We start from the raw sequence: 72,089 nt of genomic DNA on the forward strand, positions 1-72,089 counted from the left end.
AACAGGTGACTTGTGAAATTAAAGATGATGAGATTCACCTCGATAAAATGTGACCATCCCAACAATGTAATGCTACAAATGTTATAAGGCATTAAATATAGACAGTAAGAGAATGTTTGTCTCTACACATATAAGCATCACGAAGGGACTCGTGATATTGCAGGAAGGCCGAGCTGTTAGGAACATTAAATTTATTAACGTAATTCAAATAAGCGATCTGAAACATTGGGATTCTATAAACAGACGTAAAATTAATAACAAAGTCAATCGAAGTATGATTAAAATATATTATTATTTATTTAGAGCCAAACCCATGCCCATGATTTATGTAAATATTCAGTCAGTCATATTTATAGAATAATTCATGCCTTAAATAATAGTTTCATGGCTATAATAAAACCTCTATTGAGTTCCGCTCTCCAAAAAACACGCGGGGCGGACACACGAAAAGATGGTGGATTTGGTCACGGATTGAGCGGAGTTACAAACGGAGTTATAATTTGATGTCAGGACCAGGACGATCTATGAAAATGTACCGGATAAGGCAGTTTGTGTATTTTAAGTAAAGCTGATTATGTGAAATTGTAGAAATAAAAGCAAGAGTGTTTGAATTTTTCGGCGAAAGCCAAAAATCGATTTCTCGAACTCAACATTTTAGGAATATTTCGGAGGAGGTGTTTCTAACTAAATTACAAACGCTTTTCACTACACACTTAAAGAAATATGTTTCATGTAATAGGATGTGGATTAACGATGGCCAAGGACCGAAAATTAAATAGGCATGACACATGAATTGGTATTTAATTAGTATTACGAGTATAACTGTTGTCTGCGCGGTCTAGGGCTGTCATTATTTTCCTCAGGTGCCTTTGTACATATGAAACATATATATTTTATTTTTAAAGACTTAATTATGCCGGGTTCGCTTAAGATGTGTTTAAAAATGAATTTAATATGTAATTTTTATGCATGCGATACGGCTTCAATTATATTTTAAAGACATTTTGAGAATTAATTATTATTAATAACGTTGTGTAATAAAAATCAAATCCGCAAAATTATAATTTGCTTAATTACTGGTGGTAGGACCCTCTAGTGAGTCCGCGCGGGTAGGTAGGTAGGTAGGAGAAATAGGCAGAGTGGTGGTCTCTGCCTATTTCTGCCATGAAGCAGTAATGCGTTTCGGTTTGAAGGGTGGGGCAGCCGTTGTAACTATACTTGATACCTTAGAATTTATATTTCAAGGTGGGTGGCGCATTTACGTTGTAGAAGTCTTTGGTCTCCAGTTACCACTTAACATCAGGTGGGCTGTGAGCTCGTCCACCCATCTAAGCAATAAAAAAAACCCTTAAATAGCTCCTTAACATTCTATTATTCAAAAATATTTTCATTTCCAAGGTAAATGAAGACGCTGGTAAAATTTAGCCTTATGCTAAGTAGGCAGCGGCTTGGCTCTGCCCCTGGCATTGCTGAAGTCCATGGGCGACGGTAACCACTCACCATCAAGTGGACCGTATGCTCGTCTGCCTACAAGGGCAATAAAAAAAAAAAAACTATTCCACGCGGACGAAGTCGCGGGCAAAAGCTAGTATTTAAAATATAAACACTTGGCATAGTTCACTACCAATCAGTCAAATCCGTTTTGCTGGCCGATGGACTTTGATCTGATCGTTACCAGATCACTAATAAGGCCACTCGGCAAGGCCACCAATAAGATTTTCTGAAAATTTCATCGAAATCGGCCCTGCCGTTTCGGAGTCTATAGGCAACACACATATCTACATACATAAATTTTTACATAAATAGATGCAAAAGCACGGAAGCTATTTTGTGGCCCAGAATCTAATGCCTAAATTACTGGGCATATTAGTTTTAGTGTTCCTGCTTCCGATATACATATTATACAAGCCAGAGCATTGACGCGCATCACGTGCTGTTTACACCGTCACGGAAAATTAAACGTCATTAGTTCACGTGACACGGGTGAGTAGAAGTACAAGCTCAAATTTAATTAACTCGACGACAGGGTTGGATTCGCTATGGAGTTCGCATTTATCGGGTGTTTTTCTCAGACATGTATAGTAAAAAAATAAGAGCCAGTGAAAAGACTGTTCGTTGCAAGTTTTATGATATCCTTTGTATCGTATTGCATGAAAATAATAAAGTGTAGTTAAATAATCTAAATAATTTAAACGTTGACAGTGTGTATTTATTTCATTTAAGTTTTGAAGCCAATTCCAATGTTTTTAAGATTGTGTTGTTGGAGCCTTAAAAATGTAATTCATTGTACCTACATTGCTAGCATTTTTGAATGGAACACAAAGGTGGACAGTAAAGTAAAAAAAAGTGAGTAAGTAAGTAAACGGGTAGGCGTAAATACCACTATTTAGAATAAAATGTTAATTTTGTAAAAACGTAATTCATTGTTTTCAATAATCATGTAATGCATAGAACAGCCAATGCCATCTAGCCTATTTTATTTTATTTAGATTCAAGTGCTCACGCGATTGAGGAAATTAAAGTATCTATTCAAATCTGAGGTTGACCGTAAAACATGTAAGACCAGGTGACGCGTGAGATCTGAAGTCTCGTGTTAAGCTGTGGGCGTTTTCTGGTGCGCGTCACTCGCCGGTTCGCGAACAATGAGATTGCTGTATAGACACATTTTTATGCCTTGCTTAGTAAATGACCTATGTTGACCTCACATCAAGGTAGTAGTTTATACCGTGTTGACTTTAGGAATATTCTCTTTTCATTATGCACATAATAATTTTCATCTTTTAATTATTAGAAAAATCAAGAACAAACGTATGGGTGTTTTTTTTTTTTTTTTAATATTTATTGCCTAGATGGGTGGACGAGGTCACAGCCTACCTGGTGTTAAGTGGTTACTGGAGCCCATAGACATTTACAACGTAAAGGCGCCACCCACCCACCTTGAGATATAAGTTCTAAGGTTTCAAGTATAGTTACAACGGCTGCCCCACCCTTCAAACAGAAACGCATTACTGCGTCACGGCAGGAATAGGCAGGGTGGTGGTACCTACCAGCCCGGATCACAAGAGGTCCTACCACCAGTAAGATCGCTTCCTCAACTTCGTTTGTGGTAATGGGGGGTAACGCGGAAGAAATGTGTTCGGTCATTATGTGGATTCGACGGTGTCCTCGGGGGATAGATTCGAATCCGGGCCGTCGGGGAGGATTGGAGGAGCAGCTTCAGCTAAGTTGGTGCTTAGCTTCTTCCAATCTAGCATGGTCCTAGTGACTATGTCTGGGTTGTGAGCGAGCATAACGACAGGTCGGTGGTCTGAGTCGAGTTCTGACAATACCTCGATGGAGAGCAAGCGCAGAGTTACGTACCTAAGCAGTACCAGGTCTATAGTGCTCGGACGGAGCGCAGTGTTATACGGACAATATGTTGGGGTTGGAGGGCCGACTATTTCGAATGTGAGGTCATCTATAAAAGCGTCGAAACGCCTACCATTTACGTTCGTGCGATGGCAGTTCCACCTAGTGTGGTGGTAATTTATATCGCCTGCCAGGATGACAGCGTCTCCCATACTGAGCTCCGTCTCCCATAATGTGTCTCGATGTCACTGCTCAGGAGGGGCTTGTCGGGGGGAGCACTGGGTTCCAACATCTCCGGTTCGTATATACCCCGCGCGCAAAGTGGGTGGCGCCATTTACGCAGTGTTATCTATGGGTTTCGGAAGTTGTTTAAGACCAGACGGGCCGTTGAACTTATTCACTCATCTATGTTTAATCCGTCAATGCCTATTTACCCGTCAAGAATAAAAAATGTTGTGAACATTAAATTAGGAAAAATAGATTGTTTCCAAATTCGTACCTGTTTGAACAGTTCATCTGTAATTAACTTAAAAGACTTCTAGACCCTGATTGGCTACTCAAGTAAAAAGCGAAATGAATTCAAAGTTAAAAATGCAATTTCATAACTTTGTAGTAAATTTTATGGTCAATGTCAATTTTTTTTTTTATATAAAAAGTCGTATATCGTTTTGAGTAAATGGATGGTGACAATCATAGGGATGTTAAGTTATAGGTAACTAACCTAAAAGCAAGTTTATAATTAATTATAATCTTACTGTTAGTTTAGTTAGGAAAGAAATACGTATCCAACATCTGCAAATAGTCAAGTCCCACATACCCCGAGCGCCTCTTAGTCGCGGGGAACTCGTAAAAAAAGAAAAGAAAGAAGTACGTAAGCTAAATACGTTATCTTTTTTAAATAAGTTTCCTTTATTTATTATTTAACACAAACGAATTTACATACACCAAAAAGTGGCCTACAAACCCGAATTTTGGCTTGATTGCGGGATCAGCTAGTTTCAACTTAAATAATAATGCAATTTAAAACCCAACATCAAAAATTTTAAGTAAATAATTTAAAAACATTTATGTACTAACTATGTAGTGTTTCTAAATGTGCTCTGCGGTTTTACTTCCATTAAATTTGTTTTTCAACTACCATAGCTCAACAGTTGCCATGACAATTTGTCTATACGTATGCAAGCTTTTATATAGGTAAGGGTAAATCTATTCTGGATGGGATTTATTTCAATTATGTTCACAGTGAGCGTCTACATAGAAAAAGCAAATCCACTGAGTTCTGTGAGATCTTCTCAGCGCGTCACGATAGTGGCTAGCGTTAGCAATGTTCTCAGGTTGAGTCCGTGAGCTGATCTAGCGGTCCGTGAGTAGTTGGAATAGGCCCTTAGACTAACTAGGGATAGGCAGGAAAATATTTTAGAAAAAATAGGATGTATGTCAATTTCAAAGTGTATTGGACAGTTTCAGAAATCTGTTGATGATTGTTTGAGATGATATCATCTCGTTTGTACCATCGCACCGCCCGCCACCGGAGCAGAGTTCATTCATATTATCTGAAGCCACGGCGTTCATCTACAGTGCGTTTCTGGTTTTGGGATGAGCTCCCCTCCACGGTGTTTTCCGAGCGCTATGACATGTTCTTCTTCAAACGAGGCTTGTGAAGAGTATTTAACGGTAGGCAGCGGCTTGGTTCTGCCCCTGGCATTGCTGACGTGCATGAGCGACGGTAACCACTCACCATCAGGTGGGCCATATGCTCGTCTGCCTACAAGGGCAATAAAAAAAAAGATTGAGCAGTATTTCACTTATACATATAGGATAATAGCCCGTTACAAGTTTTTTCATCACAGTTGTGTTATACATATTTTAACCAATGATTTAAAGGTTTTAATCGCTCAATGTTATTTTAAATTATTATACAGAAGGCATTATGTAGACATTATGTATTATGTAGGAATTACCGCATAATTGTTTGGTTTGTGATAATCATTGCTAAAGGATTAAAGGGTTGGGCTGTCTTGTGTGATGCATGCTTAGTACCATACATTACATTGATCACTATTCTTGATCTTATTTACCAGGGTCTTATTTATTAGGGTACCAGGTATTCAATTTAATAGTGTTTCATAATTATACTAATGATTTAATATATGAGTGAAAAATACTGAATATGTATGTTAAAAATTGTCTAATTTGGTCTTGATGTTTTTTTTATTGCATAGATAGGTGGACGAGCTCACAGCCACCTGGTAGTAGTGAGTCAAGTAGAGCCCATAGACATCTACAACGTAAATATCGCCACCCAGCTTGAGATATGAGTTCTAAGGTCTCAGTATAATTACAACGGCTGCCCCACCCTTTAAACCGAAACGCATTACTGCTTCACGGCTGAAATAGGCAGGGTGGTGGTACCTAGCCGTGCGGACTCACAAGAGGTCCTACCACAAGTAAAAATTTTGTAATCAGTTCCTCTCAATTCTTTTATTAATTAGTAAAAGGATTAGTGAAAAAAGTGAGGTTTGAATATGGTTGAGATTTAATGCATAATCCAGAAAAGCACAGAAATCATTTGGAGAGATGGCGCGAAATCTTCTTTCTTTAACGAACGTAATAAGTTGCCGAGGGCAGTGCAGAGTAAGTGATGGGAACAGCACCAGCAGCAGAGGCGTATGGAGATACCACGGAGGGTACTAAGCCGGGTGTATAAACGTAGTCCAGGCTCGTGTATGGGAGAAATTGCGGAGCTGGTTCTGGCGCTGCCTTAGGGTTTGGAGCGGCCAGAGACACGGCCAACAGAGCGAAGAAAACGACCTGAAAAAAGGAAAAAATGGATGGCTGTAAATTTGGTTCACGGACGATCGTTTTACGTGATAACGTTATAAAGAACCCCGCTGAGTTTCAGTGGGTCGCGTTTCCGATCCGGTGGTAGATTCTGCGAAGCACGGCTCTTGCTAGGGTTCGTGTTAGCAACGTCGTCAGGTTTGAGCACCGTGAGCTCACCTACTAATTGAGGTTACGCTGAAATAGCTTGTCAAGGCTAATCAGCTTGGGTAGAAAAAAAATATCATAAAGAAACATTGATGAAAAATTGCATACTTTTATGAAATGAATTAAATGATTATCACTGAATTATCATTATTTTGAATAATACGAAGAATTATCTAATTGAAAATTATTTTTTTTTCGATAAATTAACACTTTAACGCTTGTTCCACGCTCTCGCTCGCACGCTCAGGATCAGGCGGAACGTGACACTTTTTCGTGCATGCAGCCGGTGTTCATCGATTTATAAGAAAAAAAGAATTAGTTTGAAATTATTACAATCAGGGTTGTTGTTCAGTTCTTATTTAAACGCCTAATTAATGTTCGTCAGCTGCAAAGTTATTTGCGACAATATTTGTTATTGAATCATTAGTAGTAATTTTATTTTTTAAGTATAGATGTTTTATTGTACAACGAAAAGTGGAAACTGCTTTATTGTCATGAGTTACACAAATTTCTTGAATTTGATTTGTTTATAATACATATTTTCTAATTGACTTACGAATTTGTTGAACATGTTGTTTGTTTCGAGTAAGTACAAGTACTGAATCATACAGAGCTTCACTTACAACTAGCTTTTATATTAAAATTGTAACCTTGATCTTTAATAAGACATGATCTATTTTGTTTTGGACGACAGAGTCATAAACAAGGGCGTGTGAAAAGTTCAACGATCTCTTCCAATAGATTCACTATATCCTGCCTGGCCTTAAATGGATGTGCATTGTAACTCACAATACACGGTTTTACATCACATAGTCACCCAAGCGATATATTTGGCAAAAGTAATGATGTCTTAACTGAAAAAAAAATGTGTGTCTAATGCTAGCATTACATTTGATCGTTTTTAAATGACTTCCCTTCCAAGTATGCAAACAGCTATAGTCCTGATAATAAATTCCATAAGTGCATTATTCTTGTCAAGTTTTAAGACGCTTTAGTTTTTTTAAAGATGAAACAAAGAGGTAATTATTTATGTGGCACACGTCTCCAGTACGCTTGTGTGTGATGTGTTCATAATTTACATAGATTCCCAACCGAGTTAAGTATATACATACAAATATAACACTATATGTTTTTCGTTATTGTTTCTGAGGCTCCAAGGACTCCTACGGCCTATAAATGCCGATGGAAATATAAAATTAACAACAGATTTTTTTTAAGTCGTCACGCGCCGGTGTCCTAGATCATCAGTCAACTTTGAAAACTGCTCAAAATGTTCGCGAAACTGGTAAGTACTTGAATAATCGAGAAAAAGTGCTTTGTTTTTTACTTTGGTTTCTATACGAATGTATCTTACAGCGAGAGATAATTATACTGTTTCATGTCTGAGTATTCGATTAAGAAGTGATCGATAAGGGAATTTTAAAAATTTAAACATTCGTTTTTACAGACCCGTATCGTATTAAGCTTAGTTATTTATCGGAATACATAAACATTAGTTAGTAGTTATAATACTCCAAGTTTATGCTAGTTTGTTTGGTATCACGATTCAAACAAAACATACAGAACTTCAAGCGTCTCAAACTTTAATGATTATAAATATTTTGGTAATTTATCGAAGCCTATGCTTGTTAGCTGTATGTTTTGTAAATACATACCCTTCAGTACTTGGAGGTTTTTATGTTGTAGGATAAATAGAGAATAATCAGGCAAACTTTTTTAGGTTTCAAAAAGCAAATTTCCAATTACGATCATGATTAGGCTTTTTCTAACAAATAAGGTATTTTACCAAAAACTGAAGCTTTCCGAAAAAGCGCTATTCAAGTCATAATTGTCGTTTAAGGAAAATGATACATTATTCTCCGCTTTATACTCGTAATATCTATTGAATTTACAACGCGTTGGACTAAGTCGAGAATTTGCTTAAAATGCCTAACTAGTAAAAACGTATAAATATTTCTTCATCTTTTGGAACACTTCGATTTTTTTATTATTATTTATTTTTTTATTGCTTAGATGGGTGGGTGGACGAGCTCACAGCTCACCTGGTGTTAAGTGGTTGAGATCACCTTGAGATATAAGTTCTAAGGTCTCAAGTATAGTTACAACGGCTGCCCCACCACTCAAACTGAAACGCATTACTGCTTCACGGCAGAAATAGGCAGGGTGGTGGTATCTACCCGCGCTGACGGAATGAAGAGTACAAACAGATCAATCATAGCATTTACTACTGGTGGTAGGACCTCTTGTTCTACTGGTGGTAGGACCTCTTGTGAGTCCGCGCGGGTAGGTGCCACCACCCTGCCTATTTCTGCCGTGAAGCAGTAATGCGTTTCGGTTTGAAGGGCAGGGCAGCCGTTGTAACTGTACTGAGACCTTAGAACTTATGTCTCAAGGTGGGTGGCGCATTTACGTTCTAGATGTCTATGGGCTCCAGTAACCACTTAACACCAGGTGGACTGTGAGCTCGTCCACTCAATTAAGCAATAAAAAAAAATTACGATCAAAATATACGTTCTTAAAATAGAATTATTAATATCTTTGACGTACGATGAGGATCTATTGTCATGTTAAATATATTCAATTCTATGTTTTTGTACATAACGTGAGGAATATACATTTGTAAATATGCTATTTGACAAATTAACGCTACAAATATTCGGTAGTAATGGATTGTTTGCTATTACAAGCGGACAGAATGTTGAAATTGCCGATTCGTAAAAAGAAATACAATACGATGATACACGACCCGAAACAGATAATGATCAATTATAAACAAATACGCTACGATTTATGTAATATTATAATAGATATCCGGATTAAATTGTCTCGATTGGACTTAATTGTTTTGATCTCTACTTATGATTTCTGTCGTTTTGGCTAAAGAAATAGTCAATTAATAATTACAGCTGTTTTAATAAAAATAATAACTTCAAAATTAATTGGGTGATTTATACTTGATAAATCCAGCAAACAAGAAAATGGAACAAAAATAGTTTTATTTCCTTTATATGTATGTACCTATACATATGTAGAGAGGTTAAAAATTGTGACTGCATAGGTATTATGTGGAGTGATGAGATTGCTTCAAGGCACGGGCTAAGTTCAGTCTGTCCGACAGAGCTTGTGAAGTATTATAATATTATTTTTCATCAACATTTTTTGTATTTATCAATCACGTGAGCTTCTTAGCTTTTTAAAGCAGTTCATATATATTTCGGTTTTAGGTATTTACACAAAAACATTGTGGACTTATAAGTTCTCAAGCTTTAACGTAAAGGAATTCGAAAAATTAAAATTCAATTTTACGGGCCACATGTAGACTTTGGACACTTAAATTCGTATGTTTTTAAACAGCCGTATATTTTTAAATACTATAAATTTTTGTAGTCAAGCGAATAAAATATTGAGAGAATTAGCTTTGAGCGTACATTTTTATTAGTAGCGAAGCTAGTATACATTGAGACTGTTAGGTGCAGAAATATTTCTGCTGCAGCAAAACATGCACGTGCTCTTCTTTGTAGAGTTATAATATGTAACTATATAACAGTTATCACGTCGTACTTAAGTCTAGAATGAATCTAGAACAAAATGCTATCGCATATACGAGCGCCCGACTAAATTGGCCGGTCCGAGCGTACGTACATATACTTATATATTATAGTTTGAGTTGCGGATAAATATGATATTGTTTTAAGAAACTGATTTTAATTTTTTTTTATTACAGTTCATTCTGTTCGCCGTCCTCGTTGTAGCTCTGGCAAGACCTCAACAGATCTACTCTGGTTACGGCTACAACAATTACGGATATACGTATCCAGGCTACGTCGGTTATCCCGGATACAGTCCCCTGGCCTATGGATCGTACGGTGGCTATGCTGCCTCTCCATACAACCTCGGCTACGGCTACGGCTACTAATTGATATTTTCTTAAGCACCTCTGTTATTAATTCAATAAAAATATTCTAAAAAACATTATGATTCTACTGTTTATATCATTTGAAATATTGATTAATAATTTTCGTGGATTACTTTCGATTTACAAAACGCCTTTGTTTTTGAGTGTTTTTTTTTCTCATGTCAACTACCATTTTGTGAATGTTTGCAGATAAGATTCAAGAGGTACGAATCATGAATCGGTTTTCTTATTTGATATTTTTTTTATTTTGAGTTTGAAATAAATTGTACTTTTAAAAATGTTATTTGATTTATGAATTCCTTGGCTGTTGTCCAAAACGTGTGCTTAGAATATTATTATCGAAAATAGGTGAATCAAATTTTAAATTGCGATCACTGTTTTGGATTCATGTCACATTAATAGACTGCTTACTTTATTATATTGTCAAAAAAAAAGATTTTTATTGTCAAAATTAGATGTTTTGGATTTAGATATTACCCTTCAAAATTAAAAAAAACTTTGCACCTGTAGCGAACAATCGAAATTCCATACCCTGTGGTATGGAATTTATTGCCAATGGTAAACCCTTCGAAAAAGAAAAATTGGAATTTTGTTGTTATAAACTTAATGTTAATAGTCCAGTCTTGAACCTCAAAAAGGTTGACTTAAGAGCCAGTAATAAGTTATTAAAAATTCAATACCAGGATCTTAATCAGTCTGAAGATAACAAAAAATTGCTAAATTCTCCTAACATTAAATTACGGTTTGAAGTTTTGAAATAAATAAGACAACTGTTTTAATAACACATAATCGATCTATTATTGGATATTCAATTCATATAATCGACAATTGTAACAAAAAGTGCACAAAAACTTAATTTATACAGTGGCTTGTAAAATTAGGGGACACATGATGGGTGACGCCTAATGCGGATGTTGATTACACGATACACATCGTTCAGTACTTTGAATCCATTCATTACTCTTGAAGATCAAGGACGCTTTTTGTTCTGTACGACAGGACAGTGTACTGGGCGTGGTTGTGCCTGACAAATTAGTATATAAGCAGCAATTGTTTTACAAAGGATATCACTTGAAGGAAAACCTGCAAGTTGCGCTTTCAACATGTTCTACAAATTAGTAAGTAACAAAAATATTTAATTAAAGTTTTGTAAATTAAACTTCGTTCCCTTTTAAAAATTCTGTCTGTTCTGATTTATCATTACTGTGCTATTTTAAAACCTATGACAATTTACAATAACTATTTTCAAGCATACTTACCCACGGAGTGGCGTTTTTCATTCTGTATTTTACATAGAATTTAGTGGTTCTTACTATGGAATAGAAGAAATCCCGCAAAAACCTGAATCCCGCTAATGACATATTCCTATAGTCTACACAATGTCACCTGGTCCCTGGCCCGGGTGTAGCTGGGACAGCCTCTTAGGCTACCAGCAAATAGGTAGGAGAAAAAAAGGCTATAGAATTAAAGATATTCAAGATGTTTCCGCCACTTTTTAATGTACTACCTCTTTCTTGAGTAGAGTTTACGTTTGAAGTCATAGCTATGGATGTACGTCCTAAATCGTCGCTGTTCGTTAAGCGAGATTTTGTAAAATAGACATTTACTATCCTGCTATTAGGCTCATCGTATGTGGACGAAAACAAATCTTATACCTTTAAACGAGCAATTCTTGTATATTAATATATATATAATCTGAATCTCGGAAACGGCTCCAACGATTTTCATAAAATTTAGTATACAGGGGATTTCGGGGGCGATTAATCGATCTAGCTATGATTTATTTTCAGAAAATGTTGTTTTATTCGTGTTTTCAATAATCAACTCTTCCCGACATCTATTGGCGAATAATAATACGATTTTTCTTAATTGAGGGCAACTAACCGCTTTAAAGACACAACAAGATGGCGTTATCAAAAAAAAAAAAAACGAGCAAAGCTCGGTCATCATCTAGTTTAGCATTAAGTGTGCAAAATTTTCGGCTTGTGAAGTGTGACGGAGCAGTTGCAACGTTTTAAATTCTTCTGAAAACAAAAGCGGTCCACATGCTTTACGGTTCGGTTCAATTTGGCTTGCATGTTATGGTTTTGAAAGAGATTAGGCTTATTGAATTTATTTGAAACGTGAATATTTGAAATAACAATAGCATTCAAAGCGTGACGTAAAAAGTTTTTCTGCGTTATTTTGTTGTGAAACTGGTAGTTTTTGTTTATTTCTCTGAATTTTAAAGCGTAAACGATAAGATATCTTGGAATATATCATGCTGTTAGACGAAATCCTTTCACGACATAACCGTCGATGAATAATTTTCCTTTAATAACTTTTGACGTTTACATTTATCCGTGAAGTCGTCGTGGCCTAACGCATAAGAGGCTTTCTATAATCATATCGGTTGATGCTACTACCATATACCGGTGTACACATCCCAGATACATAAGAAGATATTGTGACATAAGAATTGAATTGCATGAAAAAACGGCATTCCTACCCTTCGAGTTGAAAAGCAATTTTGTTTCTCTGCAAAAATAGCTATCCAATTCGGATCTTTGACGTCCTCTTTCACTAATACTAGAAACAAGTAAATCAGTAAAATATTTGAAGCAATTGTGAATGAAGGTTGAAAGTAATCGAAAACAAAAAAAAAATGTCTGGGTTATACCTTAAAAGTGTTATTGATGTTGTCTGCGGCGCGCGAAAACCTTAGCAAAATAAAAAAATCTAATTTTAATCATAAAACTAATGAATTATCTTTATTATTTTCTAGTTCACCCTCTTTGCTCTGTTGGTGGCCGTGGCTTTCGCCAGCCCCAACCCCAAGCCTGAGCCAGTGCTGACCTACGCCGCCGCCCCTGCCTACGGATATTCCGCGTATTCAGCATACGCCCCAGTTGCGTACCCCTCTCCATACGCCGCCTACCCTTACGCTTACTCTTCTTATTACGTCCGTTGAAAACCTTCCCCGCCCTGACAACTGAATCTGAAACTGCTAAATAATTTGAATAAAATTTTACATTGCATATATCTGATCGTTTTCTTTCTATGAACATTGTGCTGAGTTTGTCAATCAAAAACTAAGATTGAGCATGCTAATTTTAGGCAAACTACCAAACTACCAAAAAATATGAAAAATTGTAAATTAAGCAAAGTAAGAAAAATTGTAAAAGTAATTCCACTATGAATTCACTGGTGGGAGGACCTCTTGTACCACCGCCCCGTCTATTTCTGCCGTGAAGCAGTAATGCGTTTCGGTTTGAAGGGTGGGGCAGCCGTTGTCACTATACTAAGACCTTAGAACTTATATCTCAAGGCGGGTGGCGCATTTACGTTGTAGATGTCTATGGGCTCCAGTAACCACTTAACACCAGGTGGGCTGTGAGGTCGTCCACCCATTCAAGAAATAATAAAAAATATTATAATAATAATTAGTATAATCAAAAAAATAACAAATGTCGTAAAACATACCAAATGAGCGTATCTGGTAGAGATGAAATTACATTCGTGTTGAATAAATATGTTATACATATTACATGATAGAACTGACAGAAGGTTTTCAGATCAATGTTGTAACTTCTTGTATAATAAGCTGTCAACAGTATGAAATTGACTTCATAGTGAGAATGTTGAGTATTCGGTAACGCATTACGATTTATATTATATCAGTGTTGAATTATATTATATTAATATTCAACGGGAACGATTAAAATTGATGACTAACAAATTTTGTTAACATGCCTTTATTTTAAGAAGTAATTTATCCATAATCCGTTTCTAGTAGTCGATCTTATATTACACTAATATCTGGTACCTACTTAATATTTTCATCTTACATTCGATAGGTTTCGGTACAGATTCAATACACAAATATTTATTTTGTACTATATCGGATATATATGTACTATTCACGACATATAAATATTAATTCTGTATTACATAATATATTATTACACTATACGATAATACTCTGTTATGAACATCGAGATTATATTAAATAGAAAAGACGCCATACATTCATAATATCTCGATGGTTATGAATTATCATATACCAGATAACTGATAGATATCAGTTATAATCTGATGTTTCCGAATTCACTGAGCTTCTTAATTACAAAAGAGTTTTTGTCTTATAAATGAAAAACCTTTATATTTAGATGAAAACCCATGTCTAACGAAGTATTAAACCTGAATGTATTATTTCCGCTGTATACAAAAGAGTAATATAGATATCAACATTGAAACAATAAGTTTTACATAGAGATGACATTACGATTATAATTATCTATGTCATATTATGATACCACACAAGTAAGCGCAGGAACTGATGTTTTTTACTGTTTCAAAAAATGCAGTAAATTAAAAAAAAAATTTTTCGTTATTTAATCGTTGGTAGCAAAAAGGAGCTATTCTATCTACGCGCGGACATGAACTTGAGCCCCCGACTCAACCTGAAGAACTTTCTGGACCTAGCAAGAGCAGTGCTTCGATGAATCTAACAACGGATCGGAATCGCTGAATGCACCACTTCGATAAAGCGGCACGACACGAGAGCCCTCTCATCGTGGCCGCCGGTAACTACATTCCCGATCCTGCGGACAGAATGGAAAGCAATCGACGTCACACCAAACACGTCATTTCGGATCCTCCCGATCCACTAACGGTGCTTTAAGGTACCTCAAGCACCGGTCATCGTTCTCGTCGAACCCGTCGTTTGCGACGAAGGGCTCGACGAGTTTAATCAACCCTCAGACACAGCCCACTGAGTTCTCACCGGATCTTCTCAGTGGGTCGCGTTCCGATCCGGTGGTAGATTCTGCGAAGCACGGCTCTTGCTAGGCTTTGTGTTAGCAACGTCGTCTGGTTTGAGCCCCGTGAGCTCACCAACTAGTTAAGGTTGCGCTGACATAGCCTCTCAAGGCTCTTAGCTAAGTAGGAATAAAAAAAAAGCTGAAAGCAGTGAAATGTTTTTTTTTCTTAAAAATACATGTGTCTCATGTTAAACAGAGTTCGAACTGTTTCGTATGATGACGTATATATGTCTCAGATAGAAAATACCCTCTGAATCTCTAACACAAGTTTAAATCGCAGACCCACAAAAAACATTTTTAACTATTGTTCAGACGTATTATTTACGTCCTCAATTTAAAATTTCTCACTAAGCCCTTTCTTCCCTTTTTAGATTCGACATTGGTCTAGAAGTCAATTTCACTCAATTTTCGTCGCTATAAAATGAATTCAAATGTTAGATTCTAAGTAAACACTAATATAAGCTGTTGCGTATACTTTAATTGGGTCAAAACAAATGTGACACGTGAAATAAGCGTGTCAGTGAGATACTCGTAAAATTACGAACTCTGACATTCACTTTGATACAGGTCATTGATAAAGGTGAGCGAATAAAATGGATATTTATGTTTTGTGCGATCAACACCTGGTTTAATTCATAAATATATAATTATGTATGTATTACTAAATCGGCTTTTTAAAACATATTTACGGCAAGAATTCTTTCCGCAGTCAATGAACCTACTCATATGACTAATTTAAATAGTTATTATTAAGTCAATTTAATGTAATTTATTTAATAATGAATATTGGGAAAATTATTCGAGTACAAAAAAATATATAAGCGGTATTACAAAGTGAAGCTAGACTCCGAATATTTTTCAGAGTACAGGTTCTGAGAATTTTGATTTTCAAACCTTCGCCAGCATAGGTAGGCGAAACCTGATGGTTCTTTCCGCATTCTCGGCTATATGAGCTTAGCCCACATAGAAATTCCAAGTGCATTGAGATTTTTTTATTTTAGTCGGTGCGGCATTTTTTTTTCTAGAAAAATTAAAAAGCTTAACGCTTGATGCTGCTTTTTGTCAACGACTAGTAGTAATTTTTAAGCCAATAAGAGTTTTTTGAATTAATTTGACCTTCCCACGCACTAGCTGAAAGCACCATGATAAGGTCCGTCAGTGTGTGTTATCAAACCGAATTTCTGTAATAAGTTTTTGTAGTCACTTTAACAGATAAATTACAGGAAAATATAGATATGAATTAAAATGTGAATCCACTCAACTGGACTTAACTTGTCATATGAAGCTGAAATCTCAGCTCTCACTGTTTTTGGGACATCTTATCATTCAAAAAAGAATGCATGACTGCTTTGTGATCGAAACAGTGGTGCTATATACCCGTGTGAACTCACAATACCCTATACCAACACTTGTAATGGCAATACATTAAATGTACGGGTTTTTATTCATGATTTTATAGTCCTTTGTGTCAGGTAAGTATTAATACGTATATTTTTTTTTTTTTTTTTAACAAAACTCGATTCGCCAAAACATTTCTTCCATACGGATTTCATCGCCGCTTAATCAAACCGCATTTATCTTGGATTGATATGACACGTTGTGTAATTTATCTATATATTAATACGTGAAGAAAAAACTTTGTATCCCTTTTTACGAAAATTGCGCGGACGGAGGAGTATGAAATTTTCCACACTTATAGAGAATATAGAGAAGAAGTGCACAATGCTAATATTTTTTTTTTAAATAATGCATGCAAGATACATTAAATCAATAAAAAAAACATTACACACACCACATACCATGTATTTGACGCACACACGCATGCATACTATTTATTGTCAAACTTTTGTTCTTGGCGCCTGTTGTCAAATTGAGAATAGATTAAATATTGTTTGTCTTTGTTAATATTTTTTATAATGTAGTCTTGGCGAAATTTGTGATAAGAGAAGTATAAAATACAATCATAATAGTGTACAAACTTACAATTCCAATTAATTATAATCGAATTTCGACTACTGCGGGACCTCTAGTATTTGAATAATGAACGAAGTCATCATATCATGCATCACATGGACACAGTTTTTGGTGGAGGTGTAATTTTATTTTTATTGTTTTTGTAGGCCCACCTGATGGTGAGTAGTCACCGGTGCTCATGGATGGTACTAATGCCAGGTGTACAGTCAAGCCGCTATCTGCTGCTGAGAGTTCTTCGAAAGCCATGTTTGAAGATGGACATGTAACAGTACTTTAGAAAGAACGTGGAGGGGAGTTCCTTCTAGAGCCGGATGGTACGTGGCAAAATAGGTCTTTGGAAACTAAGAAGAGCGCAGTGTTTCCAGCTAGCATGGATGAACACTGATGCGGTGGCGGCAGGTACGATAGTAGAAAGAACATGAAGGGAACATCATCTAGAACAATTCCTCAAAGCACTCCGTTAATGATCATTAAGATTTTCTATCAACATCATTGTCAGTAGTCTGTTGCCATCCACTGCTAGACTATCGAATTGCACGCCAATAAGCACAATCCTCGGCTACTCTCATTCACCTCTTACTATTCATCCTGAATAAATTATCACTCTATAAATTTTCTATACAAAATTATAATTTATTTCCACTCTTTAGACATGGTTTATTAGGACAAATACTGTAGGTTCAGTAGTATACGGCTGCCGCTCAGCCCTCGTAGGGACTATCGAGTGCCGGGTGCGGGGACTGTTGGTCCGGTGGTGAAGCGGTGCAAGGTGGCTCCTGTGCGCCGCTCACGGTGTGTCTCCCGAGACGAGGTTCTACGGGATTTTCCCGGGGATGAAATCCCGTCTTAACATCAGTACGGGTACCGCCTAAGGCGAGACTTTCGGCGCGCATCGCGGTACCGTAAGTTTCGTGTAGTCGGTGTGGTGGAGCTCGATGGGGTTTAGTCGGTAGTCGTTCTGCGGGGCAAGTGCTTCGCGCGCCTTTTTCAAGGCGTAGTCTCCTGTGAGAAATTGGGGGAGGTGAAGGACCTCGTTCCTTCTCTTCTCCCCTTCTTCCTCTCGGGAGGCGCCGGAGTCCGACATAACCCGGTCCGTTACCCCCCTCGACCGGGTATCCGTAAATGGATTCCCCAGCGTTAAAAAAAAAAAAAAAGGTTCAGTAGTATACAAGTGTTACAGTTATCGAGGATTGAATATAGGGAGTAATGTTAGTTTCCACTATTTTGGCCACCCCACCCAAAATACAGTATAATGTTTTTCCGTGATATTAAATGTTTTGTGTGCAAATGTATGAGTAATAAATTACGTAAAGTATAATTTATTATTTCATCGAATTCTATGAAGTTAATTTAAGTTAATCATATTTCGCTGCATAAATTTGGAAATATATCAATTTTGTCGTTGATTTGAGCTGCGTCTGAAGATTCTTCTGCGATGTAGTCTGTTTGACTGATCTTCTTATAGGATTTGAAGAAACGACTGTACCTAGAAAATAATTTAAGAAGATTTAGTATATCGCTGTTGCTTAATATGCCTCACTGAATCCTCGATAAGGAGCTGCAGCTAAATTTGCAACAGCATACATTTTACATTAAAGTGGTTGAGTTTTTACTGGTGGTAGGGCGATTTGTGAGTCTGCGCGGGTCGGTACCTTAAGCATTTTTCGGAGCTTAAGCTTCCGTTTCTAGGGAGCGCGCGGGTATATTTTTTGGGCCCTACCCACTAAATGAATCCCCTTGCACTCTCTCAGCCGACGTCCGATCTCCCCCCAGGGTCAGAACGCAGGCAGAGTAGGGGGGTTCCCGCGGTCAACACTACTACCAGATTCGTGGCGCCACCTCTAGGACGCCCGACCGACACCGCGACGGGTCGTCGAGGCGATAGTCGACGAATCTACGTCGGCCGTCTCGGTACGGCAGCCCGACAGGCCGCCCCAGGCGGTGGCACTTGTGTTCTGGAATACCCCGCTAGAGCAGAACCAATTTGCCAGCTCGGAACGTGATACACCGCAAAACCGGTTGCTCTAACACAGCAATTCTATAGAACCGCTATCATGCAGCACGATAGAGCGCAGGTAGCGTGCCGCGCGGTCTCGCCCCCTCAGGTCGGGCTCCATCACCCTGCCTATTACTACCGTGAAGCAGTTATGCGTTTCGGTTTGAAGGGTGGCGCAGCCGTTGTGCTGTAAAAATTGAGACTTAGAATCATGTCAGTAGGTGCGTGGTGGCATTACGATGTTGATGTCCCTTGGCTCCGGTAACCATTTAACACCAAGTGAGTTTCCATCTCGTCAATCTACCTAAGCAATAACATAGACAATACAGTGAAGTGTCTGTGTCATGATATAGTCATGTGTGTGTATTTTAAAGGGGTAAGGGTGTTAATGTGTTTGTTATGGAGGTAAATGGACGACTAAGTGTTATTTCAGTAAATCCTCAGCATCTTGCGAAGTGTCTTTGAATAGCCATTGTTACTAAGTATGTATGTTTGTATTGTCATATTGAAACGCATTTGTGGAGATTCGGGTTGGATATATTTTGGAAAAAAATAATTAAAATTTCGTGGATAACTACTTCAAGTCTGTCCATCTGTTGAGCAGAACGGTGAAAAACTTACTAGTTTGGATATTTTGTTTGAGCACATGTTCATACACAGAGATACATGATGTGCCCATTCCGATAGAGGCACCCGTCACGCGCGGACGTGCTCATCGACCACTCGATCGCCCGGCCTTTGTTCGCCCGGCTTTTGTTAGCCCGGCCATTGTTCGCGCGGCCTGTGTTCGTGGTACATCTGCCGACTAAGTGCTCTTCCTGGAAGTTTTTATTTGTTTTGTTTCCTTTTGTTATTTCTGTGTTCGTGGTACATCTGCCGACAAACTGTCTTCCTGGAAGTGTTTAATTGTTTTGTTTCTTTTTGTTATTTCCGTTTTGTTGTGATTTTTCTTTGTCCTGCAGTAATCGTGCCGCATCGCCACCTGTGTTCAATAGAACCGCTCAGGTCCGAGAAGTTGGGGCCTCGCCGCAAGGCGAGTGTTTTCTAAGACCCAGGGTAGCCCCACCTGGGCACGTAGACATCATGGACGCTGTATTTGCGGAATTTCTCCGGCTTCGCTACCCAAAGCTCACTTCCGAGTTTCAGGCCTTCAAGGCCGATCACACTGCGAGCCCTCTCGTGAACTCCACCGAGCTCACTGCTCCTGCGTCGCCTGTACCTGCGTGCAAAGCTTCTGCATCGAGCACCGCAGCCTCCGTCGTGCCTGCCGTTCCCGCGTCGCCTATACTGGCGAGTAAAACTGCTGCGTCGTCCGCCGTGGTCACCGTTCCAGCAGCGCGATCATCCGCGGCCTCCGTCGCGCCGTCCAAAACACCTACTCGTAGGTCACCTGCGCCCGCCTCCTCGTCCTCCGACTCTGACTCGGAGATGGAGGTCGACCTCGCTCCCGCCTCATCGACGGATGGATTCACCCTGGTGCAAAAGGGTAAGAAGCGTGCCGCGGAGTCTCGAGCTCCCGCGGCCGCTAAAATTAGCAAAGCCGCGAACGCGTCGCGCCCCCGCCCTCAGACTCCCGTTGCGCCTCCAGCCCGTGCCACTCCGTCGCCGCGTCCGGTGGCACAAAATAAAGCCCAGACCCCTCCCCCGGTAATCCTTCAAGAGAAGGCAGCTTGGGAACGAGTTTCCCTGGCCCTTAAGGCCAAAAATATCAATTTTACGAATGCCCGTAACCTCGCGAACGGCATTCAAATTAAGGTTCGAACATCCGACGACCATAGGGCCCTCTCTTCTTACCTCCGTAAGGAGCGTATAAGTTTCCACACATATACGCTCCAGGAGGAGCGCGAACTCCGTGCCGTTATACGTGGCATCCCTAAAGAGTTGGATGCCGAGCTCGTCAAGGCCGACCTTCTCGAACAAGGCCTACCGGTTAACTCCGTACACCGCATGCACACAGGCCGCGGAAGGGAGCCATATAATATGGTTCTCGTCGCCCTCCAGCCTACCCCCGAGGGTAAGCAAATATTCAACATCCGAACGGTCTGTAGCCTTTCCGGAATCGCAGTCGAAACCCCACACAAGAAAGGCACACCTAGCCAGTGCCATAACTGCCAATTATACGGGCATTCTTCCCGTAACTGTCACGCGCGCCCCCGATGCGTCAAGTGCTTAGGCGATCACGCCACGGCCCTATGCACTCGCGATCAAAAAACCGCGACAGAACCGCCTAGCTGCGTCCTGTGTCGAACACAGGGTCACCCCGCAAATTACCGCGGATGCCCCCGAGCCCCGAAAATAAATCGCCGCGTCGCCCGCCAAAACCGCCTCCGAGCTTCCGGCCCAGACATCAAAGCCTCGGCACCCTCTGTGTCGCAGGCTAAGCCAGCGTTCGTTCCGGCGCCGGTGCCCAGTGTCTCGGCCTGGGCGAAACCGCTGCCGTACATGAACACGGCTACAACTCCCTCCTCCGCGATTCGTCCCGCCCCCGCGACTCGTCCCTCTCCCGCGACTTGCCCTCCGACCGCGTCCGACAATCTCGCTTTAGCGATCGACTTCTTTCAGTCGATCAACTTTGAGCGCGTTAACGCTTTGGGCGACGCCATTCGCTCTGCCTCCACTGCACAACACTTTATCGCCGTTGTGCAAGAATACGCCGACGTATACGCGTCATTAAATACGTACGTCCTCCCCTCACTCCGCCGGTAATCAATGGCGTATATTAGTAGAATAAAGCCCCTATCCGTAACGATAGGATTTTTTAACGCTTACGGTCTCGCAAATCAGCGTGATCAGGTTTCTGACTTTTTGCGTGACCATCAAATTGATATCTTTTTAGTGCAGGAGACCCTACTTAAGCCCGCGCGCCGTGACCCTAAAATCGCGAACTATAACATGGTCAGGAACGACAGGCTCTCTGCTCGTGGTGGTGGCACCGTCATTTACTATAGAAGAGCCCTGCATTGCGTCCCACTCGATCCTCCCGCGCTCGCTAATATCGAAGCATCAGTGTGCCGAATCTCACTGACGGGACACGCGCCGATCGTTATCGCGTCCGTTTATCTTCCACCGGATAAGATCGTTCTAAGCAGTGATATCGAGGCGCTGCTCGGCATGGGGAGCTCTGTCATTCTGGCGGACGACCTAAATTGTAAACACATTAGGTGGAACTCACACACCACAACCCCGAATGGCAGGCGGCTTGACGCGTTAGTCGATAATCTCGCCTTCGATATCGTCGCTCCGCTAACCCCGACTCACTACCCGCTAAATATCGCGCATCGCCCGGATATACTCGACATAGCGTTATTAAAAAACGTAACTCTGCGCTTACACTCGATCGAAGTAGTTTCAGAGTTAGATTCAGACCACCGTCCCGTCGTTATGAAGCTCGGTCGCGCTTCCGATTCCGTTCCCGTCACGAGGACTGTGGTGGATTGGCACACGCTGGGCATCAGCCTGGCTGAATCTGATCCACCATCGCTACCGTTTAGCCCGGACTCTACCCCGTCTCCTCAGGATACCGCTGAAGCCATAGACATCTTAACGTCACACATCACCTCGACATTAGATAGGTCATCGAAACAAGTTGTAGCGGAGGACTTCCTTCACCGCTTCAAATTGTCCGACGATATTAGGGAACTCCTTAGAGCTAAGAACGCCTCGATACGCGCCTACGACAGGTATCCTACCGCGGAAAATCGTATTCGAATGCGTGCCCTACAACGCGACGTAAAGTCTCGCATCGCCGAAGTCCGAGATGCCAGATGGTCTGATTTCTTAGAAGGACTCGCGCCCTCCCAAAGGTCTTACTACCGCTTAGCTCGTACTCTCAAATCGGATACGGTAGTAACTATGCCCCCCCTCGTAGGCCCCTCAGGCCGACTCACGGCGTTCGATGATGACGAAAAAGCAGAGCTGCTGGCCGATACATTGCAAACCCAGTGCACGCCCAGCACTCAATCCGTGAACCCTGTGCATGTAGAATTAGTAGACAGTGAGGTAGAACGCAGAGCCTCCTTGCCACCCTCTGATGTGTTACCACCCGTCACCCCGATGGAAGTTAAAGACTTGATCAAAGACCTACGTCCTCGCAAGGCTCCCGGTTCCGACGGTATATCCAACCGCGTTATTAAACTTCTACCCGTCCAACTCATCGTGATGTTGGCATCTATTTTCAATGCCGCTATGGCGAACTGTATCTTTCCCGCGGTGTGGAAAGAAGCGGACGTTATCGGCATACATAAACCCGGTAAACCAAAAAATCATCCGACGAGCTACCGCCCGATTAGCCTCCTCATGTCTCTAGGCAAACTGTATGAGCGTCTGCTCTACAAACGCCTCAGAGACTTCGTCTCATCCAAGGGCATTCTCATCGATGAACAATTCGGATTCCGTACAAATCACTCATGCGTTCAACAGGTGCACCGCCTCACGGAGCACATTCTTGTGGGGCTTAATCGACCAAAACCGTTATACACGGGAGCTCTCTTCTTCGACGTCGCAAAAGCGTTCGACAAAGTCTGGCACAACGGTTTGATTTTCAAACTATTCAACATGGGTGTGCCGGATAGTCTCGTGCTCATCATACGGGACTTCTTGTCGAACCGCTCTTTTCGATATCGAGTCGAGGGAACCCGCTCCTCCCCACGACCTCTCACAGCTGGAGTCCCGCAAGGCTCTGTCCTCTCACCCCTCCTATTTAGCTTATTCGTTAACGATATTCCCCGGTCGCCGCCGACCCATTTAGCTTTATTCGCCGACGACACGACTGTTTACTATTCCAGTAGAAACAAGTCCCTAATCGCGAAGAAGCTTCAGAGCGCAGCCCTAGCCCTAGGACAGTGGTTCCGAAAATGGCGCATAGACATCAACCCAGCGAAAAGTACTGCGGTGCTCTTTCAGAGGGGAAGCTCCGCACGGATTTCCTCCCGTATTAGGAGGAGGAATCTCACACCCCCGATTACTCTCTTTAGTCAATCCATACCCTGGGCCAGGAAGGTCAAGTACCTGGGCGTTACCCTGGATGCATCGATGACATTCCGCCCGCATATAAAATCAGTCCGTGACCGTGCCGCGTTTATTCTCGGTAGACTCTACCCCATGATTTGTAAGCGGAGTAAAATGTCCCTTCGGAACAAGGTGACACTTTACAAAACTTGCATAAGGCCCGTCATGACTTACGCGAGTGTGGTGTTCGCTCACGCGGCCCGCACGCACATAGACACCCTTCAATCTCTACAATCCCGCTTTTGCAGGTTAGCCGTCGGAGCTCCGTGGTTCGTGAGGAACGTTGACCTACACGACGACCTGGGCCTCGAATCTATACAGAAATACATGAAGTCAGCGTCGGAACGGTACTTCGATAAGGCTATGCGTCATGATAATCGCCTTATCGTAGCCGCCGCTGACTACTCCCCGAATCCTGATCATGCAGGAGCCAGTCACCGTCGACGCCCTAGACACGTCCTTACGGATCCATCAGATCCAATAACCTTCGCACTAGACGCCTTCAGCTCTAGGAGCAGGCTTAGGGACCTCGGTAACCGTACTCGTCGAACTCGACAAAGAGTTCGCCGTGCAACCTAACCCATGAATCAGCTCGCTGAGTTTCTCGCCGGATCTTCTCAGCGGGTCGCGATTCCGATCCGGTAGTAGATTCATTCGCGAAGCAGCTGCTCTTGAATTGTTAGGTCTCCTTCGGAGGCGCTCGGGTAGCTGTTAGCAAATCCCACCCCTCCTGGCTGAGCCTTTGCTCGCCCACCTGTCCTGGTGAAACTGGAAAGGCCTCCGGGCCACCAGTAATCCTTCAATCATAAAAAAAAAAAAAAAAAAAAAAAAAAAAAAAAAAAAAAAAAAAAAACATGATGTGCTCCGAACGAAAAAGAAAAAGTTATAAAAGAAGAATGTGTTATATTACCAATAGATAATACTCCCTTTAGTAATAGTGACTAGCAGTAGATATTAATTTTCAAATACTGGATTGTAACAGTTTATGACACAATACAAAACGATGCCGCTTTTTTATTTAATAAAAATATAATAAAAACTAGCTTAAAGTTTATTATAAAAAAAAGAACATAATATGTATTCCTAACTTAAAAGTACATGCTATTATCCGCAACATGCTTCGTCAAAAAGTACAATACTTACTTTCAGTTACAAGCGTCGTCATAATCCCGCTTGTGTTATTTAATTGAGATTGTTTTTACGATTTCAATAAGCTATCACAATATCAGGTTAAGTAGTAAAAGTAGTTTTAAATCGAAACTTGCGAGAATCTAAAAAAAATATTAAAATATACCTGTTCAAATTCAATGTAAAAAGTTAATATAACAAAAAACCAGACTACATTTAAATATATACGAACTAAAAGCAAAAAACGGGCTTTTTTAATAATGCCGCCCGAACAGTTAAGTCGAAATTTCAAACTTCTGATATTTTAGTGTGCATTTCTCATTCGGGACTTAAATGATAAATTAATTCTCGACATTCAGTATACACATGCCTTCTCCTAACCATTAACATTTATAAAATAAAAATAAGATAAAATAAGATAAAAAAAATCACTAGACGCTAGGAATTAGCGCTTCATAACTTTTGTATTCAAATACATTACCTTTGCGTCGTATCTGTTTTTTTCTTCTTTTTTTTTACCTAAGCTGATAGCCTTGAGAGGCTCACGGGGCTCAAACCGGAGTGATGCTAACACTGACAAGAGCAGAATCTACCACCGGATCGGAAACTCAGTGGGCTGTGTCTATGGCTTAATTTGCTCGTTGAGCCCTTCGTCGCAAGCGACGGGTTATCTGTAATAAAAGAACCAACCACGAAATATGACTAACTTCTTTTTTTGTGTCACATCAGTCTCGATAAACAGTCATAATTTACGACCATTACGAACGTTTTACTTTATGCTTGATGTCTTTGAATATCAATTTAATTTAATTATTCCGTATGCATATATCCGACCGCAGCGACCTTGGAGCTATCCCCATCGTACCATAACTAGTTCACTCAACCAGTTGTTTGCTTAAAACAACTATAAAGAGTAATTACAACATAAAATAAATTAGCTTTTAATTTCCCTATTCGTTGTAGATTTATTTTTTCAGCGTCACTACTGCTACAGTGTTATAATACAATAAAAATAAGTATAAATCGGAATTCATAAATAATCTTCATAAAAAAACGAATTTACAGATTTTGAAACCATGAAATTACTAATTTTTGTCTATCGGAATATTGACTAATATTTGCGTTTGGTGATATTTGTGTGTGTCAAATATAAAGACGAAAAAGCTGGTGTTTCTTGAAGCATAAAATGGCAATCTTGAAAGAGAATTTAATTCTGTCTGTAAGCCCGTCACAGACAACGACAAACACATTTGTAAGTATGACCATCCTGCCTATTTCTGCTGAGAAATTTGTTTTTAGGGTGATATAGACCTTATATAGTCTAACTGAAACTCCAAATTCATATATTAATATATTTAGGTGACGGAATGATATAATTTTGCGACATGATGTAAAGTCACGTGACGTGAACGTCACGGCAGTTCCACCATTCGAACTAAACCGAATGAATTTTTCACGGCCACTAAAATTACTTTGTTAATTTTCTAAAAAAAATATCACTTGTTTGTTGAGCGTGAAACTTTAATTTCATTTACAATTTTAAGAAAAACCGATCTCGTAAATTTTGTTGTATTAACTCGGTGTGATATACAAACGATTATCCACTATGTAGGTTGTCTTGTTGACTTTTTTTAGTTAATCACTACTAGCTATTTCGAATACTGGTTTTTTAAGCAGACCAATAGATGGCTCTTGGTAATTAATTGACAAGTGCTAAGTATTATTTAATGATTAGATACTATGGGCATTTTTTAGTCTTTTATCCGAAAGCGAATGTCTACATGTGTTACAAAACGTAGTACTGTTATACTGATCTTGGTTTGCTGGTTTGTGAAGCTATGATTATATGCTATAATTTTAAATTAAGTCATTTTTTTTAAATAATTGGCTCATTAAAAAGAAGTATTTATATTTTAAGTGGCAAATCAAATTTTAGCGTAGCGTGAGCTCTCACGGGATAGGCTTAGGCAAAATACTAGGTTGTGTCTATTGCAAAGGAATCATGCATTCAGGCTTACGCCACCCACCTTGAGATATAAGTTCTAAGGTCTCAGTAAAGTTACAACGGCTACCCCACCCTTCAAACCGAAACGCATTGCGGCTTCACGGTAGAAATAGGCGAGGTGGTGGTACCTACCCGTGCGGACTCACAAGAGGTCCTACCACTAGTAATTACGCAAATTATAATTTTGCGGGTTTGATTGCACATTACACGATGCTATTCCTTCACCGTGGAAGTCAATCGTGAACATTTGTTAAGTACGTATTTCATTAGAAAAATTAGTAGCTACCGGCGGGATTCCAACACCGTTGCATCTTCTTGTTAGCTTAAGGTAGAAGTATGGATATTGTGGTACATGTAGGTTCCGGTAACGAACTAGCACTTAATGTACGGCTGTTGGTAGCGTTCAGGTTCGATATCTACAGGTTCTTCTTCCCAGTCGTACACTCTTGACGGAGTGGTCGTGATTATGTATTGTCTTTATTCCTTGGTTGCGGCTTTTGCGAGGCTTCTCAATCTCTCTCTATCTGTGGCGGTGCGTGTACATTCAATAAGGGAACACTTCGCAGATGACTTAACAAAGTCTGCCCATCTTGTGGGTGATCGGCCGCGAGAGCGTTGACCGTCAACTCTTCCTTGAACCATTAATCGTTCCAATAAGCTTTCGTTACGGATGGTATGTTCAAACATATTAAGGATTTGCAATTTCCCAATCGACGAAAGCCTTTGTTTGATTTGGAGCTCTTTCAGGATGGAAACATCGGTGCGGTGAGCAGTCCATTTTATCCTCTGCAAGTGTCTCCAGCACCACAGCTCAAGGGCGGCAATCTCTTCACGATAGTTTTGGTGGATCGTCCAAGTTTCTGCTCCATATAGGAATATAGGATATATTAAGTATCTCACTAAGCGAACCTTGGTGTTTTTAGTTATCCGGCAATTTTTCTATATTTTTATGAGCTTTAGCATGGCTGATCGTGTCACGGCACAAACGTCTTTAATTTCCTCTTCGCAACTTCCAGTATATGTGATTGTGTAGATCTAACCCTGGACAACTTCGCAATCTGCTATTTCATGTAAATCAGATAGATTGTTATTCTTACGGTCCACCACCATCATTTTAGTTTCATCGCGGTTTATGTCGAGGCCAAAGTCGAAACTGGTTATTTCCAGAAGCAAAATAACACGTTCTACGTCTGCTTGGGACGTTGGAAAAAGAGTAGATTGAATTAAATTACAGCACTAACTACCACGAACGACAAGCTGCGCGTATTTCTCACATCACGCCAAAACGTGACGGGTTTTCTCTACTTGTGTAATGTATTTTGTAAGAATAATACGTGCATTATTATCGGTGGCAACTTACGGTGTTGTCTTGTAACTGGCATTTTCATTTTGCTAATAATCGTTGATTTTGGTAAGACAGCCATAACTTTAAACAAATTAACAACTGAAGCTGATTGATTCGTCTGAATAGTAAAGTCTTCTTTTTTTGTATTTTTCTTGATAATTGGTTCGTTCGTGCATTCGAAACGCCCACGCGGGTTTAATACAGCGCATAAAGTATTACAAGGTCTTCTGTATTTTTATAGCCTCAGCAACCTTGTCATCTTCACTTAATTCTTGAAGATAGGAAGTAAACTAGATCATTTTACGAATATGTATGTTATTTATTGGTATTCGAAAAGTTGAAACTTTGATTTTTTTTAAACGAAATAAATAGATGCTTTTTGAACGTTTTCTTTAAATATCAGTTGTATATATAGTCTAGAGGCATCACGAAGATTCATATTTTTATAATATGCCTATTGAAATATTTGTAGAGTTTATGTCAAATACGACCCTCAGAGATGAGGAGCAGGACTCGAGGAGTAGGATTATTATAAACAATATACAAATGTATCTATATTGTATTGAATAGATTTCTAGATCAAGTTTCTTAGTATATGTGAGCACCCATAGTAAGTCCTCTATTCCTATATCTGGTCCAATTATTTCGTCTAATTCATATTGTAAGAAGAAATAGTGTGATTAAACAGTGCGTTACGTGCTTCACACGTAATCAGACTACCGTATTTCGACAAAATCAACCTTTTAATGTATACTTGTTAGAATTACGAAAATAAAATATGATATAGTACAGGCATATATCAGACAAATATCGTAAAATCGCTTTTTTTAATGATTTTCCAACTTAGAGTGGAGAGATTTAATCGATATTTTCCATGAAATTGTCGCAACCCTATAACTCTGTATATTAAATTGTGTTAAAAATAGTAAGTACTACGACTAAATCGTGTCCTCATTTTATTTATTTTATACCCAAATTGACATTAAGATTCGTGAGATCTAATCAAGACACTTATATGTAGATGATACAGGGTAACCACCTACGAATTCTGTTATTTTAATTTTTCGAATTCAAGTGATATAAAAAATAGAAAAGAAAAAGAACACGGTGCACATTTCTCCACATGAATTCTAAGCATGAAGTATAATTTAGAATAATCGTTTTAAGTTTGACACTTATTATAAATCCATTTCTTAGGAGGCTTAGATTTTAACGGATTAAAAATGGCATAGTCGTAAACAAAAGAAAATTAAAGCGCAAAAAAAAAAAATGTGAACAAGAGGATACAAAAAAAAAACTAGACGTGTAAACACGAATGTTAATGTCTGACACCTACTCTTTGTAACTTCCGCAATCACGAACATAGATAGATTAAGCGAGAGGTAATCGAATTTGTGAAAGAAATAATAAAAAAAAAGCATGAAAAATAGGTTTTTTTTAAATGCGTTATTTCTTACCCTTCGTTTTAAGTAAAGAGTTTTAATAAAATTAGGAATATCCGTCGCCAGTCATCTCGGACTGCAACATTTACCTCCCCATCTTCCCGCTATAGCAGCAACTAGACTATTTCCTAACTTTATAATCGCTAACCTTTTAATTCTTTTTTTGAGTTGACACAATATGCACGATTCATATTTTTGTCAAGAGGCTTGTGGGGGGTAGCCATCATACAACGCAAGATAATTGACAGATGCCTGACATTTCATTTACGCTGACATTTCGCTTACGATATTTTCAAGATAAAGCGCATATATACAAGTTCCGAACAACAACATTCGGACCGTCGGTCTACCGAGCAATATCATCCGCTCGGTGGAAGATCTTCCCTTTGTCGTTAAACTTCCCAAAAGGCTAACCTAATGAGTTTCGCAGCGGATCTTTTCAGTGAATCGCGATTCAAATCCGGTACTAGGTTCAACGAAGCACTGCTCTTGCTTGACGCGGACGTCAGCTAGTTCTCTCTGTTAATAAGGTAAAGTTCGATGAGCAAACTTATCTATGATTATATGAGAGAACTGATATATGTCAGAATATAATGTTAATTTGAAAATTATAATATACTATTGAACTACTAAATTGTTTCTAATTATGCACGTCCTAACAGGTTATGGGCCCAGGACGTTGCAGAAAGTGAAATAGAAATGATTTAACGATTAATTGTTTTAATAGGCGTAATCCGTTGTATCAATTATTTCCTGATTTTTTTTTGAAGTTGAAGAAACTACAAAATGACTTCTAATATTAAGATTGATCGACTTACGGGTGATAACTATGACACCTGGGAGATTCACATGCGAGCTATTCTGAAGAAGAATGATTTGTGGGAATACGTATCAGGAAAAATACCTAAACCAATACATTCAGATTCTAAATATTCTGAATGGAATAAAATGGACGGAAAAGCCGAATCGGACATATTGTTAGCTGTCAGCCCGAGCACTTCGCAGATGACTTAATAAAGTCTGTCCATCTTGTGGGTGATCGCCTTCAACTCTTCCTTGAACCATTAATCGTTCCAATGAGCTTTCGTTACGGATGATATGTTCAAACATATTAAGGATTCGCAATTTCCCAATCGACAAAAGCTTTTGTTTGATTTGGAGTTCTTTCAGGATGGAATCATTGAGTGCGATGAGCAGTCCATTTTATCCTCAGCAAGTGTCTCCAGCACCACAGCTCAAGGGTGGCAATCTCTTCACGATAGTTTTGGTGGATCGTCCAAGTTTCTGCTCCATATAGGAATATAGGATATATTAAGTATCTCACTAAGCGAACCTTGGTGTTTTTAGTTATGCGGTGAATTTTCCATATTTTTGTCAGTGCCGCTGATCGTGTCACGGCACAAACGTCTTTAATTTCTTCTTCACAACTTCCAGTATGTGTGATTGTGTAGATCTAACTCGTGTAAATCGTGTAAATCAGATAGATTGTTATCCTTACGGTCCACCACCATCATTTCAGTTTTACCGCGGCTTATGGCGAGGCTAAAGTCGGAACTGATTATTTCCAGAAGCAAAATAACACGTTCTACGTCTGCTTGGGACGTTGGAAAAAGAGTAGATTGAATTAAATTACAGCACTAACTACCACGAATGACAAGCTGGATACTGCTTTCAACAAACGCGTATTTCTCACATCACGCCAAAACGGGACCGGTTTTCCCTACTCGTGAAAACCGGTAAAATACATTATTTTGTAAGTATGATACGTGCATTATTATCGGTGGCAGCTTACGGTGTTGTCTTGTAACAGGCATTTTCATTTTGCTAATAATCGTTGATTTTGGCAAGACAGCCATAACTTTAAACAAATTAACAACTGAAGCTGATTGATTCGTCTGAATAGTAAAGTCTTCTTTTTTTGTATTTTTCTTGATAATTGGTTCGTTCGTGCATTCGAAACGCCCACGCGGGTTTAATACAGCGCATAAAGTATTACAAGGTCTTCTGTATTTTTATAGCCTCAGCAACCTTGTCATCTTCACTTAATTCTTGAAGATAGGAAGTAAACTAGATCATTTTACGAATATGTATGTTATTTATTGGTATTCGAAAAGTTGAAACTTTGATTTTTTTTAAACGAAATAAATAGATGCTTTTTGAACGTTTTCTTTAAATATCAGTTGTAGATATAGTCTAGCGGCATCACGAAGATTCATATTTTTATAATATGCCTATTGAAATATTTGTAGAGTTTATGTCAAATATAAAACAAACAAAAAAATACAATTTCAGTATATTGTTTCCTTATTTACATTTAAAATATTTCTTATTATTTAATTGTAAGCTTATGAATGGAAGTGGACACGACCCTCAGAGATGAGGAGCAGGACTCAAGAAGGAGGATTATTATAAGCGACACACATATGTATCTAGATATTGTACTGAATACTATGATTTCTAGATCAAGTTTCTTAGTTTATGTGAGCACCCATAGTAAGTCCTCTATTCCTATATCTGGTCCAATTATTTCGTCTGATTCATATTGTAAGAAGAATTAGTGTGATTAAACAGTGCGTTACGTGCTTCATACGTAATCAGACTACCGTATTTCGACAAAATCAACCCTTTTAATGTATACTTGTTAGAACTACGAAAATAAAATATGATATAGTACAGGCATATATCAGACAAGTATAACTAGCGTAAAATCGATTTTTTTAACGATTTTCCAACTTAGAGAGATTTAATCGATATTTTCCATGAAATTGTCGCAACCCTATAACTATGTACATTCAATTGTGTTAAAAATAGTAAGTACTACGATTAAATCGTGTCCTCATTTTATTTATTTTATACCCAAATTGACATTAAGATTCGTGAGATCTAATCAAGACACTTATATACAGATGATACAGGGTGACCACCAACGAATTCTGTTATTTTAATTTTTCGAATTCAAGTGATATAAAAAATACGCATGTATGTGTTTAAGTTATTACTGAACTGTATTGTGAAACTAAAAAAAAAAGGAAAGAAAAAGAACACGGTGCACGTTTCTCCACATGAATTCTAAGCATGAAATACCTATAATTTAGAATAATCGTTTTAAGTTTGACACTTATTATAAACCTATTTGTTAGGAGGCTTTGATTCTGACGGATTAAAAATGGCATAGTCGTAAACAAAAGAAAATTAAAGCGCCAAAAAAATAAATGTGAACAAGAGAATACAAAAAAAAAAAAACTAGACGTGTAAACACGAATGTTAGTGTCTGACACCTACTCTTTGTAACTTCCGCAATCACGAACATAGATAGATTAAGCGAGAGGTAATCGAATTTGTGAAAGAAATAATAAAAAAAAAGCATGAAAAATAGGTTTTTTTTAAATGCGTTATTTCTTGCCCTTCGTTTTAAGTAAAGAGTTTTAATAAAATTAGGAATATCCGTCGCCAGTCATCTCGGACTGCAACATTTACCTCCCCATCTTCCCGCTATAGCAGCAACTAGACTATTTCCTAACTTTATAATCGCTAACCTTTTAATTCATTTTAATGTTGTCAATAACCTTGAAACATCTCTTGTCAATTCTGTTTGACGAGGCAGGATACCTTATCACCTGATAACATTTGCATTTAACGACATTTAATTTAAGATCTTCTAAATTCAAAACATAAATAAATATTCATACTGAATACCAATAATGTCCTTTATGTTGTCTTTTAATCGTGATTCGATCAAAGAGCTACGAAAAATTCCAGTTAATTCCTAAATTACATAATTGAAAGTAGATTAATGCTAAATTAATTAATTAAAGAAAAATTATAATCTATATATATAAAAATGAATTGTTGTTCGTTAGTTTCACTAAAACCCGAGAACAGCTGGACCGATTTGGCTAATTTTGGTCTTGAATTATTTGTGAAAGTCCAGAGAAGGTTTAAAAGGTAGATAAATATGAAAATGCTCGGAATTAAATAAGAATAATAATTTTGTTTTTCCTTTGATGTGTCCCCCGTCGGACAAAAGTAATCCACTTTTGTTCGTTTTAATTTTATTTTATACAAAAGTTTAAGTCTTTTATTTTTCGATTGCGGCACTATGAAGTCTGCCGGGTCAGCTAGTTGTACAATAAAAAAATAACACAAATAACCAACAACAGTAAATTTTATTTATCGTAACAGAAGAAGTTCCAGATGTATGTATTTACTTTAACATTTTATTTACGAAAGATATAATCATTTGCGTATGCGATTTGTGGGTAGAAGCCGGTGAACGCAGAGCTGTAGACGGTAGGTACTGATAAGGATGAAACGTAGGAAAGGGGGTAGCCGGCAGTTGCAGCGTACGGCAGAGGCACCACATACGGGTCGGCCGCCGCGCAGGCGAAGAGAGCCAGCATTGTGATCTGTTGAATCATCGTTAATTAGTTCAGTTGCGAATAGTTCACCGTTCCTGATCATTCATCGAATTTTAAAATTTGTTTAATTACTAACAGCTATCGCCTGTCTTTGTTTACGAATAAAATATATGTGAAATAATAAACGAAATGTGTGAGAAAAAAATGAGTAATTTTTATATAATTCTATTTATTTCTGTATGCGTTCTGTTTTGAAGTGTTGAACAGACTTCATTGTCATGTCTTAGTGGTGGCGTTCAGCGCTATGGATGCTCCCATAACCAGAGGCTTCAATAAGCTATATTGTCAGATAAGGCCGCGATCCATCTAGTGTTAAGTGATTACTAGAACACACTAGATGGATCGCGGCCTTATCTGACAATATAGCTTATTATAAGTAAAATTAGTTGTTAGTTTCACTTGTGTATATAGTGTAGTAGTGTACACCTGTAGTTTTAGGAAAATTTAGTTATATTGGCCACATAAAAGCATGCGACTAAACTTCTTTTAAATTTAAGTAAATCGACGTAGTCAGAAATAGCATAGTTGATTTCTAATTATTTTACAATAGAGCATACAAAGAAGTTTATTATACAATAACATTTACAAATGTCAGCGTATAAGATAATGTAGAGCAGATTGATATCCTATTTAAATTATATAGACTAACATTGAAATTAAATTTGCTAAAGTTCGTTTGTGCAGTCTTAAAAACTTTTGATTTTCGACTTCGAATACTTCTTCTTTGAACAAAATGAGTTCTTTTTTTTTTGATTACCTTTTTAATTATGAGTTCTTGAAAAAGCTTTTTTATGGTTATTGCCAGAAATATCAAATAAAGTTATCTGCAACTGTCTGTCTGTTGTTAACTGGTATCAATTAGAACGAAATACTACAACATTAATTACCATTTAAATAATTGTATTCTTATAGTTACTATTGTATAATCCTCTGTCTCTGAAAGATATTGATTTTCCGGTGATTTTGGTAGGAAAGTTGGTTCTTTCTTTATAACTTTGTGCAATTGAGGCCTATAAAATCAAAGGCAGCTAAACGCCTTAATGTCGTAAAATGGTTTAACAATGGCGCTATCTTGTTTAGTTAGTTGGACACGATTTAGTGTTTTCATGTTATAACAAATGCAGCTAAATCTCTAACAAATTCAGTTCAAAAATTTCATTTTTACTCTGTACTAAGTACTAATAAACGAAGTTTTATCATTTAAAATTCAGATTATTAGTAATATTCTCATTCTTTATAAATCTGCTTTAAAATAAAGAATATCGTAGCTATCCGAACAAAGTTATTTCAGCTTATCAAACCGGGAATGTTGCTAACACTGGCCCTAGAAAGAGCGGTATTTCAATGGATCGCGAGGATCCGTAATGACGTGTTTAGGGCCAATTTTAGTAGTTTACCTGAATATTTGACAGGCTTGGATTTAGCTGCCTTTGATTTTATAGGCCTCAATTGTTCTTTACCAGTAAATGGGAAACTTGACGTCGCAGCTATATCAGATGGCTGAACTTATTGTGGTGATTATAATAATATTGCATTGCAAACTGTATGATACTAAAGATCCCGTAAATTCATCGATTACATAAAAAACCAATGAAAAACATTATAAGACGAAATTATTTAAGCCTAAGAACGAAAATGTTATTTACGATGTATAAAAGTCGCTTATTCTTATTTTATTTTCTAAACACAAATATTAATAAAATTATTTATTTTGTAATTGGATTGATGTTTTTTTTTAAATTATAATAAAGTTTATTTGTGCGCTCTTTGCTTTCTCACTCAATTATGATTAGAATAATTGTATGCACACATAATATAATATTTAACATATTTGAAAAACTAAAAAAACAGAAAATCAACTCACCAAAAACGCCTTAAACATTTTGATACTTTGTCACTTGCTAAGTTCGACTGTACACGATTTGCACTGACATTCATGAAAAATGTCCTACTTTATATATTTGGTCCACTTTAAAGGAACACATAGAAACACATGGGTATTTCAATAGAAGAATTGATTCTGTCAATAGTATTGCCAAGGTCTTTTTGAATAGCTCCAGCGAAAACAAAAGAATCTATAATCAGTTAAAATGTAGAGATGAGTACACATGATTCTTGTATTCTTATTACATATTTTAAATTATTTTGAAATAAAAGTTTTTAATCAATAACATATGGAAGGCAGCGACTTGGCTCATCTCCTGGCATTACTGACGTCCATGAGACAATGGCAATAAAAAAATAAATAAAAAAAAACCATAGTAAGTCATCATTGCCTTTTACTAAAACAATACTCATATAGCGTATGTGACAAAGAATGCTGATTACTCCGGGTACGACGGCATACAAATTACGTTTAAACATAGATTTTTTTGTTTGTTTAACACATTTTAAATCGGACGTAATTAAATAATAAAAATTAAATAAATATTTACATTAATTATTTTCACTCATGGTTGGAATTTGAAGCTGCGCTAATTTAACCAAATCGTGAGTCTTAAGCCTTACTTTTTTCTATCGTCTTTGCAAATGTTAAAAGGTATAGCCAGATATAACTAAACAAATTAGTCACAAGTGATTTGAATACCGAGACAAAACATAAATTTGCCATCAACTTATGTTCGATCAGTGTTTAGATATTATGATGTCGCCTAAGAATATTTTTCGTAGGTTTTTCTTCAATAAAAAAAAACACAAAAAAGCGTTCGTCAATTTTGAATCTTAGCTAGGTCCCAATGTCGTTAAAACATGTAAAATTTTATATTTAACACAGATTCTGCTGTTATATATACAAAGGTAAGCATGTAGTGTCGGAAACTCTACGTTTGACGCTGTTGAAGACTACGTCTTAAAGAAAGAGATCAATAGTCAATCCAGTTGCGATGAAAAGCGTTCAGAACTCATAGCATAATCTTTTTAGCTCAAATACCGCAGTATCTCAAGGTGAAAGTTTCTGACCAATATGTGTTGCCAGTTTTGACATATGATAGTGAAAGGTGATCGCTCACAATGGGCTCACAAGGATCAAGACACCCAAAGAGTAACGGCTAGAGCTATGATGATGAATGAGTTTAACTAAATGTTAATTTTTATACGACGCTAAATGGGCAGCCAATGATTTAGAAATAGCTTCTCAAAGGCTACTCACTCTCATTTACAGAGAAGAATACAAGCTCTTTATTATTTTGATTATTGAAAGATCTATTCTTTTTTTGTAAATGATTAACCACGAAAACAAAAAAGTTAGAAAGTAAATATTTATTTATTATAATATAATATCAAAATAGATTCAATCTCGGAGACGATTTTTAAATAGTTCACTTGCGCTTGTAGTAGATGGATTCAGGGTTCCAGTAGCTGCTATAGGTCAAGGGAGAGTATCCAGCGTAGCTAGAGTAACCATTGTAGTAGCTGGGGTATGAGTAGGGAGCGTAGGACGACAGAGGGTAGGCAGCTGGTGAGTAAGCAGAGTATGCAAGAGGGGCGGTGTATGCTGGAGCAGCAACGGCAGCAGTGGTCAGAGCTCGAACTGGAGCTACAGCTGGGGCGGCGAGGGCCGGGGCACCGTAGGCATAAGTCGAAGGCAGGTAGGATGCGTAGCTGGCAACTGGGGAGTAGCCGAAGTGTCCCAAGCCGGGCTTACCATAAGCGATGGCCAATGTGGCGAAGGCGACAAGAATCTGAAAATTACCAATAATAATAATAATAATCAACCAATAATCAACAGTACCTCTGACTGGAAAACAACAGACCGATATGGCTTTGTGGTATCGGTTTAAAATAGCACCACCTTATCTCTTTCCATTATTTTTATTGAAGGCGACCAAGAAATTCGTTGAAGAATGGAGAGCACCATGCTTTGTGAATGAAGCTAGCGCTCTGCGATTGCCAATAGGGCTTTACTGGTAAAAGTGCGTAATGCGAGCACTCACGGATAGGAGTCACAATCCAACCAATTGCTGTTGCGCAACAACTCTGCTGCGCGGTTTGGTTATATTGGTTATTTTTTATTTTACAAAAATTTGTAATCCGCCTCGGTAATTATATTTCGAACATAGAACTAACAAAAACACTATTACAATTATATGTCGTACATTTATGTCGCCAAGTAACAGTAAAATTACTAACCTGTTTGAACATTGTTGTGCTTTGTGCTGTCTCACAATCTGACGAAGATTGAATGATGATTTGCTCTCATTTGGTCTCCATTTTATACAAGTATCCTAAACCGGATTTCGACCTTACATCTGTATTTGTATGAACAATTAATTAGCACTTTGGAAGTTTTAAAGCTTAATTTACATAAAATGTAATTATAACAAGGTCTCTTGGAGTGATAAACTTGTTGGAGCTGTAAGGGTTTCTTTTCTATTCCGACATTAAGTAACTAGAAGCCGAATTAATTAAATAAAAGGTGCATCTTAAACTAAATAGGGGATGTGAAACCTGAATCGCGTTACTGAAGTTTTCATAATAATCTTGCATGTATTTAAATTCTGAACATTCCGACTGGGTTAAGCCCTTGACTCTATCTGTCCTTTTTACTGACCCGACCATTCAACCCAACTTAAAACAGCCAGACCATCGGCTTACTTAAAAAAAGCATTCGATCAGTGGAAATCATTCGTTTGTCGTTCCACCCAAGTTATTACACAAATGAAATTTTTTGCGTGCTTGATGCTTATGTATTTTACTATCTCGCTCGATACGAGTAGCTACATCAGACGCCTTATCATTGGGACCAAGACGTTTATGAACTGGAAGACAACATTTATTCTACAGCAAGCCATTAGCGCAGCCTTATCAAATCCATAGCAGTGGACTCAATGCACTTCCTAGTTCTAAGGCAGGCGTCGTCGCAATGCGGTCGACGTACGTCACTAAAGCCCATCGTTCAATTGTGATTAAGCTGGGTACAATTGTTGTTGGCGCTTCAGAAAATGTTTCTCTCAGAGGAACATTAGGTACAACAGGTGGTGCGTGAGGATTTCTCATAAGCCCGTCACAGCGGAGCGTGAGTAGGTTTCAGTAGTTGATTATAAAATACAAACCATTAGTTTTCTTCGCTAGGACAACCAAAAATGCCTAATGGGCTTCGTGGATTTGTCTATTAATACTATAATAATTCTTAAAAATTTGTTTAACAGCTGCCCTGCGTTGAAACTGTAGAGTATGATTTCCTGACAGCAAATTAAGAAATATGACATTAGCCAGAGACGCGGGTCTCTAAAAGCCCAACAATAATGACTTAAGATAGAATCTATTGACTTGAACATCAGGGCGTTAGGTAGTCAGTAAGGAAAATATGTAGTTGTAGGAAAGTTGTGTACTAGGAAGTTGAATCACAGGTCTTAGGACTGTAGCTTGATATTTGTGTAACATAGTATAATCTAATATACGATTGAAGTCGTATAGCTCGTCTATACAACGGTTTATGGATTTGCAAAAACTAGTGGTTACGTAATATGAATTGACACTTTAATACCTTTTTTTTTAAACCATCTAATTATCAAATGAAGACCTATTGAATAATTGAATTTAAGGAGCAAATATTGTGGGAATTAGAATGGGTGGCTATTTGGGCCCTTTGTTTTGAGATTTGTCCCATCATTAGTCAAGTATGATTTGGAATAAGAGTGTTTTAGATTCGAATTAATTCTGGAATAAATTAGGAGTAATTCTTGAAACGTTCATGACGTAATATGGTAAGAAGCAATTTTATTCGACTGCAAATTAATCAGTAGAACAAGCAAAATTTTAAGTATATGGAAAATAGTGTGTTCGACTAAGAAAAATGAATAGAAATCTAGCGTCCAATTTCACTTTGCCTTATAGATTTACTATTAACTAGAGGTCCCGCAGTAGTCGAAATTCGACTATAATTAATTGGTTTTTTTTTTTTCCTACCTAAGCTGGTAGCCTAGAGAGGCTATTCCAGCGTAACCGTAACTAATAGGTGAGCTCACGGGGCTCAGACCTGACGACGATGCTAACACGAACCCTAGCAAGAGTCGTGCTTCGCAGAATCTACCACCGGATCGGAAACGCGACCCACTGAGAAGATCCGGCGAGAAACTCAGTGGGCTGTGTCTGAGAGTTAATTTACTCGTCGAGCCCTTCGTCGCAAACGACGGGTTCGACGAGAACGGTGACCGGAAGGAATTGTAAGTTTGTACACTAGTATGATTGTATTTTATACTTCTATAATCACAAATTTTGCCAAGGCTACTACTCTATAAAAAAATATTAATAAAGACGAACAATATTTAATCTATTCTCAATTTGACCACAGACGTCAAGAACTAAAGTTTGACATAAATAGTATGCATGCGTGTGTGCGTCAAATACATGGTATGTAGTGTGTGTAATGTTTTCTTTATTGATTTAATGTATATTTTTGGATTATTTAAAAAAAAAATATTTGCATTGTGCACTTCTTCTCTATATTCTCTATAGGTAAGTGTGGAAAATTTCATACTCCTCCGTCCGCGCAATTTTCGTAAAAAGGGATACAGAGTTTTTGCGTTACGTATTAGTATATAGATAATGACAAAAACAACACAGTTCAGAGCCTTTTTCTGGTCTGCTTTCTGTTTTTTCTTTTTTCTGTTATTTGCTATTGACGAGTTTTAGTGTTACCAATAAAGAAGGCGAATGATTATTATCCACCTTTACGAGAAAAATATTAATAGGAATACTAAACAGAAAATGAAGTGCCCAAAATGAATTTAAGCCTTGAGATTCCACTGATTGTAAGGGAACTTCAACTACTGGGTGAAAACTTGTTAACCTAAATACCCGTACATTATCATCATTATTATCATCATCAGCACACCTCATCATCATCATGCTGTTATATACGTATTGCATGAAATGATCAAAATTATGTCAAACGCCCATGTAATGTCTATTACTCTAAAAATCGGAAACTCGACGTTTGACGCTGTTGAATAGTATGTCTTTAAGAAAGAGATCAATAGTCAATCCCGTTGAGATGCGCAGCGTTCGGGACCCATGGCAAAATTTTCTCATCTCAAATGCCGCAGTATCTCAAGGCGATAGTTTCTGACCAATATGTGTTGCCAGTTTTGACATATGATAGTGAAAGATGATCGCTCACAATGGGCACAGAAGGCTCAAGACATCCAAAGAGCAACGGGTGGGACTATGATGATGAATGAGTTTAACTAAATGTTAATTTTTGTGTGAAATTTTTAATCTCCCTTATACGACGCTAAATGGGCAGCCAATGATTTAGAAATAGCTTCTCAAAGGCTACTCACTCTCATTTACAGAGAAGAATACAAGCTCTTTATTATTTTGATTCTTCAAAGATCTATTCTTTTTTTGTAAATGGTTAACCACGAAAACAAAAAAGTTAGAAAGTAAATATTTATTTATTATAATATAATATCAAAATATATTCAATCTCGGAGACGATTTTTAAATAGTTCACTTGCGTTTGTAGTAGATGGATTCAGGGTTCCAGTAGCTGCTGTAGGTCAAGGGAGAGTATCCAGCGTAGCTAGAGTAACCATTGTAGTAGCTGGGGTATGAGTAGGGAGCGTAGGACGACAGAGGGTAGGCAGCTGGTGAGTAGGCAGAGCATGCAAGAGGGGCGGTGTATGCTGGAGCAGCGACGGCGGCGGTGGTCAGAGCTGGAACTGGAGCTACAGCTGGGGCGGCGAGGGCCGGGGTGCCGTACGCATAAGTCGAAGGCAGGTAGGATGCGTAGCTGGCAACTGGGGAGTAGCCGAAGTGTCCCAAGCCGGGCTTACCATAAGCGATGGCCAATGTGGCGAAGGCGACAAGAATCTGAAAATTACCAATAATAATAATAATAATCAACCAATAATCAACAGTACCTCTGACTGGAAAACAAGAGACCGATATGGCTTTGTGGTATCGGTTTAGAATAGCACCACCTTATCTCTTTCCATTATTTTTATTGAAGGCGACCAAGAAATTCGTTGAAGAATGGAGAGCACCATGCTTTGTGAATGAAGCTAGCGCTCTGCGATTGCCAATAGGGCTTTACTGGTAAAAGTGCGTAATGCGAGCACTCACGGATAGGAGTCACAATTCAACCATTTTCTGCTGCGCAGCCACTCTGCTGCGCGGTTTGGTTATATTGGTTATTTTTAATTTTACAAAAATTTGTAATCCGCCTCAGTAATAATATTTCTAACATAGAATTAACAAAAACACTATTACAATTATATGTGGTACATTTGTGTCACCAAGTAACAGTAAAAGTACTAACCTGTTTGAACATTGTTGTGCTTTGTGTTGTCTCACAATCTGACAAAGATTGAATGATGATTTGCTCTCATTTGGTCTCCATTTTATACAGGTATCCTAAACCGGATTTCGACCTTACATCTGTATTTGTATGAGCAATTAATTAGCACTTTGGAAGTTTTAAAGCTTAATTTACATAAAATGTAATTATAACAAGGTCTCTTGGAGTGATAAACTTGTTGGAGCTGTAAGGGCTTCTTTTCTATTCCGACATGAAGTAACTAGAAGCCGAAATAATTAAATAAAACGTGCATCCTAAACTTAATAGTGGATGTGAAACCTGAATCGCGTTACTGAGGTTTTCATAATAATCTTGCATGTATTCAAATTCTGAATATTCCGACTGGGTTGAGCCCTGGACTCTATCTGTCCTTTTTACTGACCCGACCATTCAACCCAACTTAAAACAACTAGACCATCGGCTTACCGAAAAAAAGCATTCGATGAGTGGAAATTATTCGTTTGTCGTTCCACCCAAATTATTACGCAAATTAAACTTTTTGCGTGCTTGATGTTTACGCAAGTTTTTTCTTTCGTAAACATGAGTTAAGTACGTGTTGTACTATCTCGCTCGATACGAGTAAGTACATCAGACGCCTTATCATTGGGACCAAGACGTTTATGAACTGGAAGACAACATTCATTCTACAGCAGGCCATTAGCGCAACCTTATCAGATCCGGCGCAGTGGACTCAATGCACTTCTTAGTTCTAAGGCAGGCGTCGTCGCAATACGGTCGACGTACGTCACTAAAGCCCATCGTTCAATTGTGATTAAGCTGGGTACAGTTGTTGTTGGCGCTTCAGAAAATGTTTCACTCAGAGAAACATTAAAGTACGACAGGTAACACGTGAGGATAATTCATAAACCCGTTGCAGCGGAGCGTGAGGTGGTTTCACTAGTTGATATATAAAATACAAACCATTAGTTTTTTCTGCTAGGACAACCAAAAATGCCTAATGGGCCTCGTGGATTTGTCTATTAATACATAAAATAATTCTTACAATTAGTTTAACAGGTACCCTACCTTCAAACTGTAGTGTATAGACTGTAGTGTGTACTAGCGGCAAATCAATAAAATTAAATATGACTTAGGCGGAGACGAGGGTCTCCAGAAACCCAACAATAATTACTTAAGATAGAATCTATGCGCTTGAACATTAGGCGTTAGTTGGTTAGTAAGCGAAATATATTGTTGTAGGAAAGTTCTTCCGGAAGGTAAGCCGATTAAGACTAGTTATAATTATGATCGTCTGATTTCGCTCTTCATCTATGTCTGTTTTTATACTAGGAAGTTGAATCACAGGTCTATGTCTTAGGATTATAGCGTGATATTTGAGTAACATATGATAATCTAATACACGATTGAAGCCGTATAACTCGTCTATACAATGATTTATGGATTTGCAAAAACTAGTGGTTACGTAATATGAATTTGACACTTTAAAAATATATGAGCAAATACTGTGGGAATTAGAACGAGTGGTTATTTGGGCCCTTTGTTTTCAGATTTGTCCCGACATTAGTCAAGTAAGATTTGGAGTAAGAGTGTTTTAGATTCGAATTAATTCTGGAATAGATTAGAATTAATAATTCTTGGAGCGTTCATGTATTATGGTAAGAGGCAATTTTATTCGACGGAAAATTAATCACTAGAACAAGCTAAATTTTAAGTATCTGGGAAATAATAATAAAAAAAAGAATAAAATAATAATAATAAGAAAAATGAACTGAAGAAGTTCTCCTCTAATTTCATTTGACTTTATAGATTTACTATTAATAATGACAGAAACAACACAGTGCAGAGCCTTTTCCTGGTCTGCTTTCGGTCTTTTCTTTTTTTCTGTTATGTTGCTATTGACGAGTTTTGGTTTGCTACCAATAAAGAAGGCGAATCATTATTTTCCACTTTTACGAGAAAAATGGGGTGAAATATGAAATGTCAATAGGAAAACTAAACAGAAAAATCCAAAATGAATCTAAGCCTAACCTCAAGTGCCACTGATTGTAAAGAAACTTCAACTACTGGGTGAAAACTTGTTAATACCCGTACATTGCCATCATTATTGTCATCATCAGCACACAGTTGTTCACTATTGGGCATAAGTTTCTCTCCATATTTAGACCATGAAGCTCATTTCCTCCATGAAAGATACGTTTTCGAGAACTTATTCTTTCACGGTGAACGAATAACACAATATTTACAAATCAGAACCAACATAATTCGCAAATACTTGTCATCCCGTAGCTGTCTTTTATTATTATTATCTTTATGGCCTTTGGCCGTCGCTCATGGACATCAGCAATGTCAGGGGCAGAGCCAAGGCGCTGCCTACTAACTACCTAAATTTACATTGAAAGCAACAAAAAAATCATGTCTGTTTTAAAATAGCAGATTTCAATATTGCACAGTATTAAGACATGATTTTATAAGCACTGAATCGTTAGCAATTATAATGGGACGAGAACATTAATCTTATTTTTATGGCCTGCTCGTTTGGATTCAAGCTACGTGTTTTTTTTTATTGCCATATAGGTAGACAAGCATACGGCCCACATGAAGGTGAGTGGTTACCGTCGCTTATGGATTTCAGCGATGCCAGGGGCAGAACCAAGCCGCTGTCTACCGTTTAATACTCTCCATAGGTCTCGTTTGAAGAAGGACATGTCATAGCGCTCGGGAAACACCGTGGAGGGGAGCTCATCTCGAAGCCGGATGGTACGTGGCAAAAAAGATCTCTGGAAATGCACTGTGGATGAACGTAGTGGCTCCAGGTAGTATGGATGAACTCTACTCCGGTTACCGAAGACCACAGACATCCCACTATGAATACCACTGATGTTGAACACGAATCAAAGTATCAATAGTGCTGTATACCAGCTATTCCACCTTTCAAACCGCAACACATTGTATCTTAATGTACTATTTTACTTAATCTCTTAGAACAGCTGGGAAGGTGAGTTTCCGACTCATCTAACCTTGAGAAGTTACTGGAATCCATAAACGGCTCCAGTTTATGTCTATTTAATATGTAGAAAAATAATGCCTTGTATTATATTCCACTAAGGTAAGGGTACCGAAGATTGTAAGAAGATATTTAATTTTAAATTGTTGTTGTCCGAATTTAATAAAGATCTAACCTTTTCATCAGATGATAAATTGAGGACATCTAAATAATTTCAAAGGTACTTATAGTTTGCATTAATAAGAGGACAATTATCTATTTATAAATAACTAAAGACAAAGCAGTTAAATTTTTTTAATACCTACTTTGCAATAAACTTTTCAGTTATTCAATTTCTATTTTTGGAGAGGGATAGTGCTTGTTTCAATTATGGCTAATATTAGCGTGAATTTACTGACTATAAAATATATTTTGAACAACGTTTTAATTAGTTTATATTAATTAACCTTCTTTGTATTATAACTAGAAATTTTCAAAAGCTAATGAGAAAATAGGTGGTAAATTAAGTTGATTATCAATAATGAATACTCCTATCATTTAGTTTCTCTGACCAGTGTTGTATTATTCGAGTGCCGTTGTTATATTTGGTAGGACAGTTTTGGTTAAATATTCACACATTCTCTATCTAGGTTAATCTAATGTTTGGCAAATATATTTGCTGCAGAAGGGATTGTTTAATTCACACAGATTTTTTTTTAAAGTTACAGTTAAGTCTTCACTTTCATTCGACTTCACTTACTACTACCAATATAATAAAAGATTCTAGTGAACATAAAACCAAAAATATGCTAAGTTTTTTTTTATTTCCATACTATCACATCAATCATCATGACTATTTGAGAGACAACAGCTTAAACTGTTCACTTCTTCTTGTAGTAGAGGGAAGCGGGGCTCCAGTAGCTGCTGTAGGTCAGGGGAGAGTACGCAGCGTAGTTGGAGTAGTAGCTAGGGTACGAGTAGGCTCCGTAGGACGACACGGGGTAGGCAGCTGAAGCTCCGTAAGTTGAGTAGGCAAGAGGGGTAGTATATGCTGGGGCGGCCACGGCGGCGGTAGTCACGGCTGGAGCAGTGTATACTGGAGCAGCAAGGGCAGCGGTGGTCACGGCTGGAGCAGTGTACGCTGGGGCGGTATATGCGGCAGCGTAAGTTGGGGCGGCGTATGTACGGGCAGCGTAAACCGGGGCAGTATATGCTGGGGCGGTGTATACTGGGGCTGCGTAAGTTCGGGCGGTGTAAGCTGGGGCGGTGTAGGCTGGGGCAGTGTAGGCTGGGGCCGTGTAGGCTGGGGCGGTGTAGGCTGGGGCGGTGTAGGCCGTGGCAGTGTACGCTGGAGCGGCGACGACGGGAGCGGTGACGGCGGGAGCAGCAACAACTGGAGCGGAGACGGCTGGTGCGTGGACGGCTGGTGCGGGGACGGCTGGTGCGTGGACGGCTGGTACATGGACGGCTGGTGTGTGGATTTGGTGCGCAACAGCAGGAGCAGCAACGGAGGTGAGAGCGGGTGCAGCAACAGCGGGGGCAGCAATAGCTGCGCTAGAGAAGGCTGGGGCGCTGTATGAGTAGGTGGCGGCGATAGGAGCACTGTAGGCTAGAGGAGCGTATCCAAAGCTGGGTTTGCCAGAGGCAAGCGCCACAGTGGCGAGGGTAACAAGAATCTAGAAAATAATAAAATACATGTTAACAACTAAATAATTGGCACACATTAGATTAGTATTTAAAAGTTATATAACTTAAATTAATTAGAACTTTAAGGATACCAACCAGCTTGAACATTGTAGTTGTTTGTGTGTCTCTCAATCTGCCGAAGACTGAATGATGATTCGCACTCTTTTGTGCACCATTTTATACAAAATTTTGTAAACCGGACTCTGACCTAATATTTGAATATTTAGTAATAATTAATTACGATCTTCTGAAGATTGCAAGTTTTTTTTTCTGCTTCTTTGGAGACGGACTTATGTGAATAGATGACACTTAATTTATTCATAGATAATGGTGTGATCGTTTTGTTTTGCGTATGATTAGTCGGAATATAGATTTAATGAAACTACCGGACTCTAAATAGTGACGCGATACTTAAATTGTGATGCATTTTTATTTACTATCCCGAAGCAGACAATAAGGTCACAATCATGATATTATGCATTATATTGAAATTGACATTGACTTTTTGACATGGCTTTTAAATACAAAGGATATGTCAAAACTTTACCATTCCGCCGACGGGTTGATGATAAATCTGAAATAGGGATATTCTGAAAGGATATGTTTATCTTTTACATAATGTGGTTCAAATTAACGGCTACATTCCCGACAAGAGTTGAAAATATTGAATGGCCAAGTTTATCAAAATTGATCCCGTAAAACCCTTTTATCATTTTAAATTATGGCCGGTAAGTTTGGCACTCATTGTACGCCTAAAAGTATATATTACTTACCTACCTTTCGTAATATCAAACATAATGATAGAATAATAATAAAATAATTTACATTTTGATGGTTGCTATAAGCATCCGTATAAACTTAGTTCAAACCCTTAACTTTTCCTATGATTAGAAGCAAAAAGTCAGTAATACCTAATAAACAAAAACACATCGATGATGGATTTATGATTCACGGAATCAAAATGTTTTAATACACCTGTTGTCACAAATTCAGACTTTAATTTATGCATATAATTTTAAAGAATCAAACGATATTAATCGATATTAATAATAAAGCCAAGCGCTATTCTTCATCAAATATGGTATAAAACGAGTTCAGACAGTTCTTTTTTAAAGTTTATCCAGAATAAACTACATTTCAATGTTCTGTGTGTGTTTTGTTAATTATTTGTAATTGTAATTGTAACTGTAAATAGTTGTAACTTTACTCTGGTTTATATACAAAGAAATGTATTTATAAAAAATCTATTGCGAGTATATTACATAAAGTAGTGTAAAGTTTCCACATTGCAAGAATAAAATATCTCATAAAATTCATTAAATTTCACAATATTTTCTAATTTTTAAAAGTTTTCTATTTTTTTTGTAGTTAAGACCCACGAACGACCATAAAGTTATTTTCCAAATTTCCATTAACGTTACTCTATGAATTCACCGCAAAACATTCAGTACTTTACGTAAATTTAACAATTGTCTCACAGTTGAGCACCGAGCTTAGCTTTGAACATTAAACGCTGAAGATGTCCTCGATATAAAATATTCAAATTAAATTTTATTATTCACATCTATATGACTATTTTCATTGTAAAGAGACAGCTTTATACACATAAATAGTCTAAGTATTACAGTTTAGGGGGTTTGAAGTCGTCGTGGCCTGAAGGATAGGACGTTCGGTGCAATCGTGTTGAGCGATGCACCGGTGTTTGAATCCCAGGCGGGTACCAATTTTTCTAATGAAATACGTACTTAACAAATGTTCACGATTGACTTCCACGGTGAAGGAATAACATCTTTATTACTAATATTATAAAGAGGAAATATTTGTTTGTTTGTATTGAATAGGCTCCGGAACTACTGAACCGATTTGAAAAATTCTTTCACTGTTTGGAAGTAACACTATTCCCGAGTGACATAGGCTATAATATTTTTTGAAAAAAAATTAGGATTCCTTACTAAAACTTCAATAACGTAACCCAAGGTGAAAAAAATTACCTAAAATTTTAATATGCTTTACATCGCGTGACCTGCGAAAACTATTGATAATAGAATAAAATAATGTACTACGACTTTGTAGAACACATTATTGTTTACAAAAAGTGTCACGACAGCATATATATAACTATTATAGTTATGCCACAAGAAGTGTTCTTTTATTTAAAAAAATAAAACAACGTCAAATATCGTTGAATTTTTTGTTAAGCACCCGAGTGGAGCCGGAGCGGGCCGCTAATCGTGTAATAAAAATCAAAACCGGCAAAATTATAATTTGCGTAATTACTGGTGGTAGGACTTCTTGTAAGTCCGCGCGGGTAGGTACTTCCTTCCTGCCTATGTCGGCCGTGAAGCAGTAATGCGTTTCCGTTTGAAGGGTGGGGCAGCCGTCGTAACTATACCTAGTCAGGTCATAAGTATTGTCACACAGTAAAAACTTTACTTTTAGAATGCTGGCCACAAAAAAGTTTATTGAATTCGAATTTCGAATTATTCACGAAAATAAAAATGTATACTTTTAGAATTTTACTCCTTTTTAAATATGGAGTGGACGCTTAAAGAAGACCGTGTTGCAGTTATTGCGTTGCATCGTTGCGGTTACGCGCCAATTCAAATTTTTAACATACTGTAAAATTTGAATATAACCAAAAGATTCGTTTATCGTACCATCAAACGATACAATGAAGACTCTAGTGTAGATGACAGGTCAAGAAGTGGTCGCCCTCGGTCTGTTAGGACTCCAGCAGTGATAAAAGCTGTGAAGGCGCGAATTCAAAGAAATCCCAAACGTAAGCAGAAACTGTTGGCCCTTCAGATGGGGTTAAGCAGAACCACGGTGAAAAGGGTGTTAAATGAAGACTTAGGGCTTCGGGCATATCGAAGAAAAACAGGACATCGTTTGAATACTCGTCTAATGGACCTGAGACTGAAGAGATGCCGCGCTTTGTTGAAGCGGTACGCGGGAAAAAAATATCGGGAAATTCTTTTTTCGGATGAAAAAATTTTTACCGTAGAAGAGAGCTACAACAAACAAAATGATAAGGTGTACGCACACAGTAGTGAAGAAGCGAGCAACCGTATTCCGCGTGTCCAACGAGGTCATTTTCCATCCTCGCTCATGGTATGGTTGGGAGTTTCTTATTGGGGCTTAACAGAGGTACATTTTTGTGAGAAAGGTGTAAAAACGAATGCAGTTGTGTATCAAAATACAGTCCTGACGAACCTTGTGGAACCTGTTTCTCATACCATGTTCAATAACAGGCACTGGGTATTCCAACAAGATTCGGCGCCAGCTCATAGAGCGAAGAGCACACAAGACTGGCTGGCGGCGCGTGAAATCGACTTCATCCGGCACGAAGACTGGCCCTGGTCAGCAGACAAAAATGACAGAATTGATGAGAGTGTTTTGTTATTATTGTATTTATTGTTATACGAGTGTTTGATTTCGGAACGTCAAAAATGTCAACGAGCGACGTCCGCTATGACATTTTTCTTTTTGAATTCCAGCCGCTAAGGGCGACGCATCAATTTCATATTTCATATATTCATATATCTTTAATTTGTCACATAAGGACTCAAGGATATCAAAAGTAATAAATACAGTCCACTTTCATTTACCACAACGCAACAACGAGCTCACGGCTCACTTCCTGTTAAGCGGTTACCGAAGACCATAGACATCCCACTATGAATACCACTAATGTTGACCATGAATCAAAGTATCAATAGTGCTGTATACCAGCTATTCCACCTTTCAAACCGCAACACATTGTATCTTAATGTACTATTTTACTTAATCTCTTAGAACAGCTGGGAAGGTGAGTTTCCGACTCATCTAACCTTGAGAAGTTACTGGAATCCATAAACGGCTCCAGTTTATGTCTATGTAATATGTAGAAAAATAATGCCTAATATTATCACTTCCTTCCACTAAGGTAAGGGTACCGAATATTGTAAGAAGATATTTAATTTTAAATTTTTGTGGTCCGATTTTTTTTTTTATTGCTTAGATTGGTGGACGAGCTCACAGCCCACCTGGTGTTAAGTGGTTACTGGAGCCCATAGACATCTACAATGTAAATGCGCCACCCACCTTGAGATATAAGTTCTAAGGTCTCAGTATAGTTACAACGGCTACCCCACCCTTCAAACCGAAACGCATTACTGCTTCACGGCAGAAATAGGCGGGGTGGTGGTACCTACCCGTGCGGACTCACAAGAGGTCCTACCACGTACCACCACTTACCACACTTTAATAAAGGTCGAATCTTTTCACCATAATATGATAAATTGAGGACATCTAAATAATTTCAAAGGTACATATAGTTTGCAATAAGTAATAAGAGGACAATTATCTATTTATACATAATTAAAGGCAAAGCAGTTGAATACCGTTTTTTTTAATACCTACTTTGCAATAAACTTTTCAGTTATTCAATTTCTATTTTTGGAGAGGGATAGTGCTTGTTTCAATTATGGCTAATATTAGCGTGAATTTACTGACTATAAAATATATTTTGAACAACGTTTTAATTAGTTTATATTAATTAACCTTCTTTGTATTATAACTAGAAATTTTCAAAAGCTAATGAGAAAATAGGTGGTAAATTAAGTTGATTATCAATAATGAATACTCCTATCATTTAGTTTCTCTGACCAGTGTTGTATTATTCGAGTGCCGTTGTTATATTTGGTAGGACAGTTTTGGTTAAATATTCACACCTCTATCTCGGTTAATCTGATGTTTAGCAAATAGATTTGCTGCAGAAGGGATTGGTTATTTCACACAGATTTTTTAAAAAGTGACAGTTAAGTCTTCACTTTCATTCGAATTCACTTCGTTGAACCCGGAATCGATAGAAGTCAGTATAACTGACCAATACGCCAATAAAAGATACTAGTGAACATAAAACCAAAAATATGCTAAGATTTTTTTATTTCCATACTATCACATCAATCATCATGACTATTTGAGAGACAACAGCTTAAACTGTTCACTTCTTCTTGTAGTAGAGGGAAGCGGGGCTCCAGTAGCTGCTGTAGGTCAGGGGAGAGTACGCAGCGTAGTTGGAGTAGTAGCTAGGGTACGAGTAGGCTCCGTAGGACGACAAAGGGTAGGCAGCTGAAGCTCCGTAAGTTGAGTAGGCAAGAGGGGTATACGCTGGGGCAGCGACGGCGGCGGTAGTCACGGCTGGAGCAGTGTATGCTGGAGCAGCAAGGGCAGCGGTGGTCACGGCTGGAGCAGTGTACGCTGGGGCAGTATATGCGGCAGCGTAAGTTGGGGCGGCGTATGTACGGGCAGCGTAAACCGGGGCAGTATATGTTGGGGCGGTGTAAGCTGGGGCGGTGTAGGCTGGGGCAGTGTAGGCTGGGGCGGTGTAGGCTGGGGCGGTGTAGGCCGTGGCAGTGTACGCTGGAGCCGCTACGACGGGAGCGGTGACGGCGGGAGCAGCTACAACTGGAGCGGAGACGGCTGGTGCGTGGACGGCTGGTACGTGGACGGCTGGTGCGTGGACGGCTGGTGCGTGGACGGCTGGTACATGGACGGCTGGTGTCTGGATTTGGTGCGCAACAGCAGGAGCAGCAACGGAGGTGGTGAGAGCGGGTGCAGCAACAGCGGGGGCAGCAATAGCTGCGCTAGAGAAGGCTGGAGCGCTGTATGAGTAGGTGGCGACAGGAGCACTGTAGGCTAGAGGAGCGTGTCCAAAGCTGGGTTTGCCAGAGGCAAGCGCCACAGTGGCGAGGGTAACAAGAATCTAGAAAATAATGAAATATATGTTAACAACTAAATAATTGGCACATATTAGATTAATATTTAAAAGTTAGATAACTTAAAAACAATTGGAAACTTAAAGATACCAACCAGCTTGAACATTGTAGTTGTTTGTGTGTCTCTCTGAATCTGCCGAAGACTGAATGATGATTTGCACTCTTTTGTGCACCATTTTATACAAAATTTTGTAAACCGGACTCTGACCTAATATTTGAATATTTAGTAATAATTAATTACGATCTTCTGAAGATTGCAATTTTTTTTTTCTCCTTCTTTGGAGATGGACTTATGTGAATAGATGACACTTAAATTATTCATAAATAATGGTGTGATCGTTTTGTTTTGCGTATGATTAGTCGGAATATAGATTTAATGAAACTACCGGACTTTAAATAGTGACGCGATACTTAAATTGTGATGCATTTTTGTTTACTATCCCGAAACAGACAATAAGGTCACAATCATGATATTAAGCATTATATTGAAATTGACATTGACTTTTTGACATGGCTTTTAAATACAAAGGATATGTCAAAACTTTACCATTCCGCCGACGGGTTGATGATAAATCTGAAATAGGGATATTCTGAAAGGATATGTTTATCTTTTACATAATGTGGTTCAAATTAACGGCTAGATTCCCGACTAAGAGTATTTATGTTAAAAATATTGAATGGCCAAGTTTATCAAAATTGATCCCGTAAAACCCCTTTTATCAATTTCCATTATGCCCGGTAAGTTTGGCACTCATTGTGCGCCTAAAAGTATATATTACTTACCTACCTTTCGTAATATCAAACATAATGATAGAATAATAATAAAATAATTTACATTTTGATGGTTGCTATAAGCATCCGTATAAACTTAGTTCAAACCCTTAACTTTTCCTATGATTAGAAGCAAAAAGTCAGTAATACCTAATAAACAAAAACACATCGATGACGGATTTATGATTCACGGAATCAAAATGTTTTAATACACCTGGTGGGTTGTCACAAATTCAGACTTTAATTTATGCATATAATTTTAAAGAATCAAACGATATTAATCGATATTAATAATAAAGCCAAGCGCTATTCTTCATCAAATATGGTATAAGACAAGTTCAGAAAGTTCTTTTTTAAAGTTTATGCAGAATAAACTACATTTGAATGTTCTGTGTGTGTTTTGTTAATTATTTTAATTGTAATTGTAATTGTAATTGTATTGTATTGTATTGTATTGTATTGTATTGTATTGTATTGTATTGTAATAGTTGTAACTATACTCTGGTTTATATACAAAGAAATGTATTTATAAAAAATCTCTTGCGAGTATATTACATAAAGTAGGGTAAAATTTCCACATTGCAAGAATAAAATATCTCATAATATTCATTAAATTCACAATATTTTCTAATTTTTAAAATTTTTATTTTTTTGGAGATTTTGTTCACGAACGACCTTAAAGTTATTTTCCAGATTTCCATTAACGTTACTCTATGAATTCACCGCAAAACATTCCGTACTTTACGTAAATTTAACAATTGTCTGACAGTTGAGCACCGAGCTTAGCTTTGAACATTAAACGCTGAAGATGTCCTCGATATAAAATATTCAAATTAAATTTTATTATTCACATCTATATGACTATTTTCATTGTAAAGAGACAGCTTTATACACATAAATAGTCTAAATATTACAGTTTAGGGGGTTTGAAGTCGTCGTGGCCTGAAGGATAGGACGTTCGGTGCAATCGTTTTGAGCGATGCACCGGTGTTCGAATCCCAGGCGGGTACCAATTTTTCTAATGAAATACGTATTTAACAAATGTTCACGATTGACTTCCACGGTGAAGGAATAACATCTTTATTACTAATATTATAAAGAGGAAATATTTGTTTGTTTGTATTGAATAGGCTCCGGAACTACTGAACCGATTTGAAAAATTCTTTCACTGTTTGGAAGTAACACTATTCCCGAGTGACATAGGCTATAATATTTTTTGAAAAAAAATTAGGATTCCTTACTAAAACTTCAATAACGTAACCCAAGGTGAAAAAAATTACCTAAAATTTTAATATGCTTTACATCGCGTGACCTGCGAAAACTATTGATAATAGAATAAAATAATGTACTACGACTTTGTAGAACACATTATTGTTTACAAAGAGTGTCACGACAGCATATATATAACTATTATAGTTATGTCACAAGAAGTGTTCTTTTATTTAAAAAAATAAAACAACGTCAAATATCGTTGAATTTTTTGTTAAGCACCCGAGCGGAGCCGGAGCGGGCCGCTAGTCGTGTAATAAAAATCAAAACCGGCAAAATTATAATTTGTGTAATTAATGGTGGTAGGACTTCTTGTAAATCCGCGCGGGTAGGTACTTCCTTCCTGCCTATTTCTGCCGTGAAGCAGTAATGCGTTTCCGTTTGAAGGGTGGGGCAGCCGTCGTAACCATACTTGAGACCTTAGAACTTATATCTCAAGGTGGGTGGCGCTATTTACGTTGTAGATGTTTATGGGCTCCAGTAACCACTTAACACCAGGTGGGCTGTGAGCTCGTCCACACATCTAAACAATAAAAAAAAAATCAAGCTATCTGGTTTGAAGCTTGGAACACTAGTTTATACAATACAATTGAGATTTTAACCGCATGCCTCATGGAACGTTCTTGCATTTATTTGATTTTGGGCTCTATAACTACTTAATATTGGGTACACATTCACCCATCATACATAAACAATAATAATGAGCGTAACTCGGTTTCAACTACAAATTACTATAGCAATAATATCAATCAATAAATAATATTACAATATCAATCAATAAGGCTTTTAAGTTGATTCAAAGTCAAACAGAGAGACCCTCTAATCAAATCAAATTAAATCAAATAAAAAAAAAAATTATTCAGCATAAATGAAAGTACATACTTGTTGAACGTCAAAAAGAACTACCGCCAATTCACAAAAACTAGCCCCCGTCCTGAGAAGAACTGGCAAGAAACTCAGCGGGCATGTCTTTTTTTTTAAATATGAGGTTTTTTTTTATTAGATTTTTTTAAATATTTTTTGTAACAATGAGTAATAAAACGTAACAATTATTGCAATATTGAAATGCCCGGAGCGAGCAACTCATTCCCACTTTGTGCAATCTTCTAGATAATCATTGACTTTATAGTAAGCTTTATTGCACAGATGTTCTTTAACAGTTTTCTTAAACCTATGTATATGTAGGTTCTGAACATCCTGTGGGATTTTGTTGTACATGCGCACAGACAAACACCCGAATGAATTTCGTATCTTATGTAACCTACTCATCGGCACAACAAGCTTGTGTTTGTTCCTAGTATTTCTATTATGTAAGTCAGACTTTTTAGGAAACTCCTCAATATGTTTACGAACATACATCAAATTTTCAAAAATGTTCTGGGATTGGCATAGTGAGAACTCTAGTAAGATCTCTCTGATTATTTTCATCCAGTTGCCATGAACATATTGATATCATCTAAGTAAGGCGTCATATAGCTTCTCCTATGAACACAAATGTGTATTTCACAACAGTTTAATGTCTAACAAAGCCCTAGGCTTCACAAGGCTTACCTATCAAAATTCTTGTAATTGGCACTCTTTCATAATATCATTTAAGATCTTCAGTATATAGTAACGTGCTAGCAATGCATTTTTACGATGCGATTCCTAAAACCTCAAGCGAGTTATTTCTTTTCTTTCCATTATTTCATTTTTCATGAGTATTACAGTTTAATTTGTTAAGATCTCTAAATAGTATTAAATTTTATTCGGGGTATTAGGGTTAATTGGACAATAGCTGAATTTATATATTTTGTTGTCAAATTCCAGAAAAATTTATATAGTTATTTAGCCCACTCCCGATATTCTATAATAGTTCTGTTGTTAGATATGTTTTTGTAATACAATGGGCCATACAAACATATTAAACAAAATGTCTTTTTTGGATATCTCAATACTTCAATTACTCATTTGTCACTTATTTTGTAAGAAATATTTTTTAATCAAATCTGCAAGGTTTTTTTTTTAACAGAATAAAAAATATACATATATTTTGGAATACTAAATGTTTATTGTAGAAAATGTCATCGTTAATCTAAGTAATCTCATCTAGTCTTATAGGCGACTTCAACTGTTCACTTCTTCTTGTAGTAGACGGAGGCGGGATTCCAGTAGCTGCTGTAGGTCAGGGGAGAGTATCCGGCGTAGGTAGAGTAGGCGTTGTAGTAGTTGGGGTATGAGTAGGCAGCGTAGGATGACACGGGGTAAGCAGCTGGAGCGTAGGCGGAGTACGTAAGAGGGACGGGGTATGCTGGAGCAGCGACGGCGGCGGTGGTCAGAGCTGGAACTGGAGCTACAGCTGGGGTGGCGACGGCGGCGGTGGTCAGAGCTGGAACTGGAGCTACAGCTGGGGTGGCGACGGCGGCGGTGGTCACAGCTGGAACAGGAGCTACAGCTGGGGCGGCGACGGCCGGAGCGGTGTAGGCGTAGGTGGAAGGTACGTAGGATGCGTAGCTGGCGAGAGGAGCAGAGTAGGCCAAAGGTCCAAAGCTGGGCTTGCCATACGCGATGGCCAAAGTGGCGAATGCGACAAGGACCTGAAAATAACAAGTAAATACGATAATCAGTTAAAGATTTTATGAATATTTTCAATATAAGGAATTTAAAAAAAAACGTTTCACTTGAGTAACCTATTCCATATTTTGAAAATACGTGTCAAATGGCCCGAATGTGGCAACAACATTACACAGAAAATACTAAAATATTAGATTGTCGAATAGATTGTACAATAATGAAAATTATTAATAATAACGATTTTTACAAATGATAAACCCTTTAATTCTAGCACTTACTCTGAGTGTGTACATCGTGGTGTGTCAATCAAAGACTGAATGGTGTTGATGGTCTTGTACACTATTTTATAGAAAGATCCAAAAACCGGACTCCAACTTCATATCCTGCACTGCATTAGAAATAATTTAGAACTTTTGGCAAAGATTTAAGATACTTTTTGAGATGTATAAATTTGTGCCTTGTATGTGTGTGTAAAGTGGGTTTAAAAATGTAATAAAAATCAATTTTATTTTGTCATCTTCAGTGACAATTCAAGGCCAGTTTATGAAACGGGTCCAATTTAAGAATATCTTAGAGGAGAAATACATAATAGGAAATAATCTTAATAAACTTTTCAAATGTAGAGTTGAAACGATAATTTTGTTTGTTTTATATAACTCAAGGAACTGGCCTTATATTATTATATTCTACGTTGATTGTATATCACCTGTCAAGTAATTTTATAAATATAAATGTATAATCATTATCATTATTTTTATTAATGTGAGTGTTTTGAACAACTCCAAATTTTGATATTTGCATTAGCTAACGTGTACTCATATTGTAAATGATACTGAAGTGAATTAAATTATTTCTATTTAAATTTTAAGGTTGTGTGTTACACGAGAAAAATTTTGGTAGAGTCTAGAATTTTTGTTGTTGTTATATCTAAAGTTTAATTATTAAATAGTACAATTTATGGGAAACTTTTTATTTTTATTGCTTAGGTCGCTGGACGACTTCACGGCCCACTGCGTTAAGTAGTTACCGGAGCCCATAGACATATACAAAGTAAATGCCGCCACCTACCTTAAGATATGAGTTTTTACGTCTCAGTTTTTACAGTACAACGACTGCCCCATCGTTCAGACCGAAACGCATTACTGCTTCACGGCAGAAATAGACATGGCGGTGGTACCTACCCGTGCAGACTCACAAGACGCCCTACCATCAGTGTACTCCAAGCATAGCTAGCTCTCTATCAAAGAGGTCACTCAAAGAGGACCTTGAACCTCCTGATAAGACCTATAGTGGTGAACTTCGGCTAAGGCAGTAGGAGTAAGTGCAGTAGTGGTCGTGGATCATGATGATGATGGTTTATGGAAGTCTGTTTAAAGCCAAGCTATTTAGACCACGCTAGGTTTTGAACTTGATATTTAACAAGAGGGGAGTAATTGGTCCATTCTGAGATGTAGTCTGTTGAATTTTAGTGTCAGGACGATATTAGATATCAGTAACGATCTTAAATTTTGATTCCTGATAAAAAGATCAGTTGTTTCTTTAAAAGTACGTTTATACCTACTTATAATATAACAATAACATTTTATAACAATGCAATTTTATATTTATGAGTTTCTATTATAAAAAAACATATCGAACATTTTTTTTTTTTTTAATAAATAAATATTTTACTAACAATCACGCCACGTTAACCGGCCCCGTGCTAAGTTCGTAAAGAACTTGTGTTACAGGTACCAGATAACGGACATAAATGTAAGATTTTTATTATACACATACATATATTTAACATACATCCATAACCCTGGAAAAGACATTTATATTTATCATACAAATATCTTCCCTTGTGGGAGTTGCGAAAAACAAGCCCAAATTTGTTTTGGAACATTAAATGTCACAAATCGTTCACACGTCCCCAACGTTTCAAATGATTCATTATAATATATGTATGTATATTAATTGTAGTTTTAACTTCGACTACTAAATAAGGTAGTGGATTAAAAAAACTGTCGAGTCTCCGAATTTTTTTTGTTTTTAGAAAATTATTGTACTGATAAAATGTTGTTACTTAATGATAAAATGTTGTTACTTAATCTATATTTTTGTTTAATAACGCTTGGCAACGTTCCCAAGCGATTAAAAAAGGGTGGGCTTCCAATTTCACAATGCTATTTTTGAAGAACGTTTAAGAAACTTATATTACTGATAACCTATATTTATATATAACCTATGTTTCTGGTTACAGATAAGAAGAAACACAAAAAGTACTTCATAATTTATTTTTATTTCCGAAAAAGAAAAAAAACTTCACCTTTGAAGTTCAGGATTTAAAGCGCCAGGCAGAAAAAAAATCACTCGCGAATTATACTTTTTTGTATTGGAATCAAATAAATAAAATATTATCACATCAACATATTTGGTTTCATGAATTTAGACGTATTTTTATTTAATTAAATGTAATAAGAGTATGGTGATGCGTATGAGTATGCGGAGTATGCAACCGGAGAATATGCAGAGTACGCAGAGTACGCCAGGGGTGCGGTGTACGCAGCAGCGACCGGAGCAGTATATGCAGCAGCTACAGGGGACGTGTAGCTCACCAGCAGAGGCTTGGCTGATGCGAAAGCCAGGAGAGCAACGAAGATCAACTGCAGAAAAGAAAATACTATAGTTAATTTTTTATTTTTTATTGCTTAGATGGGTGGACGAGCTCACAGCCCACCTGTTGTTCAGTGGTTATTGGAAGCCATAGATGTCTACCACGTAAATGCGCCACCCACCTTGAGATACAAGTTCTAAGGTCTCAGTATAGTTACAACGGCTGCACCACCCTTCAAGCCGAAACGCATTACTGCTTCACGGCAGCAATAGGCAGGGTGGTATCGATAGTATCGATTAAGTCCATTATTTACTAATGAATGCCATGAAATACAAATCGATCAATCGCGTATTTTACATTTAGTTTATATTCATATATTTTTAATATATAAGAACAATTTAATATTGTAAAGATTTTTTATAACTATCAATGTTGATTTGTAGCCAATGTGTAATATTAATTTGATAATTTGAAATAAAACATTACTAATAAATGAGTAAATCAATTGGTACTTACGTATTTGAACATTTTGATTGTTTGTTTAGTTCGTCGGAGAGTGACTGATGGTGTGACTAGCAATTCCCGTCTAATATATAAGGATTCGATGATGACCTCCATTGTGTTGGCATTAGTTCGGCGCCTGCGCACCTTGATCACACGTGCGCAATAAGGAATTCAACGCGACTTGAATATTTTGACTGCACTCACTAGAAGGATTGTACAGGATGTTTAAATTTGACCCACTATTAAAATTTTTTAATGATATATTAATTATTTAGTACAGTTGACAGAAAAATATTGTCAATTTACGATTTATACATTAAAAAAAAAGACATAATATTATATTTGAACTCCATTCCGAAAATGTTCTATGAATCATTAAACACTGAAACTGGTCCACTTGGTATTTGACATTTCGTTTGATCGAAATCATTTCTTAGAATAATTTATTACGTAACCAAAAATCTGAAAATAGGATGTGTACCGGCGCGGCGTTCCTTTCAAATTTCGAATTTTGCGATTTTAGCGACTCGTCTCTAAGCGTCTATTAGAAACTCCAATATGGCATTATTTAATAAGATATCAGACCACAGCGTCAATGCTCTTGCAAGCTCCGGGACATTTGATTGAGGTTTGATAGTCGCCGTCACTCGTCACCGCGATTCAGGAATTGTTCAATTTACGTGCAGCGACATCTGTTGATAACAAACTAAATAGAAAAAAAATTACGCTACGGACGTTTTTTCCCGGTTAGGGTACCCCTCTGCATCGTCCCATAAGGAACTTCGTTCCAAAAAGGTTTGAGTGGCATTAAAGTAACAAACAGGTATACTTTGCTTTTGGGGCCGAGGACAAGATTCCCGTGAGCGGAATAACTTTAATGCCAATAAACATCTCCGTGGACACTAGCCATTAAGTTCAAGTCTAGCTTGGAACAATATTCATGAGATACAGAAAAGGAGTACAAGGGGCTCTGTCATGAATATATTAAGTAGCTACATACTACCAAGAACGGAAGAATTGGAAGTATATTTTTCTCCTATCTACCTACCTATTAGCTAGTAGCCTAAGGTAGGTGAGCACATAAGCTCAAACTGAGATAAAAAAAAAAAACTACCACCGGATCGGAATCGCGACCCATTGAGAAGACCCAGTGAGAAACTCAGTGGGCTAAGGAAGTTATGAGTTAAAGCTATCAGCACATATCCTGTCGAATCGCTACAAGTCGGACTAATGTTCTGAAAGTGTATCCTATTTTTTCAGGATACCAGTATAACTAATTTATTTATTTCCCGAATTATTTTTCGATTAAATATTTGTTTGCCACTTAAGCATTAAGAGCTAGGGTACAAAACGGAAGCTAAATTTTCCAAAAACATGGGTTAGAAGGCTAGTTTTGATGTCGACTAATTCAGTTTAATGTACAAACTTTCACTCAAAAGCAAGCCTACAAAAACATCGATTGATATTTTCAAGAACCCAACGATGTCGATTTACAAAATTCTACAATAAATTTGGACATACCCGAATAAATAAAATACTCGTGGAAACACATAAGTTGTCAACATCAATCGTAAATTAAATAATGACTCGTTAGTAGTAGCTTATTAATAATTCAAATCGAAGGAAAGATGTACGTAATTATATTCGGCGGTTATTATGAGATTGTTTTTTTCTCGGTGTAAACTAGCTTAGAAGATATCGCTTACTCAGGAAAGATTTATAATCGATATTACCATATATCCAAGTATAAAGATAAAATGTTAGTGGAATTATAAATATGATCTACATTTTTATGTATCTAGGTTGTTTGGTTAAATTCCGTTAAATCGTCTAATTAGATTAGTTTTAAAAATTTTGAATCTCGTTCAAGGTTCTGTTCTAAGAGCCCAAAGCTTTCGGAAAGAAAACCGTTATTTAGAGACAAGAGCTTAAACTCTTTATGGTAATGAGCGACCGTTGCCGCTGTCGAACGCATAGCTGCTCCCAAGACTGAAATAAGTAGGGTGGAGGTACATACTTATGAAAATTTCAAAATAGTACCATAAACAATTAAATTGATTTAAAAAATATATATCTTTAACTTAAATGTCATCAGAATTTGCTCCTTGAATGTCAAAACACGCTAACCTTATTGTATAATAAATAGATGACGTTAGGCCGGAGTAGACTAGAAGTATTATGTGTTCTAAATTTAGATATTTTAGACGAAATGCATTAAAAGCCACATTTGTTTTGTACGATGAAAAGTCTGTTCGTATACTAATCAAATACTAATATGGGACTCCGATTATGAGGCTTTTTTTTCTTATACGTTCATATTGATGGTTTTCCTTCAGTATTTCCTAACTTAAGTCTTTCAATACTTCATACCAGGCCCTTTTCTCAGATAATGCACGATACATCGCCCATCAGTCTCTCTGTCTCGGAAAATAGTGCAGATGAGCAGTGAGAGATGATCAAAACTTCTATTTGAAGTGGAAAACTCTCTGGCACTAGTTCCCGTATAAGCTGAATTGAATTTAATTTATTTCAACCCATTGAAGACACATGTTTGCGCGTCCAATGCGAAGAAAGACCATTTTGTCACGGTGGCAAAATTCCAATGATTATCTTTGCAACCTTCCAGGATTTTTTTTTTATTGCTTAGATGAGTGGACGAGCTCACAGCCCACCTGGTGTTAAGTGGTTACTGGAGCCCATAGACATCTACAACGTAAATGCGCCACCCACCTTGAGATATAAGTTCTAAGGTCTCAATTATAGTTACAACGGCTGCCCCACCCTTCAAACCGAAACGCATTACTGCTTCACGGCAGAAATAGGCAGGGTGGTGGTACCTACCCGTGCGGACTCACAAGAGGTCCTACCACCAGTGTACAAGAGGTCCTACCACCAGTAATGAATGATATTCGTCGTCATGAGCGATGTTCAATATCGGAATCACGTGGAAGTGAAAAGTTAACATCAAAAATCCTGGGAACAACAGAACTTCCTGGTACTTCCCGCTTGGACAAAGTCTTTTACAAGTATAAAATTCGGCGCGCGTCGTGTGTAATACTGCTCCCATCTCTGGGCCGGTGTTCCCAAATACCAGCTACTTCTATCGCCATCCATGCAGAAGTGGGCCATTCGCATTGTCAATAATCCCATTGTCACGGAAAGTTTAACATATCTGGATATACAGAGGGACTCCGGTTCACTAAGTGTTTTGTACCATATGTTCCATGGGGAGTGTTTTAAGGATTTTTTTGAGGTAATTCTAACATCCCATTTTTATCATCGCACTGCCCACCACTAGAATAGAGGTTATCCATACTACCCAAAGGCTATAAAAAAATATCAAAATAGAATAATAATGTTAAAATGGTTGAAGTGGCCGGTTGTAAACTTTAATCCAATAGAAACTGTAGCATGTATTGATTTTGATTTTTCTCCTCCCTAATCGCTGGTACCTTTGAGAGGCTATTTCAGCTTCACTGGGATGGTGGACGACCTCACAGGGTTCAGCCTGAGAGAACTGGCTCGCGTCCTCCAGCAGAAGAGCAGTGATACACTACATCAATCCGATTTGCTTCACTTTTTAATCTTCCAATAAGAACGCGTTCATGAAAAAATATCCATTCGATAAGTTTTTTTTTGTATTGCCTTTGATGGCAACCAATCTCGCGCCCGCTTGATATTGAATGATTATTTTGAGCGGTTCAAGTTTGTATAGTTTTTTTTTCTCTTAAAAATGCAATTGTAACACGCTGTATATTGGCGGTCAGGTACTTAGTGTCTGTCGTCTAATGAAGACGACAAGGATCCGTCATGTCCAGAACATTCTATACGATGTCCACATTTGGCTTAGAATTTTAATTCGCGGTTCGTACATATATATAATAACAAATCGACAGCATTAGTCTTGTTCAAGGTCGCAATTAATAGTAACCGTGAACTTGAATTTCTTTCGAGTCTTTCTATTAATACATGGCCAATTATCATATATATGTATGTTAATTCGTTTAAAACGTATCCACATTCGATATTTAGTTTCATCGCTTTATACGAGCGATCAACGCCTATATGAGCATTAGTGTTTTAAGCGATCGTTAATTTGTGTTGCTTTTAATAGATAAATTAAAGAAGCCTTAAAGTTTATTATTATTTATTTATTGCATAAATGGATAAACGTGCTAAAGGCTAACTTCTTATTAAGAGATTACAAGAGTCCATAGACATCAAAACTGAAGACCGCTGCTCACTTTGAACATTATTTTTATTGTACGATCTTCACTTCTTTGATAATGGAAGTCAGCCTACTGAGTTTCTCGCCGGATCTTCTCAGTGGGTCGCGTTTCCGATCCGGCGGTAGATTCTGCGAAGCACGGCTCTCGCTAGGGTTCGTGTTAGTAACGTCGTCAGATTTGAGCCCCGTGAGCTCACCTACTAGTTAAGGTTACGCTGAAATAGCCTCTCAAGGCTCTCAGCTTAGGAAGGAATAAAAAAAAGTGGAAGGCGTTCGTGAGCTTTTACAACTACATATTTCATTATAAAAATTAATACTAGCCCATGATATTCAGCACAGGCGTATCGCTTAATACGAGTACACCATTATTTCAATGCAAATGAGTCACCAAATATAAATAAAAGTCTCTTCAAAGTCACTAAATAATGTATGACAGAAATTATAAACGTTATTTTTCAAAATAGACAAAGTCTTTGTGATCGTACAGTTCTTAAAAACGAATGTGTCTTTAACTAAGACTGTATTATTGATTTATTAATTCTTAAATCAGTTTGAGTTGAAACATCGTTCAATTGATGTTGTTTTCAAGGAAGCATAGTACAATGAAGGATAGGAAAGTGACGCGCACGGAAACTAAAATAATTATATAAATTTAAAAACCTAAAAAAATATTGTGAAAACCGCAAGCCGAACTAAGATCTAATTTTTTATCTTAGTTATTCTGATCAGGTTATGAAGCAAAAGTAATCAAATTAGTGTTGTCACGCTTCATATGTGTGCAAATTGTCAGGCTAATCAGGTGTCTTCAAGTTGATGAAAATTAATTACTTAGAAATGAACATTTATTTACATCATCTATTTATCTCTTTACCTATCTCTACATACATCGATATATGATGATATATGATTTAAATAATATTTAGACCAAGCTAATAATATTTGGTCAAGCTAGTAAACAGTGGGCTAAAGTTGGTGAATTTCATATGCATAAGGGAGCCATGAGTGGGCTTTATTATTGTTGTATACGTAAATACTTTTTTCGTATTCTCAGTCGTGAAATATTGAAAAAGTAAAGCTACAGATTACAAGTCGATGACTCACCGGACTTAACTTGGCATATTGTTGTTCTGAATTAGCATTTGAAAGAATGACCGGTCATCCATTGCTGCCTTTCTTAAAAGAATTGTCAACATTATGACGAAAAACAAATGGGGACAAACACAAAAATTACAAATCGGGTATTTCCGTTCCATTATTATTTAATGAATAGAAGTTTGGAATCCATTGTAAAAGCGGCTAATATTACTCTTGGTCGTACAAAAGGTGGCAGAATAACTAATAAAGAGACTTAGTGGTGAACAGAAGCAGTACAAAATACAATTCAAAGAAAGAAAGATACCTTTAAGATAAAGGAATAAAGAAGGAGACTAATAAAATAGTAGCAATGGAGCGCGCAGATTCCCTAAAGACTATGTACGACCACCTGGAAACAAAAGAAGGCCAAAAATGTTAATATAAGCTCGCCAACAGCGTTGTCGGAGCACGAGGGGTCTCGCAAGATGTAGGAATGTTAAAAATCCAAATAGTGAGCTACTGTACAATAAGATAAATAAGATAAGGATGTCCTATCAGCCTAGCATTAATATTATCAACCTCTGAACTCTACTCAAGTTGCTACACAGTTCATAATAAATGTCGGCAGGAACATTGAACTTATACCTCCAATACGTCCCAATGAGGTCAAAATGGCGCTAGAAAAGATGGCCAACAAGAAAGTCACGGGGCCTGACGATATTTTAATGGAGGCTTGGAAGTGTCTTCGCGAACACGGAATCGTAACGCTCACCAAACTCTTCAACTGTGTGTTGCGCTCTTCCAAAATGCTAGCGGTGTGGAGATTGAGCACCATTCCTATGTATAAACAACCATAGCGGAATCAAGCTGTTAAGCAATACTTTGAAATTTTATGAAAGAGTGATTGACATCCGCTTAAGATCAGAGTGTTTAATATCCAATAATCACTATGGCTTTATGCAGGGCTTATGTACCACCGATTCTATGTTTGTTCAAAATACGATCACTGAGGAGTATCGTGCGTAACTTTGGCCATTGTATGTCGCATTCTTGGACATGGAAAAGGCATTTGATCATGTGCCCAGAGATACGATCTGGTGGAGCTTTCACAAGAAGAATGTACCCGAACATTGTGTTAACATCATAGTTGACATGTACAGAGATGCGAAGTCAATGGTACGAACAGTAATGTGTTAGACAAAACCAGTAACCTAGCGGTGGCAGAAGGTCTCATCATCATCTTGTTCGGCATGGTTTTAGACTTACTCACTGAGTTGGCGCAATTCTCAGCCTCGTGGACTTTCATGTACGCAGACGACGTTGCTATCTGCACTTAGAGAGAGAGAGAGAGAGAATAGAAATATTAAATGTGTAAATATCAGATGAAATGAAAGAACGAAGTTTCCTAAAATAAGCAAAAGTGTAATTACTTAAATTCCGGACCTCATGAATGACTTCTCTGATTACTAAATTTAACCATATATTTTGTGGTATATTGTGTAGTTTTTCTAACATACATTTTTCTAATATACAAAACCCTCATTATGACACGTCTTCATGGGTGTATTTTGCAAATATGGACAGCTTGGGTACGGGAAAAATGTTTTCAATATTGTCTAAAATATTTCTGTACTAGCACTGACATCGGGTTGCGTACACAAAACATTGTCTTCTAGTTGTTTTGTATTAGATAATGAGTTGAGCTAAAATTTTCCTACGTAATCGGTAGTTGAGGCTTTTGATAAAATTAACCTATTTTCGTGAAGTTGATACGCCACAGACGTCATAGATACTACAAAATTAGTCTGGTTACTCACATCCTTTATTAATGACGTCACTTTATGCATACAGTAAGAAATACTCTGCAAGCCATCGATAAGTAGACTGATGTCATGCTATCTATCACTGTGCTGTAGTCTAAACAATAGATGTTCCTATCCCTGGTGCAATTGTGCTCTTTGCATTTGGCAGTGTCTACTGTTTTAATAAATGCATGTTTGCAAAGAGTATATTATATAAACGTTTCGTACCTTACTGTTTTATGCAATAAATAAAAGTTATATTATGTTCAACAACACTAAAGTGGAATTATCTTCTAACACGGATACCGGAAATTTATACGAGAGAATAGAATCATTTTGAAGTCGAAAGTGGCTTAGAGAATAAGACTGGGTATACTGGCTTCAAGTAATGCAACTTTATATTTTTGGAACGAAGTTCCTTATGTGGCGATGCGGAAGGGTACCCTAACCGGGAAAAAACGTCCGTAACGTAAGATTTTTATTAGCAATGCACACAGTGTACGACTTAACTTTGTAATAACGTACAAAAAGTAACATATTTTTTATCATTCATTGACCACGATCTCAGAGCGTTCGTTTGCGCAATACACTAACTCTTTGGCAAACAACCGTGAATGAAGTATACCACAATAAGCTCGCACGTTACCAAATGACCGTGGGTTGTTGCGAAACCTCCAGTTTTATCTTATCTTATACCTTTAAACGAGCAATTCTTGTATATATATATACAAGAATTGCTATATATATATATATATATATATATATATATATATATATATATATATATATATATATATATATATATATATATATAATCTGAATCTCGGAAACGGCTCCAACGATTTTTATAAAATTTATTATACAGGGGATTTCAGGGGCGATAAATCGATCTAGCTACAATTTATTTCAGAAAATGTTGTTTTATTTGTGTTTTCAATAATCAACTTTATCGATAATCAACTTTGTGACTCTTCCCGACATCTATTGGTGAATAATAATACTATTTTTAATAATTGAGAGCAACTAACTGCTTTAAAGACACAATAACACTAAAGCTATTTCAGCAGAAGACGTTGTTAAGTCACCCGAAGCTAATGAGTGTTTGGTTTAAGGTCAGAGCAAGAAAATGAATTGTTTATTTATATTATTTGTGTCTTTTTAACTCACGTGTTCACTTAAAATTTCTTAAACTATCTTGGAATATTTATATTTGAAGTCGTCGTGGCCTAAAGGATAAGACGTCCGGTGCATTCGTGTGTAGCGATGCACCGGTGTTCGAATCCCGCAGGCGGGTACCAATTTTTCTAATGAAATACGTACTCAACAAATGTTCACGATTGACTTCCACGGTGAAGGAATAACATCGTGTAATAAAAATCAAACCCGCAAAATTATAATTTACGTAATCACTGGTGGTAGGACCTCTTGGGAGTCCGCACGGGTAGGTACCACCACCCCGCCTATTTCCGCCGTGAAGCAGTAATGCGTTTCGGTTCGAAGGGTGGGGTAGCCGTTGTAACTATACTGAGACCTTAGAACTTATATCTCAAGGTGGGTGGCGCATTTACGTTGTAGATGTCTATGGGCTCCAGTAACCACTTAACACCAGGTGGGCTGTGAGCTCGTCCACACACCTAAGCAATAAAAAAAAAATAAAAAAATTTCATCATTTTATCAATGTGTAATTCGTATTTAAACATAATTTCTAAAAAACACAATTAATAAAAAAAAAAAAAAAAACGGGCAAAGCTCGGTCATCGTCTAGTTTTCTTTATACCTCGAATAGAACTTTAAATTAATATTTTTATAATAAGGAACTTCGTTTCTATCCGGTGTCTCACGACACCACACATCAAATCAAATCAAATCAAATCAAGAATATTTACGTATTCGCTTGCAAACATACATTTTTTTAAGTACCCTTGTAGGCAGCCTGCAGGTCTGCCTATACGGCAATAAAAAAAAACCTGATGGTGAGTGGTTACCGTCGCCTACGGGCTTCAGCAATGCCAGGGACGGAGACAAGCCGCTGCCTACTGTTAAGTACTCTCCACAAGCCTCGTTTGAAGAAGGATATGTCATAGCCGGATTTCAAAGTCGGATGGTACGTGGCAAAAAAGATCTCTGGAAACGTACTGTGGATGAACGCAGTGGCTCCAGTTAGTATAGATGAACTCTACTCCGGTGGCGGGTGGTGCTATGGTAAATACGAGATGATGGTATCATCACAAACAATTCCTTAGAGCACTCCCTATGGAACATACGGTACAAAATACAGAGGAAACTGAAGTCCCTCCGTAGACCCAGAGGTTCCAAACGATCCATGACTGCGATTCCGATCCGGTAGTAGATTCATTCGCGAAGCAGTTGCTCTTGAGTTGTTAGGTCTTCTTCGGAGGCGCTCGGACAGCTGTTAGCAAATCCCACCCCTCCTGGCTGAGCCTTGCTCGCCCACCTGTCCTGGTGAAACTGGAAAGGCCTCCAGGCCACCAGTAATACTTCAATCATAAAAAAAAGATCCGTGAGAATGGGATTATCGACAATCCGAACGGCCCTCTTCTGTATGAAGTCAAATGGAAGAAGCTGGTATTTAGGAGTCCCAGAGATGGGAGCAATACTCTCCACACAAGGCCGGACTTGTGCTTTATAAAGAAAAATCTTTGTCCAGGCGTGAAGTACCGCTTCGCTTTGTTGAGGACTCCCAGCATTTTGGACGTCAACTTGGCTTTGCCTTCCAAATGACTCCGAAATTGGACATCCCTACTCCTTGGAATCGCGGCGCCATGACAAAGGGGTCCTTCTTCGCAGTGAACGCGCAAACATGTGTCTTTAACGGGGAAAAAATACTCATGTTTTTAAACAAAACACTTCTAAATTATATAAAGCGTGCAATTTTTTATTTGTATTTGTTGTAAATGTTGATTTTATTCAAACGACTACGAATCGACAGAAAATTAGGTTGACATTTGAAAGAGTCATAATTTTTTAATGATCACCATTAATATGCGGATATCACGGATGCCTGATGAATTACCTTTATAATTTAAGATAGAACGATGGAGCGATTGCTATGTTTATTTTAGACAATCACTGCCATTGAATTTAGTATTTTGTCTCATCAAGTAGTACTAGATTTAACTTTTTGACTTTAACTTTAACTTTTTACTGCTAGTAGGACGTCTTGTAAGTCCGTTGGAAAGGTAGGGCAGCCGTGGTACTGTAAAAACTAAGACCTTAGTACTATTATCTCAAGGTAGGTGGCAGCCTTTACGTTGTAGATGTGGGCTGCAGTAGCCACTTAGCCATCAGGTGGGTCGTGAGCTCGTCCACCCACCTAAGCAATAAATAAAATAAAATAAAAACTGTTATTACTATTTTAAATGACAGTTTTTAATTTGCCTCGAAAATATCGTTTTTCGGCCATAAAATTGTACTTAATAAAGAACATAAGTTCTGCTTATGTTACCAGGCGTCTTTCCTTAACGAATGAAATATCCATGAAGTAAAATAATTTATACTTAGATCTTACGTCGTGGACAGCATTCAATGTTTTATTTGTACGTACACTGATAACCTTGAAACCAACCAGACCGTTAGCTGGCCTACCCATGTATATGAACAAAGAGACCGCAGTTGACTTTTTTAATGTAACGTACATTTAATACGTAATACGAAATCAATTCGTGGCAAAAAAATAAGCAGGATATTGCCTACTCGTAAAGGCTGATAACATGCCCTATCTACTACCTACTACCTAAGTAGTACTTACGACAAGAATTAACAGGATGTTAATAATTAGAGCAATTACAACATGCGCTATAGTAAAATCTGTTACTCACTCCAACATAAATGTTTGCTCTCACTCTGCGAAACATCGTGCCACATGGCGTCGCATCGCGAGAGCATCGGTATCGCAGGATCCGACTGATGCATGACCACGACCACTCTGTTAAGAGTGTACGAATAGGAAGAAAAACAACATGCGCTATAGTACATAAAGATTTTAAGATATGAATTACGGGAATGTTATGAAATAGAGACTAGATTTTAACAGTCAGACAGACTGGATTCACGTGCTTTTCTTATGAATACCAAAAGACTGATGTATTAAATGTTCTCATATTTCTCGAAAACATGTTTACTACAGTAAAATGTAACATTTAAATATTGTTTGATTAAGTGTGAATTAAGTCAAATTATTAAAATCTAAAACTAATTTGTAAACCAGTTGT

General features: G+C 37.7%; 7 protein-coding genes, 2 long non-coding RNA genes and 1 other non-coding gene across 10 annotated transcripts; 2 read left to right on the plus strand and 8 right to left on the minus strand.

Annotated features, from left to right (window-relative positions):
• Positions 1–5,866: 5,866 nt before the first annotated feature.
• Positions 5,867–7,211, minus strand: LOC101736292 (uncharacterized). Its single transcript, XR_209998.5, has 2 exons — positions 6,893–7,211; positions 5,867–6,159 (listed from the first exon to the last, which is right to left on the minus strand). It is a non-coding gene; the product is annotated as an uncharacterized LOC101736292 (long non-coding RNA).
• A 116-nt stretch (positions 7,212–7,327) lies between these two features.
• Positions 7,328–10,530, plus strand: LOC101736156 (uncharacterized). The gene is made up of 2 exons (XR_009974315.1): positions 7,328–7,621; positions 10,061–10,530. It is a non-coding gene; the product is annotated as an uncharacterized LOC101736156 (transcript).
• A 788-nt stretch (positions 10,531–11,318) lies between these two features.
• Positions 11,319–13,273, plus strand: CPH27 (cuticular protein hypothetical 27). Its single transcript, NM_001173279.1, is given in 2 exon segments — positions 11,319–11,370; positions 13,017–13,273. Coding segments are annotated over 2 exon segments (201 nt in total). The 5' UTR covers positions 11,319–11,355; the 3' UTR covers positions 13,203–13,273.
• Positions 13,274–34,098: 20,825 nt separating this feature from the next.
• Positions 34,099–36,460, minus strand: LOC101736020 (uncharacterized). The gene is made up of 2 exons (XR_209997.4): positions 36,234–36,460; positions 34,099–34,357 (listed from the first exon to the last, which is right to left on the minus strand). It is a non-coding gene; the product is annotated as an uncharacterized LOC101736020 (long non-coding RNA).
• Positions 36,461–37,612: 1,152 nt separating this feature from the next.
• CPH26 (cuticular protein hypothetical 26) lies at positions 37,613–38,554 on the minus strand. Its single transcript, NM_001173280.1, is given in 2 exon segments — positions 37,613–38,049; positions 38,498–38,554. Coding segments are annotated over 2 exon segments (375 nt in total). The 5' UTR covers positions 38,510–38,554; the 3' UTR covers positions 37,613–37,686.
• A 3,193-nt stretch (positions 38,555–41,747) lies between these two features.
• Positions 41,748–43,926, minus strand: LOC119629126 (vitelline membrane protein Vm26Ab). The gene is made up of 3 exons (XM_038013966.2): positions 43,698–43,926; positions 42,633–42,751; positions 41,748–42,184 (listed from the first exon to the last, which is right to left on the minus strand). The coding sequence occupies exons 2-3, from the start codon at positions 42,642–42,644 to the stop codon at positions 41,822–41,824; spliced, it is 375 nt and encodes a 124-aa protein (XP_037869894.1). The 5' UTR covers positions 42,645–42,751; positions 43,698–43,926; the 3' UTR covers positions 41,748–41,821.
• A 2,494-nt stretch (positions 43,927–46,420) lies between these two features.
• CPH34 (cuticular protein hypothetical 34) lies at positions 46,421–47,453 on the minus strand. Its single transcript, NM_001173274.1, has 2 exons — positions 47,398–47,453; positions 46,421–47,291 (listed from the first exon to the last, which is right to left on the minus strand). Exons 1-2 carry the CDS (start codon positions 47,407–47,409, stop codon positions 46,497–46,499), a joined length of 807 nt encoding a protein of 268 aa, NP_001166745.1. The 5' UTR covers positions 47,410–47,453; the 3' UTR covers positions 46,421–46,496.
• A 4,832-nt stretch (positions 47,454–52,285) lies between these two features.
• On the minus strand, positions 52,286–53,166 carry CPH25 (cuticular protein hypothetical 25). Its single transcript, NM_001173281.1, is given in 2 exon segments — positions 52,286–53,047; positions 53,155–53,166. Coding segments are annotated over 2 exon segments (774 nt in total).
• Positions 53,167–57,131: 3,965 nt separating this feature from the next.
• On the minus strand, positions 57,132–57,972 carry CPH24 (cuticular protein hypothetical 24). Its single transcript, NM_001173282.1, has 2 exons — positions 57,932–57,972; positions 57,132–57,676 (listed from the first exon to the last, which is right to left on the minus strand). The coding sequence occupies exons 1-2, from the start codon at positions 57,944–57,946 to the stop codon at positions 57,215–57,217; spliced, it is 477 nt and encodes a 158-aa protein (NP_001166753.1). The 5' UTR covers positions 57,947–57,972; the 3' UTR covers positions 57,132–57,214.
• A 1,941-nt stretch (positions 57,973–59,913) lies between these two features.
• Positions 59,914–60,951, minus strand: LOC105842386 (neuropeptide-like 4). The gene is made up of 2 exons (XM_038014171.2): positions 60,766–60,951; positions 59,914–60,298 (listed from the first exon to the last, which is right to left on the minus strand). Exons 1-2 carry the CDS (start codon positions 60,865–60,867, stop codon positions 60,101–60,103), a joined length of 300 nt encoding a protein of 99 aa, XP_037870099.1. The 5' UTR covers positions 60,868–60,951; the 3' UTR covers positions 59,914–60,100.
• Positions 60,952–72,089: the final 11,138 nt, after the last annotated feature.

This window comes from Bombyx mori, chromosome 11 (genome assembly GCF_030269925.1).
Source record: "Bombyx mori chromosome 11, ASM3026992v2".
NCBI classification, from domain to species: Eukaryota; Metazoa; Arthropoda; class Insecta; order Lepidoptera; family Bombycidae; genus Bombyx; species Bombyx mori.

What these genes read in the sequence shown, in the direction of transcription:
- LOC105842386 (XM_038014171.2), bottom strand. Translation starts at nt 60,867, where the DNA reads ATGGAGGTCATCATCGAATCCTTATATATTAGACGGGAATTGCTAGTC. An exon ending in CAATCAAAATGTTCAAATAC is followed by an intron (nt 60,299 to 60,765) that starts GTAAGTACCAAT and finishes TCTTTTCTGCAG; the next exon opens with TTGATCTTCGTTGCTCTCCT.